This window comes from Arachis duranensis, chromosome 9 (assembly GCF_000817695.3).
Source record: "Arachis duranensis cultivar V14167 chromosome 9, aradu.V14167.gnm2.J7QH, whole genome shotgun sequence".
NCBI classification, from domain to species: Eukaryota; Viridiplantae; Streptophyta; class Magnoliopsida; order Fabales; family Fabaceae; genus Arachis; species Arachis duranensis.
The window spans coordinates 38,594,368-38,666,456 of NC_029780.3; the positions used below are offsets into that span (position 1 = coordinate 38,594,368).

A 72,089-nucleotide genomic window follows, 5' to 3' on the forward strand; every position below is an offset into this window, starting at 1 on the left:
TTATATTTAATTAATAAAATATAAAAAGGGTTTTATGAAAAGCAAGCATTTAGAGTAGTAGGATAAAAGAAATCTAAAAATAGTGCATAATGTCATACGGGCGTTTTCACAAACACTTAGCATGCATGGTAAATAAGGTATAGAAAGTATTAAATTGAACATGCAAGCAACCCTATAAAAATAATATATAATTGTCAAACAATTCCTTAACAATCCACAAGCAAAGTATAGAAAATAATGACCCAAATAAATTTCCAACACCAATTAAAAGAAAAAGAAAGAAAAAGAAAGCATAAATAATGAAAGTAAAAAGAAAAAAAGAAGAAAACATAAAAAGAAAAATAAGAATAGAAAAGTAAAGAGGGAAGAAGAAAGACCTTGATGATGGTGGTGAGAAAGAAGAAGTAGAAAGTTAGAAAGAAGGAAGAAGGAAGAAGGGGGAAGAAAGAAATAGAAGGGAGAAGAAAAATTAGGATTTGGGGAAGAAAAAGATAAGATATTTTGGCTGATCTGGATAAGCTGTGCGGCGCATACGACGCGGATATGTGGGTCACGCGTTCGCGCGAATAGCGCTTATATATGAAGTGACGCAGACGCGTCGGTCATGCGGACGCGTGACATGATTTGTGCTAGTGGCGCGAGAGCAACCTCGCGTTCGCACAACTCTCTGTGTGAAGCTCATTTTGCCAAATTTTAGGGTGACGCGTTTGCGTGGTTAACGCGATCACGTGAATGGCCATATTTGGAAAACGACGCAAACGCATGGAGCACGCGTTCGCGTGGTAGGACTTGTGCTTCTAGCGCGAGTCCATCCCAATTCCAGCTCAACTTACTGCCATAAACCCATTTACGTCGATTTTACAGGGCCACGCATTCGCGTGAGTGACGTGGACGCGTGGGGAGGCGATGTCGCAAACGACGCGAACGCGTTAGTGACGCGGTCGCATGGGCAAGTTTGTGCCAAAGGCACGCCTCCAGCCACACTTTTGGGTGACTTTCTGTTCAATCGTATTTTCTTTCCAACGCACAGATGACACGGACGCGTCGGCAACGTTGTCGCGTCGCATGCGTTTTTTTTTTATGCAATATGCAAATGCAAACCATATGCACTAATATTGAGAAGAGTTATTGAAAAAGAAAACTAAGAAGAGAGAAAAGAATGATCATACCATGGTGGGTTGTCTCCCACCCAGCACTTTGCTTTAACGTCCTTAAGTTGGACGCTCCACTAGCTCAGTCTTCTACTGTGGGTGGATCTTCCAAGAGGAAGATCTCTAGCTCCTTTTTTTTTCTTCATCTTCTCACTATGATATAGCTTTAAGCGATGTCCATTGACTTTGATGAATTCAGAGCTTGAAGGATGACTCAGGTGGAAAACTCCGTTTGGCTCAGCCTTCTCTACTCTATAAGGACCATCCCATCTTGATCTTAACTTGCCTGGCATGAGCCTCAATTTGGAGTTGTAAAGGAGGACTAAGTCCCCAGGTTGGAACTCTCTCCTCTTGATGTGCTTATCATGCACAGCCTTCATTTTTTCATTGTAAAGCCTGGAGTTCTCATAAGCTTCTAGGCGAAGGCTTTCTAATTCCTGCAGTTGCAACTTCCTTTCAGCTCCGGCTTTCTCAAATCCCATGTTGCACTCCTTCACTGCCCAAAAGGCTTTGTGCTCTACCTCAACTGGGAGGTGATAGGCTTTTCCATAAACTAAGCAGAAGGGACTCATCCCAATGGGTGTCTTGTATGATGTTCTGTATGCCCATAGTGCATCTTGTAGTCTGGTGCTCCAGTCTCTTCTATGAGGTTTGACTATTTTCTGTAATATACACTTTATCTCTTTGTTAGACATCTCGGCTTGCCCATTAGTCTGGAGATGGTAGGCTATTGCCACTTTATGAATTATCCCATGTTTTTTCAGTAATCCTGTTAGTCTCCTGTTACAAAAATGGGTGCCTTGATCGCTCACGATTGCTCGTGGTGATCTAAAGCGACAGATGATATGGTTTCTAACAAAGGAAACAACGGTGTTAGCATCATCAGTACGGGTAGGAATTTCTTCCACCTATTTAGAAACGTAATCCACAGCTAACAATATATAAAAGTAACCATTAGAATTTGGAAATGGACCCATGAAGTCAATGCCCCAAACATAAAAAATTTCACAGAAAAGCATAATCTGTTGAGGCATCTCATCCCTCTTAGATATATTACCAAACCTTTGGCATGGGGAACAAGATTTACAAAATTCAGTAGCATCTTTAAAAAGAGTGAGCCACCAGAATCTACAGTCTAGAATTTTTCTAGCTGTTCTTTGAGGGCCAAAATGTCCTCCACTCTCAGATGAGTGGCAGGCCTCTAAAATGGACTGGAATTCTGATTGAGGCACATACCGTCTAATTACCTGGTCAGCACCACACCTCTATAAATATGGATCATCCCATATATAATATTTGGACTCGCTTTTCAGCTTGTCTCTTTGATGCTTAGTAAAGTTTGGAGGGAAAGTGTGGCTGACTAGATAATTAGCTACAGGCGCATACCAAGGGACTCCTTCAGATACTGCTTGTAAGTTGTCAAATGGGAAATCATCATTTATAGGAGTGAAGGCATCCTTAATGTGCTCAAGGCGACTCAAGTGGTCTGCCACTAGATTCTGGTTACCACTCCTATTCTTAATTTCTAAATCAAATTCTTGTAGTAGCAGTATCCAACGTATAAGCCTTGGTTTGGACTCCTTTTTAGCTAATAAATACTTTAGAGTTGCGTGGTCTGAGTACACTACTACTTTAGTACCAAGTAAATAGGCTCAGAATTTATCCAAAGCGAACACAATAGCTAAGAGCTCTTTTTCAGTAGTAGTGTAATTAGACTGAGCAGCATCTAAAGTATTAGACGCATAAGCAATTATGAAAGGATCCTTACCTTCACGCTGAGCCAGCACTGCTCCTACTGCATAATTGGAAGCATCGCACATGATTTCAAATGGCTGGCTCCAATTTGGTCCTTTCATAATTGGAGCTTGAGTCAGGCGGTCTTCAGCCTATCAAAAGCTTGCTTACAATCTTCACTGAATTTGAACTCAATATCTTTCTACAGCAATCTGGATAAAGGTAATGCTACCTTACTGAAGTCCTTAATGAATCTCCTGTAAAAACCTGCATGGCCAAGGAACGAACGGACTTCCCTCACAGAGGAGGGGTAAGGTAAACTAGAAATAACATCCACCTTTGTTGGGTCTACAGAGATACAAGTATCAGAAACAACATGTCCTAGAACAATTCCTTGTTTCACCATAAAATGACACTTTTCAAAATTTAAAACAAGGTTTGAACTAACACACCGATCCAATACTCTAGATAAACTATCCAAGAAAAGGCTAAATAAATCACTATATATGCTAAAGTCATCCATAAAAACGTCCATACAAGTCTCAATGAGATCAGAGAAAAGACTCATCATACACCTTTGGAAAGTAGCTAGTGCATTGCATAAGCCAAAGGGCATTCTCTTATAAGCATAAGTTCCAAAAGGGCATGTAAAAGTAGTCTTTTCCTGATTTTCAAGGGCTATATGAATTTGAAAGTAACCTGTATAACCATCTAAAAAGCAGTAATAAGATTTACCTGACAGGCGATCAAGCATCTGATCAATGAATGGCAAGGGGAAATGATCCTTGCGAGTGGCTTGGTTGAGACGCCTGTAGTCAATGCAAACTCTCCATGAGTTCTGCACTCTGGTTATCAGGAGTTCTCCCTGCTCATTTCTTATTGTTGTGACTCCAGACTTCTTGGGCACCACTTGCACTAGGCTAACCCATTCACTATCTGAAATGGGGTAAATGATATCTGCTTCGAGTAGCCTGGTCACCTCTTTCTTGACAACTTCTAAGATGGTGGGATTCAATCTCCTTTGAGGTTGACGGACAGGTTTTGCTCCCTCTTCTAAGAATATTCTGTGCTCACAAACTTGGGGGTTGATACCTACTATATCCGCCAAGCTCCATCCAATCGCTTTCTTATGTTTTCTCAGTACACTGAGTAACTGTTCTTCTTGTTGAGAAGTGAGTTCCCTTGCAATGATAACTGGAAACTACTGCTTGTTCCCAAGGTAAGCATACTTGAGGTGCGGAGGGAGGGGCTTTAATTCTAATTTCTGCTCATGGCCAGGCTCTGGATTATCCGAAGCTGGTGACAATGGTAAAGTGCTCTCATTGTCTTCTGAAACTGTCCCCACACTTGGACCTTGCCCTATGTACTTCTCTTCTAATTCATCCTGGTGAACTTCAGCTACGGTTTCATCAATGATGTCACACTGGGAGATAGAATGATCTTCCAGAGGGTGCTTCATAGCTTCATTCAAACTGAATTTCACTATTCTGCCATCTATTTCAAAAGAATAAGTTCCTGAAAATGCGTCCAGCTTGAAATTTGAAGTCTTCAGGAATGGTCTTTCAAGCAGGATTGATGATGACCTCCCGGAGTCATTAGGGGGAATTTCTAGGATATAGAAGTCAATAGGAAATGTGAGCTCCTTGATGCTCACTAATACATCTTCAGCAATTTCAATCACTGTAATGATGCTTTTATCTGCCAACACAAAACGAGCTGCCGACCTTTTTAAGGGAGGGAGCCTTAAAGCATTATATATAGACAAAGGCATTATACTAACACACGCTCCTAAATCACACATGCAGTCAGAAAAAATCACACCCCCAATAGTACAGTTAACCATACATGGACCTGGATCACTACATTTTTCAAGTATACCTCCCATTAAAGCAGAGATAGAACTACCTAAAGGAATAGTTTCTAATTTATTAATTTTATCCTTATGTATACATAAATCCTTTAGAAACTTCGCATATTTAGGTACCTGTTGAATAACATCAAAAAGGGGAGCAGTTACCTCAACCTTTTTGAAATTTCTACCATTTTGGGATCAAGTTCCATCTGCTTCCTGGGCTTCCTTGCGAGTTGTGGGAAGGGGACAGGACGAGCGTTATCTGTAGCTTCAGCATCCTTTGGCGCTTCACCCTGTGGTTGAGTTTCCTCTTCTTCAACTATGTCATGCATGTCCTCTTCCTCTTCAGCATCTTCCACTTCCACTGCATCTTCAGCTGGGGTGTGTTCTGGTGGACATGGCTCCTCTTGGTTTCTCTCCTGCAATGTGGTTCTGAATCTCAGAGTGATGGCATTGATGCCTCCCTTGGGATTAGGTAATGGTTGAGAAGGAAGTCCACTGGAGCTTGAAGGTTGGTTGGTGGAGTTAGGTGGTGAATCTAACCGAGAGACGAGAGCTTGTAAAGTTGCAGTCAGACCATTTAAAGTAGAGTTCAGCTGTTTATGCATGTCTTGCTGCCCTTGTGCAAGAGAACGGAGCATCTCGTCGTGTGATGAGGAATTAGAATAAGTGATCTGAGGGGCTTGTTGTTGATTGTGCTGTGGTCCTTGAGACTGTCTTAGGTGAGGTGCTCTGTAAGGTTGATTCTGATTCTTCTATCTAATGTTGTTATTGTTATGCCACCTCTGGTTTCCATTATTATCTCTGCCTCTTTTGTTATAATTGTCCCTCCAACGCTGGTTAGAATTATCTCTCCAACCTTAGTTGGAATTATCTTGCCATCCATGGTTGTAGTTACCACCTTGATTGTATCTTTGATTCGGGCGGTCGTAGAAGTTATGAGTGGCTGCCACAGTGTTGTCTTCCTGTTGGAGCTGCGGACATTCATCAGTATAATGACTATAATCAGCACAGATCCTGCATACTCTTTGTGAAACCAACTGTTGGCCTTGTTGTGGTGGGGGAGGCTAAGCTTGTTGAGCCTGTTGTTGATTCAACTGCATCTGCTTCAGTAGGTTGGTCATTTCACATATACTCTGAGCCAGAGCAGCAATTTCTCTAATAGAGGATGCCTCTGCAATAGCTTTTGACTGGATTTGCCTCTGCCTGTGATTCCTAGTGGATTCAGCTAAGTCACTGATCCATTGCCATGCTTTATCAATGGTCTTGTACTTTTTCATAGACCCATTACTAGCACTTTCCAATGTGGTCTTATCTTGAGGCTTCATGCCCTGTGTGAAGTAGCTAAGCAACACAAACTTGTCAATCATGTGGTGGGGACATGCTTCTAGAAGATTGTTGAAGCACTCCCAGTATTCGTAGAGAGTCTCAGATTCACCTTGAACAATCATGGAAATTTCTTTCCTCAATCTATCAGTAACTTCAGCTGGAAAATTTTTTTCCAGAAATTCTCTTCTAAGTGCCCAATTAGCAACAGTCGCTCCAAGTTGAGTGTAGTACCACTCTCTCACCTTTCCCTCAAGAGAGAACGGGAAGGCTTTCAATAAAATAGAAGTTTCATCTGCACCATCTCGCCTGACAGGAGAACAAGCTGCCTGGAAATCCCTAAGGTGCTTGATAAGCTCTTGAGCAGGTAAGCCATGAAACTTAGGCATCAAGTTGAGTAGTGCAGTCTTTAGTTCAAAGTCTGCAGCCACCGCTGGGTGATGCGCTTGATACAGTTGTAGTGTAAAATCAGGGGCTCCAGCTTCCTGGATAGTAACTCTCCTAGGTGCTGCCATGTCACCTGCACGTAAATCAACCGAATCAGTAAAAAGGGAGCTTATTTCTTCCTTAAGTGACGTTTCAGATTCGCCCTAGGAGAGGACTAACCGACGTCGAGCTTGCCTTATACGTGAAATAGTTCTTTCAAACTCAAGATCAAATACTTGCAAGCTTGGATCAGGTAGTGAACACGTCATTCAATGAAAGAACGTGCAGCTCATAGTAGCAAAATAAAATAAAATGCAAATAAATAAATTCCAATCAGTAAATTAGCACTCTATTGCAACTCTCCGGCAATGGCGCCAAAAATTGACGTGGCGGAAATTGGCAGATTAAGAATTATTAAGAAAAATAGCGTTGCAAGTACAGCTCTTAACCAGCAAAAATCCGCTTGTCAATTTAGAAAGAGTTGTCACAAGTTTTAGAAATAAAATACTGGGAGTATGAGTCCCAGGTCATCTCCCAACGAGTTGCAGAAGGATGTGCTATTTTATTAATCAGAGGTTTTCCAAAATGGTCTTGAGTTTGATAAACAGGAAATTAAATCAGAGAATTTATGTAATTTAAATAAAAATCTTGACCGGGAGTAGATTAATCGGAAGTTCTATCCGTGTTGGAGTTCTCCCAAGATCAATAGATAATTGAAGGTTGTTCTACTTAGTTATCCTTTACTAGGTAGAGGAAAGTCAAGTAAGTTGGAAGTCTACTTCTATTCACAAGTTCTAATCCTCTCCCTTGGGAAGGATTAGTGTCAGTGACTAGAGAGCTATTGTTCATACCCTGGGTCGAGCTGTCTGACCCGGAATGTTCTATAGACAAAGCAACTGACCTCTTCAGGCTAGGACAACGCGGCCTCTTCTTAAAGAGCTCGGCCAAGTCACAGGAAAGCCCAATTAAAGGGCCCAAGCAGAGGAACACGACCCGAATCCAAGGGCGGCCCAAGCCTATAGAGATAAAGGTTGTTCCCTTAAAGATAAGATGACCTCGCTCGAAGATAAAGATAAGATAAGATAACTAACTTATCTTATCTAAGAAGGTCGCTCTACGTCATTATAAATACACTGGAGCACCCAGGTATAACTCATACTCTGATACTACTCAATACCTGCTTTATACCCTTGCTAACTTAAGCATCGGAGTCCCTTACAGGTACCCCCCACCCTCCGGGGACGAAGGATCAGCATCATCACCAAGTCTCACACGTCGGACACCGCGACTCCAAACACCCCCGTAAGATCGGACTCAGCAGCTCCGATCAGTATAAAAGATCTCGTCCGAGATTGACCTCTAGTTTTAGGTAACCCTCGGAACAGCTATCCAACAATAAACCCAATTACAATTTTACTCTTGAGCATTCCAACTCAAGGTTCTCCTTTCAATCAACTCCCAATCAAGTTAGAGAACTACTCTATCATCATGAATGTAAACTTCACAAAATAAAAAAAAAAAGAAATAAAGAAAGACATGATAAATAATAATCGAAAAGATAAATTAAAAATAAAAATAGTTCTTGTATTAATAAGTTCTAAAAATAATCCAATTGTAACTCCGAACAAATTAAGGATATGGAAGAGTAAGTAAAAAGTAGAGAAAACAAACTAGAGCGATGAAGTCTTGCAGAGGTAATAACTCTTGTCAATATCCCAATCCAAAAAGCAATAAAAACAAAATCCTAAGAACTATGAATGTGTAGAGAGAAAACCTAGAAGAGGAGTAAAATCAGATCTAAAGCTAAAAATTATGCAGAATGAGAGTTGTTTTTAGTCTCTTCATGTTCCCTAGCTCTAATCTGCGTTTCTGGGCCGAAAGCTGGGTTAGAACGCAGCCCAGAATCCACGCCAGTAATCTCTGCAAATTTTGCAGATCGTGCACGTCAGCGACCGCGTCGTCCACGCGTTCGCGACATCCGGCGTTTTTCCTTGCCATGTGTGCGCGTCGTCCCCGCGTGCGCGTCACTCGTGCAGCTTCCAATCCACGCGTTCGTGTCAGACACGTGCGCGCGTCACTGTGATTTCCTCCATTTTGCGTGGTCGCGTGAATCATGCGCCTGCGTCACTTCTCGCTGGTCATCTTCTCAATCTCTTGTGTTCCATCCATTTTTGCAAGCTTCCTCTCTATTCTCTAAGCCATTCCTGCCCTGTGAAGCCTGAAATACTTAACACACAGATCATGGTATTGAATGGTATAAAGGAGAATAAAAATATACAATTAAAAGATCTTTAGGAAGCAAGTTTTCAATCATTGAACAATTTTGGAAAGGACTTGTAATATCATGCTAATCATATGAATAAGTGGGTGAAAGACTTGATAAAAACCACTCAATTAAACACAATATGAATCATAAAATAATGGTTTATCAACGGATCAGGAAAGTATTTCTTTAAAACTGAGTTAAGCAATAGAGAATTCTTGTTAAACAAATTACTATATGTGCCTGATATCACTAAGAACTTACTTAGTATATATAAATTATGCTGTGCCAATGATGTCTATTTTGAATTTCATTCTAATGGCTACTGTGTGAAATCTCAGGAAACTAAAGAGATTGTTTTACATGGAAAGGTTAACAAGGGAATGTACAAGTTCCTCAATTTTACTCCATCTTTCACTTCATCAAATAAACTAGCTACTTTTTTCTCAAATGTGTCCACTGTTGATCAATTTCTCTTGTGGCACAATAGATTAGGTCATCCAGCAAATAATGTTGTTTTCTATGTGCTGAAATCTTGTAATATTGTTGCTTCATTAAATAAAAATCCTTGTGCTTCCTGATGTATTGCAAAGTCTCATGCATTCCCTTATCCTCCCGCAAATACCTTATATATTGCTCCCATGAAACTCATATACACAGACATCTGGGGTCCTGCCCATATACCTGACATAAATGGAAACTATTACTTTGTCATTTTCATTGATGCTTATAGTAAATACACTTAGCTCTACCTCATTAAAACTCGATCTCAAATCAAATCAGTTTTTAATTTTTTCCAACAAATGGTTGAGTTGCAATTGAACACAAAAATTAAAATGTTTCAATCTGACAATGCTGCTAAATTCTTGAGCTTGGCTAAGGATTTACAGGTACCAGGTGTACTGCACAGATTTTCCTGTCCTCATGAACATTAATAAAACGGCATTGCTAAGAGAAAACATAAGCATATAGTTAAAAAAGGGCTTAGCTATGCTAGCAGGTGTAGGCATGCCAATTAAGTACTAGGGAGAGGCCTTCATGATAGCAGTTCACCTAATAAACAGGTGATACAAGAATTTATTGTCGGTCTAAAATTTCTCTTATAGAAAAGAATTACTTCGTTGTAAACATAGCTGCAAACCAAAAAATAACTCTCACATCAAATTTTAATGTTTGGTTGTCACAAGTACAAACCCCAATAAAAATTAACCGAAGTATTCAAACTTCAGGTCATCTCACAAGAAATTACAATGAAGTGATCAATTATTGGCTATGAATGAACAAGGGAGGTTTGATTTGGTAAAAGGGCAAGAGAATAAATGACAAGAAAAGTAAATCAAGTAACTAAAGAAAGCAAGTAATAAAGAGAGACATTCATGGCAAGGATTAAGAATATAGGCTTTCTATCATAGTCACTAATCATAACAATAATTAACAAGAATTTATCTTATTTACTCATCTCCAACAATGGAAGAAGGTGTAATGTTATCTTTACACGGGAGAAAGCCAAATAAGACTAGTCAATCTCAATCCAAAAAAATCCTAATCAACCTACTAATTGAATTAGCAAGAGATTAGGGTCAATGGAAACAATATTAACTAACAACTCTAGATTTTCAATATAAGTTGGGTATTAATGACTCAAGATTGCCCAATTTCTCTTTCCAAGCCAAGAATGCTCAAAAACCTACTCTAACATCAAACCAAGTATTTCGTCAAATACTTGGAAGGCATAAAAGGTAAGCATAATAAATTGTAAGGAAAGATAAATTCTAAAACTACCCAATGCAAGAAAAGTAAGATCGACAACTCAATTCAACAATAAAGGAACATAAAACATCAATTGCATTAAAAAAAATCAAATCCAACAAGAGTTCATCAATAAACTAAAAGAGGCATAAAAAGGGAAATTAGCAAGAGAACTAAGAAGAACAAAGATATAAGAACAAGAAATTATAAAGGAAATAAGATGAAAACGAGAAATTAAACCTAGATCTAAGATAGAAATTAACCTAAGAACCCTAATTCTAGAGAGAAGAGGGAGCTTCTCTCTCTAGAAAACTAACCTACATGATACTAACCTAAAACTAATTGCTCCCTCCTTTGTCCAAGCTTGAATTCTGCATGAAATAGCCTTATGAATGAGTTGAATTTGGGCCTGGGCAGCTTAAAAATTGCCCCCAGCGTTTTCACTTTAATGAGGTCACGTGCCTGCTGTGACCCGTACGCATGGGCCACGCGTATGCATCGTCTGGCATTTTCTTTCTCACACGTACATGTCATGTAACGCGTATGTGTCGCCTGGTGACCTTATCTTCATGCGTGCACGTCTGTCACGCGTGCGCGTCGATGTATGCACTCCAAATACTTGTTTTCCCATGAATTCTCCACTTTACATGTTTTTCTCTTCACTTCTTCCATCCAATACTTGCCTTATGAACCTGGAATCACTCAACAAACACATCAAGGCATTGAATGGAATTAAAGTGAATTAAAATTACCAATTTAAAGGCTAAAATGTATGTTTTCACACTTAAGCACAAATTTAGGGAGAATTACAAAACCATGTTATTTCATTGAATAAATGTGAGATAAGTTGAAAAAAATTTTCAAATTAAGTACAAGATAAACCACAAAATTGGAGTTTATCAATAGGTTACCAATGTCAGTGTTGCAAGACCAGTCACCATTTGAAAAGTTGTTTGAGAAGAAATTTGGTTAAACAAGCCTTCGGGTCTTTGGCTATTTGTGTTTTCTACACCTGCGACTATATAATAGGCACAAGCTAGAGTTCAGATCAGCACCATGTACCATTCTAGGCTATAGTGCAGTACACAAAGGCTACAAGTGCCTCATTGTAGAAGGGAAGATAGTGATATCAAGCAATGTGATATTTGATGAACAGAAATTTCCTTTCAAAATTTCGAAAACCCCCACAAAAACCAAGTTTGATTTGTCTTCTGACTATCACTCAACTCCAACCATTCCATTACTAAACAGGAACATGTCTCAACCCTCACCTAACATTATAGAATCAAGGTCGCCACATCCTGCACCAAGCATCACAGCCACACCCCTTCCCCTATCCTCACCTGTACTTACTGTAACAAGTATTCCAGAGTTCATATCTCCTTCTTTGTCTATCACAGCCACCTCTCCTACCTTACCTTCACCAGTACCTACAGCACCATCAACCACACCCATTCCAATTCCAATCTCAAACTTGGAGATTGTTCTTCCCTTTGATGATGATCACTCAGTCTCGACAGCATCACATCAAAATGTTCACCCCATTATCACAAGGAAAAAGGATGGAGTCATAAAGCCTAGATCCTTTCTAGCTAGCATTGAACCAAGGACTGTCAATGATGCCTTGTCCAAACCTGAGTGGAAAGCTGCGATGGATGCTGGATACACTACACTTATGCAAAATCAAACCTGGAAATTGGTTTCTCTCCCTCAGGGCAGAGAGGCTGTAGGTAATCGTTGGGTTTTTCAAGTTAAATATAACCCTGACAGAAGTATCCAAAAATACAAGGCTCACCTAGTAGCTTAGTGTTTCTCTCAGAGGCTTGGGTGTGATTTTATTGAGACATACAACCCATTGGTGAAACCAACCTCAATTCGCATTGTCCTCACTTTAGCACTATCAAGGAATTGAAAAATCAGGCAGCTTGGTGTGAATAACGCATTTCTACATGGTGATTTGGTCGAAGATGTATATATGAAACAACCAAAGGGTTATAAATTTAGAGATGGCACTCTAGTGTGCAAACTCACCAAGGTCCTTTATGGTCTGAAACAGGCACCACGGGCCTGGTACTATAAGCTATCACTAGCTCTCCAGTACCTTGGTTTTCATTCAACAAAGTCTGACATCTCTGTCTTCACCAAGTTCAAAAATGGCTCATCACTATTTGTCCTAGTATATGTAGATGATATAATCATCACTAGAAACTCAAATGAAGCAATTTCTCATGTCATTAAGCAGCTGAATGACAAATTCGCGTTAAAAGAGATAGGTGAGCTTCACTATTTCCTTGGGATTCAAGCCACCAAGACTGCTAACGGAGGTCTATTACTCTCACAAGATAAATATGCCAGAGATCTGCTCAAGAAAGTTGAAATGGAACATTGTAAGCCAAGTCATACACCATTGCCTTCCTTAGTTTGATTTTCTGCTTTTGGAAGCTCCCCATTCAAGAATTCTAAACTCTACAGATCAGTTGTGGAAAGTCTACAATACCTCACAGTCACTCGTCCAAAACTAGCATACTCAGTTTATGCAAAATTCCTTGGAAGAGCACTAGAAGTTAGTAAAAAGAATTATGAGGTATGTGCAAGGAACACTCACCTTTAGTTTACACTTACACAAAACAAAGGTGCAAACCATCAAAGCTTATAGTGATTCTGACTGGGCAGATGACCCAGATGATAAAAAGTCCACTGGAGGTTTTTGTGTCTTTCTTGAGAGCAATCTAGTTTCATGGAGCTCAAAGAATATGGGTGTTGTTGCCAGGTCTAGTACTGAAGCATAGTACAGGGTGATGGCTGACTTAGTTGCCGAACTAATTTGGATTAAGAACCTTATGGGTGAACTAAGAGCAGAACTCTCAATAGCTCCATTAGTCTACTGTGACAATTTAAGTGTTGTGTTGCTTGTTGCTGATCCAATGCTGCATTCTAAGTCAAAATATTTTGAAATGGATCTCCATTTTATAAGAAACTATGTTACAAAAGGAATTATTCAAGTAAGTCATGTTCCTGCCTCTGTGCAACTAGCTGATGTGTTGACAAAATCACTTTCCAGTGGTGCCTTTCTTGATTTCAAGACAGAACTAATGGTTGAAACCTTAGAGACATCCACTGATGAAAGCAGGCTTGGCAGAGAGGGTCGTAAAGAGGGTCAGAATAGCAATCATGGTGAAGAACCAATGCACTCTCTTAAGATTTAGAATGTGAAAGTGAAAACAGAATAGCCAAATAGCAGGGGCCATGATAGATACAATAGCTTTGATGTTGAAGAATAGCCAAATAGCAGGGGTCATGATAGATACATTAGCTGATGCTGAATTAGTGCAAACAGAATTAGTTAGCTTGTGATCAATCTATTAGTTAGTTGATTGTAATTAAGCACATGTCAATTAGTTAGTTAGTGGTTAGTATAGCTTGTGACAACTATAACTCCTCTACTATGAGTAGCTAGAGCTGAGCTATTATTGTTAATTTTGGAACTCACTTTACCAATATACTTTAGATTCGACCAGGGCCTTCTTTCTCTTCTCTACTCGCACTCTCTCTTCTTTCTTGAACTATTTCCCTTTCTACTTGTCCTTTTACTTGAGCCTAGTACCTTTCAATGCATAACCTAATCTTTTTGTGTTTAACACAAGTTTTTTATTGATTTATAATTTATATTGAACAATATTAAATAATTATTGCTTAATTTAATATAAATTTTAGGATTTTGATGATTTCTTTTGGATCACTTGGAGCACAATTTATAGTTTGTTGGTGCAGTTGTCTTTTATTTTTTGCTTGGAGTTAGGATTGATTTTCTATAACTATATTTAAATTTGTTAAAGTTTGCACTTTATACTAGGTTTAATTTTTTTAGAATAGATTTGTAGGACGAAGCTGAGAAAAGAATATTTAGTGGTTTCTTCTCCATTTTTTATTTGTTGAAAATTTCAGAGTAATTAGGGAATGTGCACTATAATGATTAAGATGAGATGTTTGATTGAATATTTGTTTAAAATTGTTATTGAAATTGTTAATTTTATGAAAAATAAAAAAGTTGTTTGGTGGAGGCCTTTAATTTAAGAAAAAAATTCTGCCTAAATTTCATAAAAGAAGTTTAAAGTCATGATGTTATTAATATCAAAAATATTACACCACCAATGAAAGAAGCGGTAAAAGGGGTGAAAAGGGACAATGAAAGAGAGAAATTTGATGATGATAATGTTAATGGGTAGCTGGGATCCAAGTTGAGGCAAGGTGTAACTATATCACAATCTACTTTGGTCACTCCCAGATCAGGACTTGCTTCACAATAACTGTTCCTGACAATTTCTAATAACCTACTCTATATGGATCCAGTGGACTACTCTACCTCCTTCATCCCCTCCGCAAACTGATGCGCTACTAACAAATCCCCTACATGCAAATTCATCACATGCATAAGCATTAGAGGATGACACCAAATAGCCCATCTAGTCAGACAATTTTAATGGATAAACATTATTATGTTTCGTCTATAATGAAAATTATATATATATTATTATTGTCATTCAGATGTATTTACTAATTTTGTATATTTTGACCTTTTATAGATTTCATATGTTTTTGTATGTAATATTCATATTTTAATTTATTGTTATAATAAAAATACTATTAATTTTTTATTTTGTTTAATAGTGCTTTAAATATAAATTTTGATAACAAGATAATGAAATATTAATATATTAAATCAAATTTAATTTTAAAAATAATGATATTGTCGTTGGATTTACAATGGGATTGATAGTGTATGTGTTAGTTGTGGTACTGTATTAGGCGTGATAAGTATATTACTGTGATGATGCATTAGTTAGTTAGCAAGTGTGTAGTTCTTGGTGTGCCACCTGGTAAGAAGTTCTGCTATTGTTACAGTTACATATTGCAGATATTCATTCATTGTAACTAACCATTTATTCCATTCAAGTAAACACAATTGAAAATTCATCTTCTCTGTTTTCTCTCTGCTCTCTCTTTCTTTCCTCATTCATCTTCTTCCCTCTAAGCCTGGTACCTTTATGGTATCAGAGCTCTTATCATTGCTCTTCTTAAAGGAATCTTGAAGGTTAATGTAGTAGTCGTTGTGCTGTTTTTCCTTTGCGTCATTTTCACAAACACCTGGGTGGCATTTTAAGTTGCGACAAATTGTTTGCTTCCATGGCTGCAGAACCTAACCAAATGACATCCTCCAATTCATCAATGACTCCAAATTTTACTTCTTCTCCCATCTCAATGAAGCTTGATGACGATAATTTTTTGTAATGGAAGGATCAGACAGAGTCCACGATTGAAGGCCATGACCTGATTCATCATATCACCGGAGAACACATTCCAGTACGAGTCACAACCACAGGAGAACTGAATCCCGATTTTGCGATTTGGAAGCAACAAGATGCACTCCTCAAGTCTTGGTTACTTGCCTCAATGACAAAGCCCTTCACAACTCGGATGGTAGGTTACGTTTATGCATTCAAGGTATGAAAAAGATTAGATGATCATTTCTCCTCTTAAATTAGGGCAAAAATAATACAGCTAAAGCACAAATTAAGTAGTGTTCAAATTGGAGCCTCTATAAATGACTATCTGTTAGTGTTGAAAGGAACAATTGATGTGTTGGCTTTGGTCGGAGAACCGATGCATGAAAGTGATCATGTGAATGCGATTTTAATTGGTTTAACTAAAGAATATGCACCAATACTTACCTCGGTGGTTGCACGACCTGTTAGTATCTCAGTAGATGAATTAGAAGCACTTTTGTTGGCTCATGAAAGCATGCTAGACAGATGTCAAAAACCAGAATCGTTCGTTCAGGAAAATATGGCTCAATATTCGCAAAGTTACAATATGAGAGGTGGTTTTAGAAGAGGCAACAGAGCCAGTTTTTGAGGTGGCGGCCGGTCAGGAAGAGCAGAAAACAATTCCTATAGTGACAACAGGTTTAATAATGGAAATAGTTACAGCAGGTTTGGTGATAACAAATTTGATTTTAGATCCAACAATAATTCAAGGTTTGTGCACAATGAGAGGCAGCAAGGGTATAATGGTGCATCTGGTTCAAGACCATTCAGCAACAATGGTATGAGGCAATCTCACAATGAAAGACTAATTTGTCAAGTTTGTGACAAAGTTGGGCATACTGCCAAGACATGCTGGTACAGGTATGATAGAGGAGACAGCTCGGGCTCCCCTTCTCAACATGACTATTCCAACTCATAGGGTGTACAAGGCTCGCAAGCTCATCTAAGTCATGTTCTGGCTAGTCCAGCAACGGTTCAAGATCAGACTTGGTACCCCAACTCAGGTGCAACACATCACATGACAGCTGATCGGCAAAATCTAATGGAAAAGGAGCCTTATACAGGAACTGACCAAGTCATTGTGGGAGATGGTTCAGGTTTGCATATCAATCTTGTTGGGAAGTCTTATTTTAAAACTGATTTGAGTACCACAGAGTTCTTGCTTCAAAAATTGCTTCATGTCCCTGACATAACAAAAAATTTGCTTAGTGTCTACAAATTCTGCTGTGTTAATAAAGTATTTTTTGAGTTTCATTCTGATTGTTGCTTTGTGAAAAATTAGGGCACTAAAGAAGTTGTGATCAATGGAGAAGTTGAGCAGGGAATGTACAAATTTGTCAATTTCAAGCCCTCAAATAATGCAGCTGCCTACGTCTCCTCTATGTCTGCTGTTGATAGTTTTCTTTTGTGGCATAATAGGCTAGGTCATCCTTCTTATAATGTAGCATCTAGTGTTCTAACATCCTGTGATATTGTAGTTGATCCCAATAAATCTGTCTGTCCAGCCTGCTGTATAGGAAAGTCTCACCAATTACCTTTTCCAGTCTCAAATACAGTTTACATTACACCCCTAGCTTTAGTTTACACAGACATATGGGGACCTGCCCCAATAGCTGATTCCTTTGAAAATTTTCCTTCATAAATTTTATTGATTCTTTTAGCAAGTTTACCTGGATTTACTTCGTTAGATCACGCTCCCAACTCAAATCAGTATTTAAATGCTTTCAACAAATGATTGAGCTGCAATTAAATGTTAAAATAAAAATGGTGCAATCTGATAATACTGCTGAATATGTGAGTTTGTCCAAAGATTTATAGATGCAGGGAATTCTTTATCACTTTTCATGTCCTCATGAACACCAGCAAAATGGTGCTGCTGAGCGGAAGCATCGGCATGTTGTTGAAAAGGGGCTGACCATGTTAGCAGGAGCTGGTATGCCAATCAAGTATTGGGGTGCAGCTTTCAGCACTGCAGTGCATCTGATCAACTTGTTACCTACGCCTGTGCTTGCTAATCAGTCACCGTATGAGAAATTGTTTGGCAAAAAGGCTTATTACTCCAGTCTTCAGGCTTTTGGCTCTTTATGCTTCCCACACTTGCAGTCCTACAACAAGCATAAGCTGGAGTTCCGATCTTCCCCTTGTGTGTTTTTGGGGTACAGCGGCTCCCATAAAGGTTATAAGTGCCTTACCAAGCAAGGAAAGCAAATAATCTCCCGCAATGTTGTGTTTAATGAGCACCACTTTTCGTTTAAAGACAACAACTTTGCTGCCTCCCTTGGCGGCCAATCTGCTCTGCCACCACCACTTCCAGCCAGTGTTCTAGCTATCCCTACTCTCTGAAGATCTCCTCTCCCCACCATTGTGTTGTCTTCACAGCCAGCTTTCTCACCTTTGCCTCAACCGTTGCACTCCTAGGTTTTCCCTTCTGTTTCTTTCTTGTCCCCCTCTCCTTCTTTTTCTTTCTCACAACAGCAGCCATCCTCCTCACAACCCACAACATCTTTTTCTCCTTCTGCACCCTCCAACACACCTATTCCTATTCCAATCTCTGATTTAGAAATTGTTTTAACTGATTTTCCCCTACTCAGCCACCTACTCTAAACACCCATCCGATGGTTACCCAAAGCAAAGCTAGCATTGTACGACCCCGAGCCTTTTTGACAGCGATTGAGCCGAGATCAGTCAGAGATGTACTACAAAATCCAGATTGAAAATTGGTTATGGATGTAGAATCCCATGCTCTTATGCGGAATCAGACTTGAAAATTGGTTCCTCTGCCTCAAAGTCGAGAGGCTGTTGGTAACAAGTGGATTTTTCGAGTTAAATACAATTCTGATGGCACCCTCCAAAAGTATAAGGCGCGGTTAGTAGCTCAGGGCTTTTCACAGCGACCATGGTTTGATTTTACTGAGACCTACAGCATTATTGTAAGTCTACTTCAATCAGAATTGTACTCACTCTTGCATTGTCAAAGTCATGGACCATCAAACAACTTGATGTTGACAATGCCTTCCTTCATGGTGAGTTGGCTGAGGATGTGTACATGAAGCAGCCTCGGAATTATGAGATTGGCGATGGCAGTTTAGTATGCAAGCTTACTAAGGCCCTGTATGGCCTCAAACAAGCACCACGGGCTTGGTACTACAAGCTATCTACAGCGCTCCAACATCTTGGCTTCCTTGCCACTAAGTCTGATGTGTCTGTCTTCACCCAGTTCAGACATGACTCAGGCATTATGGTTCTTGTGTATGTCGATGACATAATCGTCACAGGTAGCTTGGATAAGGTCATTGATGATGTCATTCAACAACTCAACACTAGGTTTGCATTAAAGGACATGGGTAGCCTAAACTACTTTCTTGGTATTCAAGTGACCAGAACAGACAGTACTGGTCTTCTCTTGTCTTAAGAGAGATATGTTAATGACTTGTTAAAGAAGGCTGAGATGCAAGACTGCAGGCCGTGCGTCACTCCCCTGCCGTCATCGGTTAAGTTCTCTACCTTTGGGGGATCTGCCTTCAATAACCCGAAGCTCTATCGGTCTGTTGTGGGTAGTTTGCAATACCTTACCGTGATCAGGTCTGAGTTGGCTTATTGTGTGAGTAAAATCTCACAATTTGTGCAACATCCACTTGATGAACACTGGAGACTTGTGAAACATATTCTGCGTTACATTCGTGGTACCTCCACCTTTAGTTTGCTACTACAACCAACAGATATCACCACTGTGGTAGCATATAGTGATTCTGACTGGGGAGGCAATCCAGATGATCGAAAATCTACTGGGGTTTTTGTGTGCTACTTGGGAAGAATCGGGTGTTATGGTGCTCCAAGAAGCAAGGGGTTGTGGCTCGGTCAAGCACCGAGGCTGAGTATCGGGCTATGGCGGATCTGGTAGCTGAGTTGCTTTAGATTAAGAATCTGATGGTTGAGCTGCACGCAAAACTCCCAGCTCCTCCCTATATATATTGTGATAATCTTAGTGTAGTACTCCTTGCAGCCAATCCCATTCTGCACTCAAAATCCAAGCACTTTGAGACTGATCTTCACTTCGTGCGTGACTTTGTGACGAAACGACTCATTAGTGTAAGTCATATCCCCGAAACGGTTCAAGTTGCGGACATTTTCACTAAGGCTCTGCCTAGTACTGCCTTTCTGCACTTTAGAGATAAGTTAATGGTTGCTGATCTCCGACGTTATACCGGGCTTAGAGGACAGGGATCGGATAAGGATGTCAAAGGGGAGCGTAGCAGAGAATTTAATAAAGAGAGTGTCAAGCAGGGACCATGACAAGAGTTGCAATTTACCTTGTACAAAGTCTGAAGCACCTAAGAAGTTTTTAAGGTAGAGTTCATGATAGTGTGTGTATCAGTTGTGGTAGTGTATTAGGCGTGATAAGTATATTACTATGATGGTGCATTAGTTAGTTAGCAGGTGTGTGGTTCTTGGTGTGCCACCTGGCAGGAAATTCTGCTATTGTTGCAGTTACATATTGCAAATATTCATTCATTGTAACTAACCATTCATTCCATTCAAGTAAACACAATTGAAAATTCATCTTCTCTGTTTTCTCTCTGCTCTCTCTTTCTTTCCTCATTCATCTTCTTCCCTCTAAGCCTGATACTTTTAGGGATCAATTCAATGATAATTAATAAATTTTTTTTAAATAAGCTACGGGTTACTGTCAAATTTATAATAAAAGAAAATTCGAGATAATATCAATCTAGTTCGTTAATCTAGAGCTCTTTAGAGATAAATTAATCTAATGATAATAGTTATACAATTAATGTCAGAATAAAAAAATTCGATGGTAACATATTTTCATCAAAATTAAATTTGATGATAAAATTATTTGTCTTTAAATTTATATATAAATTAAAATTCGACCATAAATACAACGGAATAATAAGTAAAATTTTTGGAGTCTTTATGTATTCTTAATATATTATTATAACTATTTTACTATTTCTTTTTTAAATAAATATTTAATTTTTGTACTAATGCAACGGAAAAAGTAATGGTATTTTTTCATCATTATTTGAATGGTCAACAAAACAATTACAATATAAGTGAAATTAAATTAATTTATTAAAATGGCTATTCATGAACTATATGTCTATATGTCAAAAATAATTATTTTAATTACTGATATACACTATAATTATGCCTTTGTAAAATATTTTTACATTGATAAAGATACAAAATCTCTCATAACTCATAAGATAAAACTGAGAACTTTAATTAGTGTTTCGTTGATATTTACAAATGATAAATGATTTTCTGTTAAATAAGAAGCTTTTGGAGGGTTGTTGAACACAATACTATCTTTTACGAAATTTGTTTTTCATGGGAACATGTAAGACATTTGAGTGAAAGTGGTGGGGCTTGAGTGTCATTAGAAGAAAATAACAGCTTTTGCAATTAGCAACAAGCAAGCTCAACTGTGTGTGACTTAAACGGAACACAGCACACAAAAGCAAACCCAACAAAACACAAACTCACTTCACAACGGAACCGTCTACTCCCTTAACAGGTCAAAACTCCCTCAAACCCATCGCCGGAGCTCTCTTCCGCCACGCCAAACGTCCAGTCTTCGCCCACCTAAAACACTAATTCTTATGCTATATCCGATCGCTGACGTTCCGCGACGCTCGTCGGCGGGGACGAAATTCCCGGTGACTCTCCGGTGGCCGGTGGAAAATCACCTCCTTCGTTATTATGAAGAAGAGCCATGGAAAGGACAAGAACAGCAAAAGCGTTGCTTCTTCCTTCAAGTTCATATCCTCTTGCATTAAGACCGCTTCCTCCGGCGTCCGCTCCGCCGGCGCCTCTGTCGCCGCCTCAATCTCCGGCGACGAGGACAACCTCAAGGACCAGGTAGCAAACAATTTTCTATTTGTTCATTTATTATTTACTTTTATATATATATATATATGCTTGCGTGGATGGTACTCTTCTTAAGTCCGTTTTGTTTGTTGTTGTTGTTGTTGTTTTGTGTTTTTGAAATTGTGAAATGCTGTTTTTTGAATGAGTAGTGAGAATTATGAATGTTAGATTTTGATCGTTCTTCGTTAAGAATCTTAGTGGAAAGTGGTGAACGGCCTTGTTTTAATGGAAATGCAGTTCTTTTCTATGATAATCAATGAGATAGTGTGCATTGTGCTACGCTACGTTTGAAATTTATATTTAGACTTCAAAAATCTTTACATTTCTTGTTTTCATGTCCATGACTCAATTTTTTCAGCTAATTTCAATCTTTACATTTCTTATTTTCATGGTTTTGTTTCGTAGGGGTGAAGTAAAGATGGGTGGGGTACTCTGGTTTGGAATATTGGATTATTAAACCAAAAAAAGTTTAACGAAAGAGATATTTGTGTGATGCTGAAGTTGTTTGATATTGTAAGTAGCTGAACTAAATACTAATGCTGCTAAGCCTTACAGGGAAGAATAGAGTATTTAATACCTGTCTGAATTAAGAACAACCATGAGAAGTGCTACCAAAGGGTCTACTTACTGACCCCAATTTATGGGAATGGAATTGAATTATACTTTGATCCATGGCTCCATGCTACGCTATGCCAAGCTTCATAATTGCACATTTTCATGTATGAACCATGGGGACAGAGGTTTTACTGCTATGTTTGTCATGCAGATCCTTTGGGCATGCTTTGACAAGCTGGAACCATGTCCATCATCTTTCAGACATGTTCTCTTAGTCGGATATACAAATGGCTTCCAAGTTCTTGACGTGGAAGATGCCTCTGACATCAGGGAACTTGTCTCAAAGCGTGATTATCCAGTATCATTCTTACAGATGCAGCCTGTCCCTGCAAAATTGGAGGGTTCTGAAGGACTTGGAGCAGCACACCCTCTGCTGTTGGTCGTTACATGTGATAAGTTAAAGACCCCTGGTACAGTGCAAAATGTCAGAGATGGCCACACTGAAGCTCAAGCTGAAAATATAGCAAGCTCAGCTAGAACTCTTCAATTTTACTCATTAAGGTCCCACACCTATGTTCATGTTCTTAGATTTCGTTCGACTATCTGCATGGTTAGGTGCAGCCCTAAAATAGTGGCTGTGGGTCTTGCTACTCAAGTAAGTTTTTGACTCGAGGAATTCAGCACATAAGTTTGGAATTATTCATTTTAGCTAATTGAAAAAATTGACTTTATTATAGTTCTTGGTAGATTTTGGAGATTTTACCTATTTCCTTTGGCTATATTTGAAAATTACTAGGTTGCAAAATACAGAGATTTCTTATCACCTAGTGGATCATTTACTTGTTCTGTAGATGTGAATTTAATGTAATATATAGTAACTTAATCTTATATTGCCATATCAAAAGCCTGTCTAATTTGATTTCTATTTTTCTATTTTGCCGGCAGATATACTGTTTAGATGCTCTAACTCTTGAGAATAAATTCAGTGTCCTCACCTACCCAGTACCCCAGTTAGGAGGCCAAGGAATGGTTGGGGTTAATATTGGCTATGGTCCAATGGCTGTAGGACCCCGCTGGTTAGCTTATGCTACCAACCACCCATTGGTACCAAATGCAGGTCGCCTAAGCCCTCAGAGTCTTACTCCACCATCTGTCAGCCCATCAACATCACCCATTAGTGGAAACCTAGTTGCCCAATATGCCATGGAAGCTAGCAAGCACTTAGCTGCTGGGCTCATCAATCTTAGTGATAGAGGGTATAAAACATTATCCAAATACTATGAAGATCTTATACCTGATGGATCAAATTCTCCTGTTTCACCAAATTCAAGCTGGAAAAGTAGTCGGTTTACATCAAATTCTACAGAAACAGATATTGCAGGGTTGGTGAGTATTCTTTTTTTGGTGACAACTTAGCAAGTTATAATCTAATTTTCTTTTGCAATGTGGTGGACTGCTGACTAGATGTTTTCTTCTTCAAAGTAATATTGGCATCTGTAATACGATTATCATGAGATCATCTATTGGTTCACAGCTTAGCCATAGAGGAAAGAGTTTCTAAGGTAGTTAATAATAGTACTGAGTATTTTACAGAAGTCTCTTATCTTTACTGCCCCTTCTTTAAGTGGTTAGCTTATGTCAGTGGAAACCAGAAAGCATTCATTCTATATGCTTCTTGATTTGTATTACTCATCTATTGCAGGTTGTTGTCAAAGACTTTGTTTCTGCAGATGTTGTGGCACAATTTAGGGCTCATACTAGTCCAATATCTGCCTTATGTTTTGACCCAAGTGGGACACTTCTAGTTACTGCCTCGATTCATGGCAACAACATTAATGTGTTTAGGATTATGCCATCCTACCCAAGGAATGGATCAGGATCTCAAAGCAGTGACTGGAGGTGTTCACATGTGCACTTATACAAGCTACACCGAGGCATGACATCAGCTGTATGCTTCTATCCTCAGTGTTTCTTTTAAGGCCTTTTGCGTCTAGAAATTGACTATGACCCATAGTTATTCGAAAATCTTATGCTACATTTGAGCATGTGTTGACATATCATTAATGAGTTGGACTTCCTAGATAGTTTCTTGATATTCAAAATTCTTTTTTTATTTAGCAATATATAATTGGTTTTTACTCTTTGAGAATATTATACAGGTTATACAAGATATTTGTTTTAGCCATTACAGCCAGTGGGTTGCCATTATTTCCTCCAAGGGAACCTGTCATATTTTTGTTCTTGCCCCATTTGGTGGTGAGACAGTTCTGAAGATACATAATCAGGAACCAGAAGGACCTGTTATTTTGCCAGTTTTATCTCTTCCATGGTGGTTCACTCCGCATTTCACAGTAAACCAGCAACAGCGTTGCCTGGCACCCCCAACTTCTGTTGTTCTCTCTATAGTTAGCAGAATAAAAAATAATCATGCTGGATGGCTCAATACAGTTAGTAATGCTGCATCATCTGCTGCAGGGAAAGTATTGGTTCCATCTGGTGCTGTTTCTGCTATCTTTCATAATTCTATACCTTTTGCTTCAAGTGATTCATACCCAAAAATTCATTCTCTGGAGCACTTATTGGTTTATACCCAGTCTGGTCACTTAATTCAATATAAACTACTACCATCCTCCGTGGCTGAGCCAGGTGAAACTGCTGCAAGAACAGCTACAGTTCCTTCAGTGCAAATACAAGAAGAGGATTTGCGAGTAAACGTTGAACCTATTCAATGGTGGGATGTTTGCAGGAGATATGATTGGCCTGAAAAAGAGGTTTCTGTACTGGGGAATACACTTGGTGGACTGGAAGCTGAAGGATTAATCTTGGAGAGTTCAGATTATGAGGATAACGGTGTCAGGAACAATAGTTCGATAAAACTAGCTGAGCAATGTCACTTCTCAAATGCAGAGGTACAGTTAAGCTCGGGGAGGATACCAGTTTGGCAGAAATCTGAGGTATTCATTATGGTTTTTTCTGACTACTGCTCGTCAGCTTTCTCAATTAGTTCACTCACTGGAATAAATTTTTTCCCCACAATTTTCAGGTGTCATTCTTTGTCATAAGTCCTTTGGATGCTGGAGAGCCAAAGTTAGCTGAACTAACTACCAACGGAGAGATTCAAATAGAGAATATTTTTGTTAATGAGCTTGAAATAAGACAGAAGGATTTATTGCCTGTATTCAACTATTTCGATAGAATTCAGTATACTTGGGTTGACAGGTAATAATCATTTATCTTCCTTTCCTTTAACTGGTTATATAAGTCTTTTTCTTTTGATAAAAACACATAATTTTCCATTCTCATTCTATCAATATATGAAACTTTTGGCAGAGGGATTATGGGTAACTGCTCTAGCTCTTCATCTGATTTGCATGTAGCTGAAGAGAATTTGTCCGAAGATACTGCAGGTTCTCATTCAAAGTCTGCAGTATCTGGCTTAGCCGAAAAGGCAAATGATGGTAAGATTAGCAATCACGTTTAACTCATTATTCTTGAGTGGCCCGTGTAACTCGTTATTCTTGTTTATTGACCATTCTCATGCTTTCCAGCATATTTTTCTTCATCGATTGACTTGTCCAGTAATGAGATTCATTGCAAGAACAGAGAGAGACTTGCATTGGCATCATCACAACTTCAAAGCATGGAAACTTTTAAGAATCATAGTGATTCAGCAGCCACCACACATTTTGCTGATAATACAACTACAGCGTTTGAATCATCAAAACATGGAAAAGCCACTGGCAGTTTCAATTCGAGTGGTTGTGATTTGAATAGGAATGTCATTCGTGAGGAACCAATATGTCATTCCCTAGACTTTGAGAAATTTTTTCATGAGGGCTATTGTAAAGCATCAGTTGACTGTAAAGAATCAGCGGAAGTTGCTACTGATGTGGATTGTAGCTGTCCCTGTGACAGGGAGAAATGTGATGATGATGGTGATAATGATGACATGCTTGGTGATGTATTTGACTTCTCTGAGGAAGGTATGTATCTGAAACAGTTCATCTTTTGATTTCATTAAGATTACTCGGCCTAGCTATAACTGCTGCAACTGCTTATCTTGTTCATTCATGTTTACCTTAAAACTATGAAATATGTGCGTTGCAGGTTGATGAATGCTTCTTTGCAAGTGCCTTCCTCCCTTCACTTTGTAAATTGGTGGTGTAAAAGAATTTAATGGACAAATGCAGGCGATTTCCTGCAGCAACTTAAATGCTACTGACCGTTGATTCAAGGAATTTAATGTTATTCACTAACAATGTTCCTTCCCAGGACCATGATTCTTCTGACCTTGTTAATTTTTATGTAAATATTGTATATTGAAATTGATTCCTACGAATTATGTTTGTGGGTTCTGGACTTGCTGGATTCGTTCTTTGTATGTTTGTATCATATTCTTTCTCCATAACGCGTAGCATGTGGGTTAAGGGACAGGGAAAAGAGAAACGAAATAGAATTGGAAAAAAAAAATGAAGAGAACGCTGATAATGAAATAGCTTATTACTTTGTTCTCTCGTGTTTATGTATCCAGATTATTTATATTTTCTTTTGGTCATACTCTTACGTTTTAAGAATTTAAGATATTGGTTGCAGATACTTTTTTTTTTTTAAATTTACTTAGTTTGATAATTTCACTTTTAATTAATTATAGTTCCCAAAAACTATTTGCAAGAAATCAAAGGCCAATTTTTTTATATTGATTACGTTGTTAGAAGTTTGGATAATTTTGTTTGATATAGAGTTTTTTTTTAAATTAATATTAATTAAATCATCAGATTAATCAAATCGAATAGTCTAATTTTAATGTTAATTTTTTTAATTTTTAAAAATGTAAATCGGACTATCCGATTTGAGATTTTTTTTAAAAAAGTTAAAGATAAATGAGTAAGCCTAGTTTTTGAAGATTATTGTGCAACTAAATAAAAAATCTGGAGGCACAGATTTATTTTATCCCATATTATTAAAAAACAAATTATTAAAAAATTCATTTTCTGACTCATTCTTTTATATTAGTAAGTTACACACTAATCATGCAGCATAGAAAAAATAATAAGCGAAAAACAATATGTTGTGGCGTTATACTACTATTAGATATTTAGCTTTTTAATAGTTTTTCTTTTGAACTCTTCGTCATAAATGATACCCTACTTTTCTTTTTCTAATTTCCCAAACATTTCGTATATAGGAGATGAGGTTGTACTTGTTTGTGCTTTTAATATGTAAATGGTATTGTAAGATTTAGGCTGGGTTTGATAAAATTTTTTGAAGAAGTGTTTGTGTTTTTTAAAAGTATAAGCACCTTATTTTGCGTTTGATAAATTAAAAAATCCAAGTGTTTGTACTGCTGTTTTTAAAAGTTAGGGGTACTTTTGAAAGCACCTAAGAGGGAGCTTTTCAAAGTTGGCTTGTGCTTATCAAAATTAAAAAAAAATCTAATATAATAAATATTCAAAATTACCATTGTTAATTATTAACACTAGATTTATTTATTTTTCCACGCATATTTTCTGTCATTATATTGCCATTGGAATCGTCATATATTTCTAATTTCTCAACCTAACCTTTACAAATTCTAACACAATCTTCATATAATTTTACTTGAGATATGTGTCTCATTTTTTGTGATTTGTAGAAGTAAGTCAATATATATAAATGAATAATAGACATACCAGTACTAACATTGGATTACATACAAGTTTTATTATTGACTAATGATAACTCTATTTATATTAGTATAGAGAGTAAATCAAATAAATATTTAAATTATTGGTCACTAAAATTTGAAAAAAAAATATTATTCTTTGTTAAAAATATGTTTATTATAATATTTTTAGTTTTTAAAAGCTGTTTTACCAAATACAATTATAATACTTGTGCTTATTAAAAGCTATTTTTAACGTGATTTTACCAAACGCAAGTGTTGTAGCTTTTAAAAAGCCGTCTTTTAAAAGATAGCTTTCATAAGCTATTTTAAAAAAGTAAAAGCTTTACCAAACCAAGGGCTTGTTTGGGTGAGCTTCTAAGAAAATATCTTTTTTTTAGTTATCTTTTTTAAAAGATCTTATAGAGAAGTAAAAATAATGTTATGTTTGGATATCTCATGTAAAAAGGTCTTTTTATCTATCAATTATGTTTGGGTATAACAATATAAAAGTATTTTTTTTGTTTATTTATTACATGAAAAACATCTTTTTTTTAAGGAAAAATATTTTTTAAGAAAAAGATGTAAATTACAGCTTCTCAAAAAAGATCTTTTTTTGATTTTACTAGTGCTTTTACTTTTACTACTAGAAATTTGCCAAATACGTTAAAAAATAAAAAAAATCTTTTTTCATTAAAAAAAATCTTTTTTTAACAAAATAATGGCGTCCAAACATGCACTAAGCCTTATTATACCGGCTTGCTTTTTCTATTTTTCACACTTTTAATTTAAATATAATCATATGTGAGGTAAATTATACAAGAATGGTGTAATTTCATCCCCTTTCATTATTTACATGGATATGATTGATTTGAGAAGGCAAATTCCATCCTGCCAATTTGCACTCAGTGAGTAGTATTTTGAAAAAACTGAAACTTAGAAACGTTATACCTCCGGCGAATTGTCTTCGAAAAACCAATTTGCCCCTGTTGCATTTTAAAAAAATGAAAAAAAAAACATTTAGTCCACCGAATTTGTTTTTTTAAACTAAAAAATTACAATTCGCGTTCCTCAAATTTTTAATTTAGAAAACGTTCATGAAGATTTCTTTTTTCCTTCATATTCTCATAAATCACTTATGATTTTTATTTTTTAGTGTTTCACCTATCGACCAATCATAATAAAAATATTTTAATCAAATTTTAAATCAATTGAGATATTTTTTAACTACCATATTCTTAAATCTATATATATTTTAATTTATAGATGAATATCAAATACCTATGAGAATTGAGTTACCTGTTATATTAAAATGAGATAAATATATTTATTGGTTGAAACATTACATATCAGTATCACATTTCAAGAATAATTAGACAGAGAATTGCTCTAGTATACAGATATAACTTTATACAGATATATAAATTTATCTTTTTTTATATAGGATGCAGACACGTGTTGTCTCCAGTGCAGGTTGTTATGAGATTGATGGCGCTGATGGACGGGTCGATCTAGCCGAGCTGGTGGCGTGAAATTCAACAGGATTTGAGTGTGCTGGAATACCGTTGGTGGAAGCTTGTTGAATTAGGCCTTGCTGGCGCGGGAAAAAAAAAAATTGGAGTAGAGGCTGTGAAATTGGGTCTTCGTCCCACCCTGCCCCTCACATTAATCAAACCGCCTGCGTTATTTATTTAGGTATTTTATTTCAATTTTAATCAACGTAACTAGTGTTACAAACCTGTGGGACCTAATTAACTACATAACTGGGGTACACAACTTTTTAAAAAAAAAAAAACCTTATAGTGAACGATTTTAACGATAAGTTTGTCATGTTTTTTACTCACATATATATACATATATGATCAACATTTATAAAATAAAGTATTGTGTTTGTCTCAACGTTTGGGGTAAATTTTATTTGCATTCCTAACGTTTAAATTATTTTATTTGTATCTCTAATATTTGTAAAAGTGATATAATGTTATCCTGCAGTCAATTACACATCATGAGCAGTTTAGTTTTAATTTTGAAAAAATTTTTTTGGAGTTAGAATACAAATGTCTGTGATAGAATCGATGATTCACTCCGAAAAATAGCTCATCAAAAGTTGAAACTAATTCCTACAACATTTACATAATTCACTTTTCTAGGGATATAATTGAATCTAAACACAAATAGTGGGTATAATATTAAAATCGAACACATCCAAATGAGACCTAATTGAAAATGAATACATTCAAATAAGAATAATTGAAAAATATAATCTGATTTGCTAGTATAATTAATAGTAGGATAACATTGAATCACTTTTATAAATGTTAGAGATACAAATAAGACAATTTAAACGTTAGAGACACAAATAGAATTTACCCAAACGTTGAAAACAAAAATGACAGTTTACTCACATTTATATAACAAAACTACTCTTTTATATTATATCTAGTGATGGATCCAAAGAGATTATTCTGAATAAGACAAAATATACATAATATAATAATTATTTTTATAATTATATTTTGTTATTATAAAATATAATTAATTTTTAAATTAACTAATTAATAAATTAAAATATTAAAATAATATTTAAATAATAATAGATAAAAAAATACACAATAATATAATTACAAAATAAATGTAGAATAATTGAATAAATTAAAAAGGTATAACAAAATATAAATCAACCTTTAATTATATTAAAAAATAAAAAAAATAGAGTTATAGAGAGAATTCCAAACTCTGAAAATGTTGTAACTTACAAAACACCAAACACTAAATTCTGAAGATGTTGCAACTTGCAAAACATCAAACACTAAAGTACCAACCATAGCTATTAACAATATTTTTATTACAAATCAAATAATATAATACAACAAAACAAAGTCTTTAATTTCTAATAAAATAAAAATATCAAAATTTATTAATGTAAACAGTATTATACTATAATGGTATTAAATTTATAAAGTTAATTTAAATTTAAAATAATAATTTTTTATTAATAACTGGTATTACTACTAGTTATATTATAATTTTTATTGTTCTAAAAATAAAATAATGCACGAAAATATATTAAAAGCCAAATATAATTTAGTATCAATTTTATAATGATATTTAATTTATAACATTAATTTAAAGATATATTATTTGAAATTAATTTAACGGAATTAATTTGAAATTAATGTAGCGGAATAATTTCATATACTTGTAATCAAATATAATAAAATATTGGGCTAAATTCTGTTGAGAACCAAATAATTTTATTATTTTAAAATAAAGTTGCTAACCTAATGGTAAGTAATAGAAGAGAGAATGTTGTTTTGCAACATATTATTTCAAACGAACAAACAACGAAAATAATATCGAAAATTTACATTGCTAACAGAATATAATTCTAAAATGTGCTAACAATAAATTATGTCAAATACGAAAGGTGTTTTTAAATTATGTCGAGATTATTTTGTCTACGCGCTAATGTTTTGGATATCAAATTAGTAGCTACATGTTAGTAGCCCATAGTACATAGGATACTTTAATGATAAAATATGTATTTTTTTTTTTTGGTTTACCCAAACGGTATCCCCTAACCCGACAGGTTAAGGACTAATCCGTCGCGGATCTGAGCTCCATTTAAGGGTCTGCCCTAATCCATCACCCAACGCTTCTTCTCCCCTACGCTTCTTCTTCTTCTTCTCACATGCTTCTTCTTCTTCTTCTTCTTCTTCTTCTTCTTCTTCTTACGCTCGTTTACGCACGGAGCATCTTCTTTTTCTTCGCGTTCCTCCTTCTCCTCCTTTTTCGCGTTCCTTCTTCTTCACATGTTTTCTCCTTATCGTCATTCTTTTGTTATTGTTGCTGCTGTATTTTTTTTTTGTCTTTTCCTCCTTCTCTATCTGGTGAAGAAGCAGTAGAAGGTGAGGAAGAAGAGTTTTGAATAGTGTAGAATGAACCGAAAACAGTACTTATGGTGAACCGAACACAGAACTCATGATGAACCGAACACAGTACTCATGATGAACCGAAAATAATACAATTGTATAGTACTGAGTGAACGAAACATAATCCATTATATAAAATCAAATTCAAACAGCTTTCTGCAGAATGAACCGAACACAGTACTCATGGTGAACCGAACACAGTACTCATGGTGAACCAAAAACAATACAATTGTATAGTACTGAGTGAACGAAACATAATCCATTATATAAAATCAAATTCAAATAACTCAGCCTACAATTTACATATTATCAATTCAATTCAATTCAGTACACCTCCGTCCATTTAATTCAATTCAAATTAGCAATTTCATTCCATTCAATTCGATTCAAAATTGAATAATCCAAACTTTGTCAGTTTGATTCGTTTCAGAAAAGTAATCCAAATCGCTCTCCTGTTTACCAAAAAATTATGAACCCTTAAACACTGAACCCTAAACCCTAAACCCTAAACCCTAAATACTAAAACCAGAACCCTGAACACTGAACCCTGAACCCATAAACCCTAAATCCCTAAAACCCTAAAACCTAAACCCTAAATCCCTAAAACCCTAAAACCTAAACCCTAAATCCTACACCCTAAAACCTAAATCCTAAACCCTAAACCCTGAACCCGAACCCTGAACTCTGAACCCTGAACACTATACCCTAAACCTTGAACCCGAACCCTAAACACTGAACTCTAAACCTTAAATACTCAACCCTAAACCCTGAACCCTACCGTAAACCCTAAACCCCTAAAACCCTAAATTCTGAACCCTAAACCCTAGACCCCTAAACCCTAAACCCTCAACCATGAACATGTTGAACCGAAATTAATACACGGGGCGAGCCGAAAGTTTAAAACACACTGAATCTCTGTACACTGAACCCTGAACCCATAAACCCTAAACCCTAAAACCCTAAACCCTGAAACCCTATCGTCATTCTTTTGTTGTTGTTGTTGCTGTATTTTTTTTTTTTGTCTTTTCCTCCTTCTCTCTCTGGTGAAGAAGCAGTAGAAGGTGAGGAAGAAGAATTTTGAATAGTGCAGAATGAACCAAACACAGTACTCATGATGAACCGAACACAGTACTCATGGTGAACCAAAATCTAATCTTAATTACAGTGAAACAATTATATAGTGCTTAAGGAAGAAAACAGAACATATTGGTCTAATTTTTGTTAGACTCCTTTCTACGGACCGAACCAAAAACATGAAAGTGATGAACCACCTCTTTAGTACTTACCGAACCGAAAAGTTACTCACATTTACTCAGAGTTACTCAATTACTGACACTCACAATTACTCACAGTTATATATTATCAATTCAATTGAATTCAATTCAGATGTAGATCACCTCAGTCCATTCAATTCACTTCAAATAAAATTAGAAATTTTATTCCATTAAATTGGATTCAGAATTCAATAATCCAAACCTCATCAAATTGATGCGTTTGAGAAGAATCATCAAAATCGCACTCATTCAACTAATTTGAAGTTGATTCATTTATCGTTTCAATTCAAAAGTGCAGATTGAAGAAGAAAACGAAGAAGAAGATGAACGACGAAGATAATTGCATTGAATCAATCCAGATCCATAATGCAGAGAAGAAAAATACGAAAGAGGAGAACAACAAATTTAATTAGGTTGAAGAAGACAAAGATGAAGAAGAAGATGAAGAAGAACGCGAAAGAGGTTTACGTTGTATGAAAAAGTTTACGTTGAGAAACGTTGATAACACAAAATAAGAATTCGTTATATAGGTTATAAGAGGCGCGTGTAAAACAAACAGAAGTGTGAGGCGTGGAGTGAAAATTACTTGGATACCGTCCATGTAATTTTTACATTGATGTAGAGCTTTTCTCTTATTTCACTTCTTCCTTTTTAAAGGCTATGGTTACAAATTTAGTTGAATCTTAAATTACCATTTGTTTCGACACAATCGAAGTTGATGCGTGAAGTTTATTCATAGTAGATTCAAATTTGATTACATATTGAGGGCAAATAAATTTTACTAATATGTATTATTTAAAAAATTTTTAAACTCCCCTGGGACAGTTGCCCCCCTTATCCCTGAACATGAATCCGTCTCTGATAGGTACGGACCCAATAATAAGCATGAGGGAGAACTTGCCCCCATTGGGTCTTTCATTTTTTTTAAATAATCATATATAATGTGTTTTCACTTCAAATTTTAAATCAGTCCATTATAAATAAATTCAATTCAATTGGCAAAAGCCTCAAATTCATTTTTTTATTTTTCTATATTTTGCCTATTATTTAACCTAATTAATTTAGTTTTTGTGCTCTCGCTCCTTTATTCCCATAAACCCTCTTTTTATTTTTATAATTTTAATTTTTTTTATTCTTTGTCAAGTAGCCATCTTCCGTTTATCAAAAGATAAATTTCAAATGCTCTATGTTTTTTATATGGCTTTCTATGACTCTATGTATCTTCCAACTTCGTTATTTCTCTTTTTGATATTTTCAATTACAAATTTTAATTCAAACAATTATAATTTAGGTATTAATATAATATTTTATTCTCTTCATGACTTTATATATTTTATTTTATTATCAATTTATTCATCTTTATTACTTGTTTTTTACCTTTATTATGTCATTACTATTGTATGTACCTATGTTGCATATAAAATTTTAAAATAAATTAATTAATTTAGTACGTTAGAATATATTTTTTATTTTTAAAAATAGTAATGACAACAAATTTTTAACATAATATATAATTAAACAGATGAATAAAATCTTTTATCTAACATTATATCAAAATTAAATTAAAAATATATAGCAAATTTAATTATTTTAAAAAGAAAAAAAGAAAAAATAGTAAACCAATAGTTTCGCCGGTTCGATCCTTTCATCTATGACTCAACCCAATCTACTAACCGGTTTATCTTATCACACTTTAAGATTAACGGACTTCGGAATACGAATTCCGGTTTACATATTCGGATTCCAGATTCACATGTCATCCTACATGGTTCAGGGTTCACGGTCCAGCATACAGGGTCACGATGTTCTTTCACCAAACATGATAAACAACTCAACTGCGATTCACGATTTCGGGTATGGTGTTAACGGAATTTGGTTCTCGGGCTCCCACGACATGGTTCACTGTTTTCACGGTTACGATTTTCTAGGTTCGGCATTCAGGGTTCAGCTTCCGGAATTTGTCTCACCGTGTACTATCCCAGAAAGGAATAAGCAAATCAACTGACTTTTACGGTTCAGGATTCCTCTCCTAGGAATTTGTATATATCGTTTCATCTCTCACGGATATACGAATTCCTCTTCATGTATTAGGGATACGGGTTCCGACGGTTCAGGATTCCTCTCCTAGGAATTTGTATATATCGTTTCGTATCTCACAGATATACGAATTCCTCTTCGTGTATTAGGGATACGGGTTCCGTTCTTTGGGTTTACCCTGTTTGGGGTTGAGGGCTCATGGTCCATGTTTCTGGGCTCAAGTTTAGGGTTCAACGTTTACGTTCTCCTGTTTGCGATTTAATGTTACGATTTAATGTGACAATTTCTGTTCACCACAACGAATTAAGAACTCGACTGCGTTAATCATAAGTCTCATGTTCATTTCGTCTCGTCCTTAATTCTTCTCCACTTTCATAACTTCCACTATTTCATAACATCCACTTAGAATACAATAAAGACCGACTGTTTTTTTATTTTACATTCTACACGTCAACCATTCTATTTTCACGTCAACCATTCTATTTTCACATCGGAGGCGTAGCCACATCCACACTAACCAAGCTCACTTTTTCTTTTGCCTTCGTTTAATTAACGTTAATACTTAGAAGGAAAAATTTAAGTCACCGTAACACTACACACTAGACTAAAGGTTTCGTATTCAGTAATTATACCGCAAACCAGGGATGGATATCGAGAAATTTAGACTGCAGAGCAGAAAGTAATACATGAAAATATTAAAATAACGTATATTCCTAAACCCTAATTTCTAAAACCCCAATCCTACCTACGATTACCTACACACTAGTTCCCAAAATATAAGCCCTACACTCAAGATCCTAAACTCTAAAGTATATTACCTTCAAAAAAGTTTTTTAAAATAGTTTTTTGGCAACATAATCAGTGTCATATATTATTAATACAACAGTGTCAAATCACATATTAAATCTTGCTTGAATCACATGTATTATATTAAATTAATAATCTTTTTTTCATCTTGTATATTTATATATATATTTTGCTCCATTTGAGTAATAAACCCTTCAATTATACGTTCTTTATACAACATCATCTTATCACAAATCATCTTATCACTTTTTTGTTGTCCGAGCCTATCCATTGCAAATCCATATAAAGCTTGTCCAAACAAAAATTTTGAAACCAAACGGAGCCATCCCATGACCCAGCGTAGGAAGTTCGGCTCCGTGGTGTGCACACCCCTTTCTCCACTCAATTCCACGCTGCACCTACACGCATGACTCATGGACACGTGTTGCCGCCGTGTGGTTCCAATCTAAAATCTGTAAATCTTTACACACTGAGACTCTGTACATTGTAGTTGCCCTTAGATAAATATGTTAAAAAGTCAGATAAATTTGAGTTTGTACCGCAATGTATAGGGTGAAGTACAAAAATTGATTTCTTTTTATTCCAATGAAACTACAAGTCTACAATGGCTATGTCTTAATGTAGTTGGTTGAATTTGGTTATGCTTGATAAACCAGTTGAATTTAAGGTTGGATTTAGAAAAAAGACAAAGACTACGAGTCAAAAATTAAAAGACAGAGACTATGTCTCAATATTATGTTTGGTATATCTTGTAAATGGTTTAGTTATGTCAATATTTTGTAAATAGAAGCTTAAATAAGTGAGAATACTAAAATACCTTTACTAAATTAAATCCTAACCCTACCAATTCACCCATCCCCCTCCCCCTCCCTTTCTCTCTCTCTCTCCCTCCCTCCCTCCCTCCCTCTCAAATTTGAAGCAACACCACCACTACCACTGGAATACAAAGACAAAGTTGATGAAAAACACAAGGAAGAAGGATCACACCCCATACCCTTCTTCCTTAAGATTTCCGAAGCCTTTTTCGGGATCTTCTTCCTCCATGGATGATAAATTGAAAGCGTTGACGACATCATCCAAAACGGTGATCTTATTGCCATCTCTTCGAATTGGAGAGGTTCTTTCTTCTCATCGAGCTTCTTCTGTGAAGATTTCTTCTTCCTTTACTCCCTCTCGTTCAGAATCTCAGACCTCCAATTCTATCCCATTATTCTTCTCTTTTTTTTTATTTATCTCACTCTGGTTTACGAGATTGTTGAATAAAGACATTTTAGAAAAAAATATTAACAAAATTTTAGTTTCTTATGTCTCTATTTTCTAAAGATAATGTGAAGGGACTAAAATTTTGTCTTCAGACTAATTTTTGTTTCTGAATTTCAATCCCGTCTCAATTTCAATATTTCAAAACAAACTTTAATATTTTAAAACAAAAACTACCTAATATTTCAAAACAAACTTCAATATTTCAAAACAAAAACACTACTTAATAGTGCAATATTGATAGACTCGGTTGCTGAAATTGATTATGATGTTCAATTTTTTTATTTGTGCACCTAGACATTACATTAGTGGTGTACCCTAGCAATACTTTAGCTCTAAATCTCTCACAACCTCACCACCCACAGTTACGCTTCCCACACTTTCAGCTCCCCAACGTTGCAATGGAATCATGATTCATTTCAAGGACAATTGGAACTTTCCTCCGGAATCCTACGATTGATTACTTTATTACAAAGCCAGGGCATAGACAAACCCAAGGTGGAAGAATTAGCATAAGCCGAAAAGGACATGATCCAATGAGCAGAATAACATTGGGACTGATTTTAAACAATCATAGATGTTCATGATATAGCATGAACAATTAAAATGGAGATTCATTACCATTTTTATATACATAAACAAAGTCTAAATCAATGCAACCTAAGTTAAAGTTCAAGTGAAATACAGAAACACCATGTGTATACAGTAACAGTTACTTTGATGCTATGGAGCAGAATCTTCAGAGAACCTGGCATCAAAAGGAGCTGAGGCATGGGATTGGGATGAATTAGCAGCAGCGGCTCCAGATCCATTCTGCAATTCAATCACTAGCCACCGGACCGCTTTACTCATTTGTTCCAACCGAACTGCGCTGATGGGAGGAAGACCAGTCATGGTAGCTTGTCCGGGTTTTCCTGCGCCTGTCGCCTCGTCTACCAGACACTCTGATCCTATCCTCTGCTTCAAAGACTCCACAAACTCCTCAGCTTGATCACATGCCACCCTAAATAATTCCCACTTCTGCTTGAAGTTCTCTAGAGCAACATCAGTTGCTGTTGTTTTCTGGGCACCTGCACTTTCTTTGGCTTCAAGCACAGTCGACGCAGCAGCAATAAAATCTTGATAGGCATTGTTTAGAGAATCAACCACGTTGTCCATTGTTCCTATTTGTGATTTAAAAAGATAAGTATGAAAGATAAGATTATTCATTCTTGAGATTACAGATATTTAGCCAATTAAGAATTTCTGTAATTCAACACCATATGGTGGTTTCACCATCTAAGGACCATAAATATATCCCATGAATGTGATCGGAATCGTGTAAATGATTTAATTTAAATCAAATCATGTGTTTGGAATTATTAAAAGTAAGGAAATAATTGATTTCACAAATCTCGGAGAATTAAATCATTTATATTTTGAAATTCCTTCTGTTTCTAGGAATTTAGTGGGAATTGAATTGATTTAGTTTAGATAAATTAAAACCTCTATACTTTACAAAAATATGATGTATATCTTGAAAAATTGTGGGGGAGAGAGAGATGCAGTAATGTCAAAATAACATGCAGAGATAAATGATGGAATATGTGCATCCTTACTTCACAGAGGCCAAAGAGCAAGAGAGAGGCCATCGCATGTTATGTACACAAGCACAATTGTGCATCGCAAACTAATGCAAACTTGTGCGCGAAGAGAGAAGATAAAAACGTATAATTACAATTATTTAATCTTCCAAACATAATTGATCTATAAAACCAATTCAAATTTTATCATTTTACAATTATTCCAAACATCAATGTTGATATACAAAATAAAATGAATTCAATTCAAATCAATCCCAACTTCTTTAGATTCCAAACGCACCCTATTAGAATCGAGTGGGTCTAATTCAACCTCAAAAAGTTAACTCATGAGGTTAGGGATCGTCAAGCTTTTCTCCTATCCTATCCTACTATAATGCTAAAAGCCAGGCTTCATTTTGTTTCCCACCTTTTTTTTCATGCATGCCTTTTTTTATGATGACCAATGCATACATTTGCATAACATTGTATATGTACGTATATTCAACACGTTCTTCATCATTCTTTTTGAGAGCACATGGCGTGAAGAAGCAAAATTTGGTCTTTAGTGTACACATCCACACATGTTAAGTTGACATTGTTGAATTTCTGTAACCTACGCATGATATACTCGCAAAACCAAATATAAACCAACAATTACTCACTGAAATTCACAATTGCGCACAAGAATGAAGCTACTTACCAAAACCAAATTCCAACCTTAAAAGGATTCAAGAACAAAAAACTAAACCATAAAATGAGAGTGGAATAGGTCGTGTTTTAGATGCAATAATCACATCTGGACATTTGAATTCAACAAAATAAAATGACAGATCAACACCAAATCGAGAATCTGAAATAGCTAAAGACGTACATGTAGGTTTCAGATCTGGCAACATGACAACTCAGCGAGGCTGAGAGATGGATGGCGAGAGACGGAGAGAGACAGAAGTTGAGAGGCGAGGCTGGCGGCAAGAAACGGACTAACGGAGATCGAAGGGAGTGAGGCACTGTCCACACTATGGACTTGGGCAGGCAGGTAGGCAGGCAGGCAGGCAGCTGTGGGGCAGTTGTAAAATAATAGAATTTGAATTGGTTTGATAGATCAATTATTATGTCTGGAATATTAAATAATTTGTAACTATACATTTTTATCTTCTCTCTTTGCGCACAAGTTTGCATTAGTTTGCCATGCACAATATAACACACCATGGCCTCTCTTTTGCTCTCTGGCCTATGTGAAGTCTGGATGCACATATTCCATCATTTATCTCTGCATGTTATTTTGACATTACTGCATCTCTCTCTCCCCCCACAATTTTTCAAGACATACATCATATGTCTGTAAAATATAGAGGTTTTAATTTTTCTAAACTAAATCAATTCAATTGCCACTAAATTCCTAGAAACACAAGGAATTTCAAAATATTGCATTTCTTTTTTGTTTTTGAGAGACAAAGTACCGTAAACAATGTTTTCTTTGTATGCAGACAGCCGAAGTACAGAGAGCGTCAATTAATCAGCAAAGAAAAAATCGAAGAGCTTGAAGCGCAATTGAATGAAGCAGAGGATGTTATAACGGATCTTAGGATACAATTGAAACAAATATACCATGAGTTAGAGCAGACAAAGAATAGTCAGAAAATTAACAACAATCAACTCTATTAACTCAGAACAAAAACGGATCCCTGTTAACTCAAAACAAACATATCCCTATTAACTCAGAACAAAAACAGACCCTTGCTAACTCAGAAAATTAACACCAATCAACTCTATTAACTCAGAAAAATTAATAACAATAAAAAATTAACTCAAAAAGATTAATCAACAAAAACAAAATTAACTCAGTCAGAAAATGAGAAAACATTTAACTCAGAAAAATGATTTAAAGAAGCCGTGAAACCGTGGCGGAGAGAGTGAACTTACAGAGGGAAAGATGCCAAGGAGAGAACGAACCACCGCAACGCCGAGAAGAGCGCCGGCGAGAAAACAAACGTGCCCGTGGGTTCTTTGCACGTGAGAGATGCCGACCTGAGAAGTGGGAGGCTCGGTTGAGTCTAGTCCGGCAGCGACCGCACCCTCTAGCCTACGGGAGTAACTCGGCGAGGTAAGGGTGAGCGGTTGCTAGGGTTTGGGTGAAGTCTCTTCTCTGATGTGGGAGATGGGTGAGCGAGGAGCGTTACTTTTCTTCACTGAATAAACAAAAATTGAAAAACAGAACAAGAACTCAGAAGAAGAACTCTGCAGAACTCAAATCTGCCCTAAATTCTTCACTGAATAAAAATTTAATTGAAAAAAACAAAAACCCATGAACTCAAATCTGCCCAATTCATACAGTTTTGTCACCAAATAAACAAAATTAGTTGAAACATAAAAAGATTGAAGTACTCACCGCGGTGATGGTGACGGTTCGGTGACGACGAGCAACGCTTCGGTGATGGTGACGGTTCGGTGACGACGACAAGCCGACGACCACCACGACGCCAAGCCGACGACCAGACGGCGCCAACGCTTCGGTGACGGTGACGGTGATGCTTGGATCCGCGAGAGCTGTCTCGATCCGCGACGGTGAGCTTCGCTCCGGCGTTTGTTGGAGGTGACGGTGGCGTTTGTAGGAAGAAGGTTGAAGAGAAAATTATGGTTCGGAGGTGACTAGGAGAGTCTCTTCGAAGAGGAAAGTGGCTCAGCAACCTTATTTTACTTGAAGCCTTTTTTCCCTTTTTTTTTTATTTTTTTAACCAGGGCCAAAACCACGCCGTTTCGTGGCTTGGAGAGAACCAATATTTGTTGTTCGGCCAATTCATCAGTTAACCATCAGTTTTGTCGGTTTTTTGCCAGTCTTTTACAGGATAGTTTTATAGGTGAATCGAACCTATTAATTGACCGATTTTTTGTTAATCTAGTTGAATTGGTCGGTTCAGTCTAGTTTTCAGAACTTTGATGACTGTCAACACATGATTTACTTATGTAAACACGTGGGTCGCGATTTCAAGGCTCTCTTAGGCCTAATCCAACTCATTTCTGAAGTATATGATGCAAGACTCAAGTAGGATCAAGGGGGAAGCATTAGGATAGTTTTAATGTCATCTTTTAGGTTAGAATTCTAGACCGAGAAGCTCTCTCTTCTCTCTAGAAATTATAGTTTTTTTTTTAATGAAGAGCTCAACACAACAAGTGGAGCATAGAAAGTAGTAACATGGTATCAAAATAAAATAAGAATAGAAATAAAAAGCAGACGTAGATATCCCTTTGTCATCTCCGGCATTGCCATCAACAATAGAAAGGGTCAGCACCTAACCACTCCTTGTAGCTCAACAAAGACAAGTTGATAACCTCCTCAACCCCTTTTCCTTTGTTCTGAAAAATTCTCTGGTTCCATTCCAACCAAATGTTCCAAATGATCGCACAGAAACACACCATCCATCTCTTGCGCTCCTATTTTGTATTTGAGTTCTCAGTCCAACTTTGAAAATGCTCCTTTACTGCACCTGGACAAGCCCATTGCATTCCAACATATGATAACCAAGCACACCATACCTGCCAAGAAAAACTACAACCAAGAAATATGTGTTGTCCATATTCAACACCATTGTTACATAGAACACATAAAGTATCTTCTTGGTGAATGACCCCAAGCCGACTCAGTCGCTCCGTCGTATTGACCCTGCCTATCAGGACAAACCAGACAAACAACTCTACTCTGGGCGGGACAAGGCCTTTCCAAATAGTCCTAGTAAAACTGTAGCTTAATATATCCTTCGGGACCATTTCCACCTGCAACACCTGCACAAATGAGTTAATAGAGAAAATTCCTTGTTTATCATACTTCCATACAACTCTATCCTCTCTTCCAAGATCTAGTTTTACCAGCCTCAGAGTTCGGTGAAGCTGGTTCACTAAATCCAACTCCCATTGAAATAATTCTCTCCTCCACTGAAAATTCCATATCCAAGCTAACCCATCCCAAAACCCACAATCCCCTATCATTGATCCTATTTGGTTTGAAACAGAGAAGAGCCTTGGGAATCGATCTTTCAAAGAACCTCCATGAATCGAGACATCCTCCCAAAACCGAGTTCGTTTCCCGTCACCCACCTCTATAGACAACCCAGTAATCATCTTCTGTCTGACTTCTAGATTCTTGAACTGTAGCTGACAGATATCCTTCCATGGACCTCCTCGAATAGATCATTTTTGGGAGGCCAGGAGCTGATTTGGATTCAGGTTGTTACACGAGCAGACCACCTTCTTCCATAACGGACACTCCTCTTTAGAGAATCTCCACCATCATTTAAACAGAAGAGCTGAATTTCGAAATATGGCATCCCCAACCCCCAACCCACCTAGCTTTTTAGGAGTCTGAACTACGGCCCACTTAACCAAAGCCATACCACTATTTCTATCCTCTTTCTCCATAGAAATCTCCTCTGCAAGGAGATCAATTTCTCTGCAACAGCCTTTGGCATCTTATACAGGCTCAGATAATAAACTGGTAGGCTATTTAACACAAATTTGATAAGTACCAATTTACCGGCCTTATTGAGAATCTTGGCCTTCCAGAGACTAAGCTTCTCCTCCACTTTGTCTATTATTGGCTTTCACGTTTTAACCCACCTTGGGTTTGCTCCTAGCGAGACGCCCAAATATTTAACTGGTAGATTGGCTTGCTTACAGCCCAACACACTGCACATTCGTTGTAGTCACTGCTCCTCATAGTTTACAGAAATGAAGTTGGATTTGTCGAAGTTGATACTTAAACCTAACATCAACTGAAAGCACCGAAGCAACCTCTTGTAGTTCTTGATTGTGTCTTCCTCAGAAGGGCAGAATAAGATAGTATCATCTGCAAACTGGAGATACGATAACTCAATATGATCTCTCCCAACCAACAACGGCAAAATACGACCATTCCTCACAGCCTCTCCAATCATCCTATGTAGGACATCAACAACAAGTACAAAGAGAAATGGGGACAGATGATCCCCTTGCCTCAGGCCCCTTTCCATCTTGAATGGCTTAGACGGTGAGCCATTTATCAACACTGACATAGAGCACGTGCTGACACACTCCATCACCCATCCCCTCCATCTTCGACCAAAACCCATCTTCTGTAATACAAGGTCCACAAAACTCCACTTGACTCTGTCATATGCTTTCTGGAAGTTTAGCTTTATTATTGCCGCTTCCTTCTTCCTCTGTTTGATCCACTGAACCGTTTCACATGCGATTAGAGCCCCGTCATGAATCATCCGATCTTTAACAAAAGCACTCTGTGTCTCGCCTACTAGTCCTAGCATAACATTTCTCATTCTCCTGACCAGCACCTTCGATATTGCCTTATATACATACCCCACCATGCTAATTGGCCGCAGATCTTTGATTTCCTTGGCACCAGTAAACTTGGGGGCCAACGCCACCCATGTGACATTAGCATCAGACAGCAACCTTGAAGATTGGAAAAAGCCCAATACTACTGCCATGAAATCCGAGCCTATATCAGTCCAACACTTCTTTATGAAGTTCATGTTGTAACCGTCACATCCTGGCGCCCTGGACGATTCACAAGCCCACACTGCCTCTTTAACCTCCTCGGGTGACGGTAGCAACTCTAAAGCCAAAGAATCATCCTCGCTGATTCTTTCCACCAGACCATCTCTGAAACCCACCTCAAGAGACCTCTCTTGGTGATATAAGTCTTTGTAAAACTCCCTGATGGCAATTTTAATCCTAGCTTGATTCCTTACCAATCTTCCATTAATAACTAGAGTATCAATCCTATTATTTCTCCTTCTCGTTGAAGCTAAGTTGTGGAAATATCTCGTATTTTTACCCATGTCCCTCGCATGCCTCGACCTTGACATCTGCTTCCAATGTAATTCTTTCCTCACATACCATTTCTCACAATAAGTAACTAGCACATTTCTTCTTGCTTCCACTGTCCTATCATAACTCCCAGTACCGACCATGTCATCAATCTTCTGAATCTCTTCCTCAAACTTCAAAATTTTCTTGTCCATATCACCAAAGTTGTCTCTGTGCCATCTCCCCAAAGGAGCCGTCAACGCCTTCAGTTTATCGGTGAATTGTATCTCTCCCAGCCTTTTCCATTCCTCCTTGACCATCCATAAAAAGCCTTCATGAGTAAACCACAAATCCAGACTTCTGAACGGCCTCGGACTGTCTCTTGGCATCCTCTCTTCCACTATGATGAGGCAGTGATCTGACAAACCCCGTGGACCGCCTCTCAAGCAAGTCTCCGAAAATGCCTCAAGCCATTCCAAACTAACCAAAGCTCTGTCAATACGGCTGCATAACTGAAGAACTGAAGATTGTTGGCTTAGAAGTTATAATAAATTCTCGTTGCAAGTATAGTTTCTAAACCAAGCAATCAACCTTTCTTATAAACGTTTGGTTGTCACAAGTAACAAACCCAATATAATTTATAAACCGAAGTATTCAAACCTCGGATCGTCTTCTCAAGGAATTGCAGGGAAGTATGATTTATTATTGGTTATGGAAAACAGTATTTTGGGTTTTGAAAAGGGTTTTGAATAAGAGGAAATAAATTGTAGGAATTAATAAATTAATAACGAAGAAAAGCTCTCGGCAAGGTATGGAAACTGGGAGTCCTATCCTAGTTATCCTTATCAATGGTGATGAGAATTATATTTTTGCTACCACTAAGTCAACCTCTAACTATGAAGGTAAGTTAAGTGGACAAATCAATTTAACTCCTAAAGTCCTAGTCAACTCCTGAGGAAAGACTAGAGTTATAAGGATCTAAATTAATCAGCAAGAATAATAATTATCAATCACGATGAGTTTGATAACTCAAGAGTTACCAATTAATCAACCAAAGCCAATAGTAAATAATCTAAATTAAAAATAAGGAAAAGCAATCATGAGTCTGAAATACCTCAAATTATATTTAAATAAAGATCTCAATTCTAACATGGACAAGTTCATGAATCAAATTGGAAAGACAAATAAAAAGGACATTGAACCTGTGATGAAGAGATAATCCTAATAAGATAAATCCTAATTCTAATCCTAAGAGAGAGGGGAGAACCTCTCTCTCTAAAAACTACATCTAAATCCTAAAACTATGTATGAATCCAGTATTCAGTCTCTAATCTCCATATGCTCATGAATGGATGAATTCCTCCATTTATAATCCTTCAATCTGTATTCTCTGGGCTTGGATCTGGGCCAAAAGGGGCCCAGAAATCGCTGAGGACGACTTCTGCAAATTATGCAGATCGCGCATGCCACGTGTCTGCGTGGGTCACGCGGTCGCGTCATCTGGAGTGTTGCTTTTCCACGCGGTCGTGTCAGTCATGCGCCCGCGTCAGTTGTGTTTCGCAGGTCACGCGTTCGCCTCATCCATGCGCTCGCGTCGATTCTCTTTTGAGCGAACCACGCGCTCACGTCGTCCATGCAGACGCGTCACTGCCAGTTTCTTCCAAGGACTTCAATTTCCTTCCATTTTTATATGTTTCCTTTCCATCCTTTAAGTCATTCCTGCCCTATAAAACCTGAAAGTACTCAACACACAAATCACGACATCGAATGGTAATAAAGGATAATTAAATTTGGTAATTTTAAAGCATAGGAAACATGTTTTCTCATATGTCAAATTCCAAGGAAGGAATTGTAAAATTATGCAAATTCATATGAATAAGTAGGTGAAGAGTTGATAAATCATTCAATTTAAATACAAGATTCATCATGAAATAGTGGCTCATCAATGACTGTCCTCTGAACCATGTGAACTTACAGTAAAAAATCGGCAGGTCTACCAAACCCATGTCATGTATCCAATTCTTATAGTCTTGTGCCGACAAAGGTAAGCTATCTAAGCCTCGCCTTTCTTCCACTTGTCCAATCTCATTAAAGTCCCCCCCAGAAAACAACAGGCGCCTGAACATAGCCCAGCTATGTAACTCAACTCCTCCCACATAACACATTTCTCATCTCTAGTGTGAGCACCATAAACCAAGAAAAAAACACAGTTAATAGAATTCTCTGACAATATTCCTTCAACACATAGCCATCGCTCACCTTTATAGCAATTTCCCATTTTAAAGAAACCATCATCCCACATTAGCAACAACCCGCCAGATGCAGCATCAGACTCCACATACTCCCACCCCGCACAACCGTTCCCCCAAATTTTTAAAACATCAAACTTTGTCACTAACTGTCTTTTAGTCTCTACCAAACCTAACATATCCAACCTATGTTTCCTCTTAAGTTCTTTCACCATCCACAACTTCCCATCATCCCTTAACCTCCTAATATTCCATGAACTAATACTCAATTTAAATTATTATTACACACCTTTTTGGGATTTTTGGGTCTGTTCCGTCTTGCTTTAGCCTTCTGTTTTGCCAATCTTCTTTTTTGAGCAATCTCTTCGTTCTGTTTTTGGAGGATAGCTATAATGTCATCTTCTTCATTAAGCAGAATTGCTCCGGATTCTTTCGCTAGCTCCCATGTCTTTCGGTTTTCCAGCAATTGCTCATCCAAAGTTACATACTCATTACTGCTGTCCTCATCATCGTTTGTGTGTCCTTGTTCCCTTAAATGGTTCTCTCTATCACTATATCCCTCCTCCACATTCTGAACCGGCATATTTCTATCACTGACCGAATCCAAACCTAAGCCTGCCTTCACTAAATCTGCATTACCACCACCAGCTATTGGATGACAGGCGTCATTCCTGTGTCCGTCCAACCTCTCTACCCCTTGAACCTTTTCCAAAAGCATCACTATCCCCTCCACCCTGTTAGACAAGTTTTCCACCCTATAAGCCTCTGCCCCTACCGAATTAGCTCCTCTTATAGCCTTCCTCTCACCAGCGGCGTCGCCCATACCCGGCGCACAACCAGCGAACAACACGGTGGCGTCACCCTCGGTCAGCCTTCGCCTCAAGCTTGTTCCACCGGCGGACACAGCACAACCTTCTTCTTCATCGCGGATAGGGTCGTCGCGCTGCTCCAAACCGGCCTCTTCCAATCTACACGCGTGACTGCATTCTTCATCTCCTGCAGCATCCAAGACGCGGCAACTTCCACTGTCTCCCTTTCCTCAGTTGCTTTCCTGGAATTCTAGCACGCGTACGCTAGGTCTCCCTAACGGCGAGGATCAATCACCAGCCACGGAGCCCATCCATTGGAGCAGCCTGCCCCGACCCGCAGCAGCATGGTCCAGCCCATAATTGCAAGGACCGGTACCCACCATCATATCAGATAGTGAATTTGGGCTTCCTTGGCCCAACATTCTATTTTTATGTTTAATGGCATTGGTGGCCCGTTTAGAAGTTATCACACATGTACGAATAGGTTTATCTCTTATTAGCCCATTATGATCGCATGTATAGCTCCACGGAATTGTCAGCTCCGAATCTATTTCATTACTCTCTCCCAATCCCACAAATTCTGCCAAGCCATCAATGTGACCATAAATTTGCTGATTCGTTACCAAATTTCTTTGATTGAGCTTTAAGTGGTCATAACTCTATTCGTTTAAAATTGACTCTAAAATTATTGATCTAGCCTCATCTTCAACCTCTTGCCGTAGCCTTTTCGTAACTAATAATGCTGAATGATCTCCGTAGCCTATCAACTTTGTAGGGGTAAACGACGTTGTAGCATCAGCATCAGGAGCTCTAGTTGTTTCGTTGTTTTGGAGACCGCAAACCACACCTTTATTCGCCCTTTTTTCCAGAGTATATTGTGAACTGTAGACTTTTTGTCCCACCTCTTTTACCATGACATCAAAACCACTGGTACCTAATGTGATATGAATCCATTCATTGATCACATCCATAGCATAAGTATCAATTAGTACACGGCCGACACTAAACGAGGCGCGCAATTTTATCCCTGTATCACACCCAACCACCTCTCCCCATTGGCCACCGATCTTCTTGAAGGTATCCACTGTCCAAACATGTAATGGAACCCCGAAACACTCTAGCCACACTCTTCGAGATTCACTTCTCTCTGATTCATCCCACCTCCATACCGTATGAAATATTTGTAGTAGGCTATTCATTTTGAACGTGTATGTCTCTTCAGCATTCAAAAGACTGTCAAACGTCAGTAAAGCTTTATAAGCTCCCAATTCTCGTACCTGAACGACTTGTGGAAAGTTTTTATCAACCAAATTCTGTAGCAACCTAAAGTCAATAACCGTTGTTGTTCCACCAATAAGGCTTTTCTGTAGCCAGATTAAGTTTTCTTTCGCCACAGCCACTTCTAGTTTCTTTGTCTGCCCATTCCCAAGTGAATCTTGGATCTTCTTATCTTTTCTCACATCCTTAGAGCTACTATCTGGGAGGACCGGAGCATCCTCACGTTCCCTTTGCATCTGGCAGACACTTTCTTTTCGAATGATACCTCCTTTCTGTACCTTCTTTGTGCCATTAGTGACCGACAGTTGGTGCACAAAATTGTGATCACACTTTTCATAACTCCACACAACTAAACAGCAAGTGCACTGGGTCATCCAGGTAATACCTTACGTGAGTAAGGGTCGATCCCACGAAGATTGTCGGCTTGAAGCAAGCTATGGTCATGTTGTAAATCTCAGTCAGGTGGATTCAAATGGTTATGAGGTTTTGATAATTAAAAGATAAATAAAACGGAAAATAACATAAAGATACTTATGTAATTCATTGGTGGGAATTTCAGATAAATGTTTGGAGATGCTTTGTTGCTTCTAAACCTCTGCTTTCCTATTATCTTCATCCAATCATACGTCCTCCTTTCCATGGCAAGATGTATGATCCTCTCAGTGAAAATGGTCCGGCTACGGTTTCTGTACGGCTAATCAACTATCGGATTTCTCATCTTGGATGAAAAATACCAGGCACAGCTACCACAGGGCTAATCATCTATCGGTTCTCACTTGTGTCGGAATAAGATCCCTTGATCCTTTTGCACACTGTCACTGTGCCCAACAGTCGTGAATTTGAAGCTCGTCACAGTCATCCCTTCCCAGATCCTACTCGGAATACCACAGACAAGGTTTAGACTTTCCGGATCTCAGGAATGCTGTCTATTGGTTCTAGCCTATACCACGAAAGTTCTAATCATGAATTCGGATGCTCTATTGTCAGGAGAGGCGATGCAAATCCGTGGATCAGAGACCCAAGAGAATATACTCCGGCCGTCGTCCAATGACTACGTTGAACATCATGTAGACCACTTTGTGGTTGTCAGGCACGCGGATATTGGTTAAGCGAGTAACGAAGATAGTGGGTGATTGTCACGGGTCACCCCCTTCATTCTGACTTAGCTGAATTAAGTACGAGAGTATATCTTGGAGAAGAAGTAGGCGCGAATTGAAAGAAAAATAGTAGTATGTGCATTAATTCATGAGGAACAGCAGAGCTCCTCACCTTAATCTATGAGGTGTAGAAACTACACCGTAGAAAATACATAAGAGAAGAAGGTCTAGGAATGGTCGAATGGCCAGCCTCCCTAATGGCATGATAAATGATAAAAGGGTTCAAAGACCCCTAATGCAATAGTAAATCCACTTCGAGTGCAGGAGGGTCAGAATCCAACAGCATCTGCAGTCCTTTCTCAGCCTCTGAATTAGACTTTTGCTCAGGTCCCTCAATTTCAGTCAGAAAATACCTAAAATTATAGAAAAATACACAAACTCATAGTAAAGCCCAGAAATGTGATTTTTGCATAAAAACTAATAAAAATATACTAAAAAGTAACTAAAATACACTAAAAATTACCTAAAAACAATGCCAAAAAGCGTATAAATTATCTGCTCATCACAACACCAAACTTAAAATGTTGCTTGTCCCCAAGCAACTAAAAACAAAATAGGATAAAAAGTAGAGAATATACAATAAATTCCAAAACATCAATGAAACTTAGTTCCAATTAGATGAGCGGGACTAGTAGCTTTTTGCTTCTGAACAGTTTTGCCATCTCACTTTATCCTTCGAAGTTCAGAATGATTGGCATCCACAGGAACTCAGAATTCAGATAGTGTTATTGATTCTCCTAGTTCAGTATGTTGATTCTTGAACACAGCTACTTATGAGTCTTGGCCGTGACCTTAAGCATCTTGTTTTCGAGTATTACCTCCGGATACATAAATGCCACAGACACATAACTAGGTGAATATTTTCAGATTGTGACTCATCTTTGCTAGAGTCCCCAGTTAGAGGTGTCTAGAGTTCTTAAGCACACTCTTTTACTTTGGATCACGACCTTAAGCACTCAGTCTCAAGATTTTCACTTGGACCTTCATGACACAAGCACATGGTTAGGGACAACTTGATTTAGCTGCTTAGGCTAGGATTTTATTCCTTTGGGCCCTCCTATCCACGGATACTCAAAGCCTTAGATCATTTTTACCCTTGCCTTTTAGTTTAAAGGGTTACTGGCTTTTTGCTCTTGCCTTTTGGTTTAAAGAGCTATTGGCTTTTTCTGCTTGCTTTTTCTTTTTCTTTATTTTTTGCCCTTTTTTTCGCAAGCTTTGTGTTTTTCACTGCTTTTTCTTGCTTCAAGAATCAATTTTATGATTTTTCAGATTATCAATAACATTTCTCTTTTTTCATTATTCTTTCAGGAGCCAACAATTTTAACATTCATAAACTTCACTATCAAAAATATGCACTGTTCAAGCATTCATTCAGAAAATAAAAAGTATTGCCACCATATCAAAATAATTAAACTAATTTCAAGATAGAATTCAAAATTTATGTACTTCTTGTTCTTTTGCAAATAAAAACATTTTTCATTTAAGAAAGGTGAATGATTCATGGAACACTCATAGCTTTAAGACATAGACACTAGACACTAATGATCATGTAATAAAGACACAAACATAGACAAAACATAAAGCATAAAAAATGAAAAACAGAAAAATAAGAACAAGGAAATTAAAGAACGGGTCCACCTTAGTGACGGCGGCTAGTTCTTCCTCTTGAAGATCCTATTGAGTGCTTAAACTCCTCAATATCTCTTTCTTGCCTTTGTTGTTCCTCCCTCATGGCTCTTTGGTCCTCTCTGATTTCATGGAGGATGATGGAGTGCTCTTGGTGCTCCATCCTTAGTTGCTCCATATTGGAACTCAAATCTCCTAAAGAGGTGTTGAGTTGCTCCCAATAGTTGTGTGGAGGAAAATGCATCCCTTGAGGCATCTCAGGGATTTCTTGATAAGGGACTTCCTCATGCTCTTGTTGAGGTCCATGAGTGGGCTCTCTTGTTTGCTCCATCCTCTTTTTAATAATGGGCTTATCCTCTTCAATGAGGATGTCTTCCTCTATGACAATTCCAGCTGAATTGCATAGGTGACAGATAAGATGAGGGAAGGCTAACCTTGCCAAAGTGGAAGGCTTGTCAGCCACCTTGTATAGTTCTAGAGGTAATATATCATGAACTTCCACTTTCTCTCCAATCATGATACTTTGGATCCTGATAGCCCGATCTACAGTTACTTCGGATCGGTTGCTAGTAGGAATGATAGAGCGTTGGATAAACTCTAACCATCCTCTAGCCATGGGTTTGAGGTCAAGCCTTCTCAGTTGAACCGGCTTGCCTTTGGAGTCTCTCTTCCATTGGGCTCCTTCTATACAGATGTCTATGAGGACTTGGTCCATCCTTTGATCAAAGTTGACCCTTCTTGTAAAAGGATGAAGATCTCCTTGCATCATTGGCAAGTTGAATGCCAACATCATGATTTCCAGACTGAAATCTAAGTATTTCCCCCGAACCACTGTGAGCCAATTCTTTGGGTTCGGGTTTACACTTTGGTCATGGTTCTTAGTGATCTATGCATTAGCATAGAATTCTTGAACCTTTAAGATTCCGACTTGTTGGATGGGGTTGGTGAGAACTTCCCAACCTCTTCTTCGAATCTCTTGTCAGATCTCCAGATATTCGCTCTTTTTGAGCTTGAAGGGGACCTCAGGGATCACCTTATTCTTGGCCACAACATCATAGAAGTGGTCTTGATGGACCTTTGAGATGAATCTCTCCATCTCTCATGACTCGGAGGTGAAAGCAATTGCGTTTCCTTTCCTCTTCCTAGAGGTTTCTAAGGTCTTAGGTGCCATTGATGGTTATGGAAAAATAAAAAGCAACTCTTTTTCCACACCAAACTTAAAAGGTTTGCTCGTCCTCGAGCAAAAGAAGAAAGAAAGGAGGAGAAGAAGAAGAAATTAAGGAGATGGAGGTGTAGGAATGGTTCGGCCAGGGGGTTGGGAGTGTGTGTGATGTGTGAAAATGAATGAGTAAGAAGGGGGTATTTATAGGGTAAGGAGGAGAGGGAATCCGTGATAGGGGTTAAGTTAGGGAGGGAAATCATTTGAATTTGAGTGGGTAGGGGTAGGTGAGTTGTATGATGGGAAATAGTGGATAGATGTGAGTGGTGAAGAGATTATGGGGAAGAGGGTAGGATTTGATAGGTGAATGGTTTTTGGGGAAGAGTGTTATGGAAAGGTGTGAAGAGGAATGAGAGTGAGTTGGGGTAGGTAGGGATCCTGTAGGGTCCACAGATCCTGAAGTGTCAAGGATTTCTCATCCCTGCACCTTTCTGGCATTTAAACGCCCTATGTGTGGCATTTCTAGCGTTAAACGCCAGGCTGATGCCCCTTTCTGGCGTTAAACGCCAGTCTAACTGCCAGTTCTGGCGTTTAACGCCCAAAATGCTGCTAGACTAGGCGTTAAACGCCCATTTTGCTACCCTTACTGGCGTTTAAATACCAATAAGCTCGTCCTCCAGGGTGTGCTATTTTTTATTCCGCTTTAATTTTGCAACTGTTTTTGTGACTTCACATGATCATCAACTTAAATAAGACATAGACTAACACTAGAAAATAAAAATAAGAAAGTAATTAATATAGATAAAAAAGATTGGGTTGCCTCCCAATAAGCGCTTCTTTAATGTCAATAGCTTGACAGTGAGCTCTTATAGGGCTTCACAGTTGCTCAGAGCATGATTATGTCCTCCCAATACCAAATTTAGAAGTTGAGTGTGGGGGCTCTGTTTGACTCTGTATTGAGAGAAGCTTTTCATGCTTCTTCTCCATGTTTACAGAAGAAGATCCTTGAGTCTTAAACACAAGGTAGTCCTCATTCAATTGAAAGACTAACTCTCCTCTGTCCACATCAATCACAGCCCTTGCTGTGGCTAGGAAGGGTCTTCCAAGGATGATGGATTCATCCTCCTCCTTCCCAGTGTCTAGGATTATGAAGTCAGTAGGAATGAAGTCAGTAGGAATGTAAAGGCCTTCAACCTTCACTAAGACATCCTCTACAAGTTCATAAGCCTATTTCATTGATTTGTCTGCCATCTCTAGTGATATTCTTGCAGCTTGTACCTCAAAGATTCCTAGTTTTTCCATTACAGAGAATGGCATGAGGTTGATTGACAAACCCCATTTGTAGGGTTTATCTTGTATTGATTTTAGGGGATTTTATCACCTTTCACCCACATTTATTCAATAAAATAGCATGGTTTTGTATATTCTCCTTTAATTATGCTTAAGAGTAAAAACATGCTTTTTAGGACTCAAAATAGATAAATTTAATTCACCTTGACTATATTAGATGCCTTGATATGTTTGTTAAGTGATTTAAGGTTTAGGAGGCAAAGATTGGATTAAGGGAATGAAGAAAAATCATGTAAAGTTGGAGAACTCATGAAGAAATGATGGAACCAGAAAGCTGTCAAGCCTGACCTCTTCGCACTTAATTGACCATAACTTGAGCTACAGAGGTCCAAATGATGCCGTTCCAGTTGGGTTAGAAAGCTAACATCCGGGGCTTCGAAACGATATAAGATTTGCCATAGTGGCATCACGCATAGGGGCGCGTACGCGCACGGTACGCGGATGCGCCGATGGTGGCACATGACCCACTTAATGCAACACGTGGACAGCGATTTTAGAAGCCTTGTGGGCCCAATCCAACTCATAGAAGCCTTGTGGGTCCAATCTAACTCATTTATGATGCTATTTAAGCCAAGGATTAAAGGGGAATCAACATACTTTTGATTATTAGTCATAATTTAGTTTTAGAAGTAGTTAGAGTTAGTTTCTAGAGAGAGAAGCTCTCTTTTCTCTCTAGAATTAGGATTAGGAATTAGGGTTAGATTAGGATCTCATAGTTCTAGGTTTAATTCAAGTCTCCTTCTACTTCTACCTTCAATTGGTGATTGCTACACTTTGGTTCTTCTTTCTATCCCTATCCTCTTGTTGTAATTTCTCTTATTTTGTTTCTAGGTTTTGTAATTGAGATATTTTTGTTCTTTTGTTTTCTTTTAATAATGCAATTTGAGATAATTCATGTGATTGTGATGTTGTTGATTGTTGTTTTGTTAATTCTTTGTAATTGTTAGTTGTTGATTCCTTTTTCTTACAAATAAAAATGCTTTCTTTCATTACCCTCCAAGTGTTTGATGAAATGCTTGAGAGGATGTTAGAGTAGAATTTTATGTTCTTGGCTTGAGAAGGTAACTTAGGATTTCTTGAGTCACTAGTGTCCAATTGATTGCTAGTTGATAGCCATTAACTCTAGCCTTCATTAATCCAATTAGTGGAAAGCTAGGATTTATGGACTATGATTGATATAACTCACTTGACTTTCCTTTGTTAATTGATTTAAGGATGACTAAGTGGGATTAATCCTTGCAACTACCATACTTGTGGCTAGTGATAATGATGAAGACCCTTGACAACCAAACCTTGCCAAGACGATTTTGTTAATAGAATTTCATTACCATTTACTATTCATGTTTCTCATTCAAAACCCTAAAATAAACAAGTCCATAACCAATAACAAGAACACTACCCTGCAATTAAGAGACAATCCGTGGTTTAAATACTTCGGTTTATAGATTTTAGGGGTTTGTACTTGTGACAAACAAATTTTTGTATGAAAGGATTATTGTTGGTTTAGAGACTATACTTTACAACGAGATTTCATTAGTGAAATTCTAAACCGTCAAAAATCCAATCATCAAAATGGCGCCGTTGCCAGGGACTTGCAATGGTGTTACATTATTGGTTATTGTGAATATTGTGAATATGTTTGTCTTTTGCTTGTTTGTTAGTTTTTGTTAGTTTTAGGACTCTATTAGTTTTGTTTTTATTTGCCACTATGAATTCTCGCCCTTGTGGTTTTGGATATGGTTATGACTATGTTGTAGGTGATGAAAATTTGAATGATGGCTCACATTATGGGAGAGATGAATTCATGAAAAGGGAGTCACATCCATTTGAGCAATCATCATGGCAACTTCCTCATTCAAGCTACTATGATGGTAATCCCTCCTACAATTCTTGGCAACAACCTCCAACTCCTTATGGGTATAACTCTTATCCTAATGCATATCAATCTAATGGATATGGTAACCCTTATTGTGATTGTCAACAACCACTACCACATGCCTATGAACCACCTCCTCAACATGATTTTGAACCACCTTGCTCACAAGCCCCATATCACCAAAACCTTCCATATGACCCCAATCCTTATCCACCATACCCACCACCTTATGAGCCATATGAACCATACATGGAACCACCACCATTCCAACACAATTACTTTCAAGAACCACCTCAATGCACACCATCTCCATAACCTTACCAAGAAGAACCACCTTCCTACTATAAACCCTCTCTCCAAAATAATGAACCCTCTTATCCACCCCAAGCCCCAATAGATGACTCTCTCACATTGCTACTTCAAGGACAAGTGGATATGCAAAGGAACACCGTAGAGTTTGTGACTAACTTGACCAAGGTAATGTCTACCTTAGCTTACAAATTTTTGAACACTCAAGGTGCTTCCGTGGCCACATGTGAAGAATCCATTGAAGATCATAGCATGAAGGAGAGATTGGAAAACCCGATGGAAAATGGGGGAGGCTATTTTGTATTAGAGCAATCAGAGGAGCCTATGGTTATTGAAGAAAAGGAAGAAGTGGTTGAAGATTTAGGAGACGTTGAAAGTCCATGGGAATGTAGCATCATGGAAAACTCTTCCAAGAAGCTTGACATTGATGTTGAGGAGGGCGCGCAACCTCCAAAGCATATCATGGTTGAAGACTTTGAAGAGGTTGATCAAGAGATGGATTCAATTATTGATGAGTTCCTATCCACAATTGAATCCTCTCCCATTGAGCTTGACATAGAGGGTAAGGAAGAAGATACCTCACCTCTCATACCCTTGGTAAGCCACGAAGAAAATATTAAATTGGAAGGAAGCTACCAAGAGGAATAGGTTGAAGTTGATATAAGTTGTCAAGAGGTGGAAGTTACAAGGGAAGAGCACAAGAGCGTAGACATCGCAATGACTAAGTGTGGGGAGGTCCCCCTTCCCAAGCCACCATCACCTAACATAACATTCAAGTGGGTAAAATTTATATCCCTAAGCTTCACTTTCTCACTTGAATATGGTTTGATTGAAAATGATGGTCAACTTAGAGCTCTTTGTGGAGTTAAGAGTAAGAGGGAGTGGTGTAATGGTTGGAAAAAGAATGTTAGGCTCATTAAGGTTAAACCCTCAAGGCATAAATACTATGGTTGGAGGAATGCTAAATTGTATGGGTCTAGAAGGAGAATTTGGTGCATAAAGGAGAATTCTATATGCCTACCACCCAAGTTGAATCATGATGATCAACTAGAAGATGGGTGTGAAAATAAGATATGGGATCCCGGATCACAACATGAAGACCAATTTTGGGAGCTCATATCTTGGGGAGAACCTCACCCAAGTTTGGTGAAGATGGTTGGAAATTCTATCAACCAATTGAGAGGTAAAGATCCTTGGAGATTCAAGGATGAGTACAAACATAAGCCACCATGACAATGAGCCCCTCAAAATCTCCAACTTAAGGACTTAAACTAAAAGTGCTAGGTGGGAGACACCCCACTATGGTAACCTCTTTCCATTCTCTTTTGGTTTTGTATAATAAGTGATTTGAGTTGCCATTGTAGGTAGATTTTCATTTCATATTGATTTGTTTGTAAAGATTTGTTGTTAGTATGTTGTATTCATTAGTAGTAGATGAATAAATCCTAAAATCAAATTACATTTTTGTGAATTGTTTGATATTTGATTGAATAAAGAAGAGTTTTGGACATTATAGGGAGCTCTTGGGCATTTTTTCTGCTTTTTGGGCAAAAAAAAAAAACGGCCATCGGCGTGCTAGCACGCTGTGCGCGCGCGCACATTGCACTTCCGCAACTTCTAGTACAAAAACCAGAGAGTTGTGCGCGCGTTGTGCCAGCATTGTGCTGGGAGCACAAGCTCATCCACGCATAAGCGCGCTGTGCGCGCGCGCGCGGATCGTCCCAACCTCATCCACGCGTAAGCGCGCTATGCGCGCGCGCGGATTTGCTCCCTGCTTTTCTCCTTCCTCCTTTCTCCTTCTTTCCTCTTCTCTTCTTCTTTCTTTCTTATTTTTTTCTTCTTCCTCTCTTGAAAGATTTTTTTTCTTTTCTCTTTTAATATAAAAAAAATTTTTAATAAAAAAAATATATAATAATAAATAAATAAATAAATAAAATACTAAAAAAATAAAAAATTATTAAAAATATAAAAAAAACTTTTTTTCTCTTCTTCCATTTCCTTTTGTCTATTACATTTGCATGCTTTTATTCTTTGCATTTTAATTTTGTTTCTATAATTTGTTCTCATTTTATTTTCTAAATTTCTCATTTTAATAATGGTGTTGAATTCTCTCACTCAATTGTTGAGAATTTCTTGCATTTGTTTTGGTGCTTCATGACTTGTTACATTAATTGTAATATTATACTGCTTCATCATTGAGTTAGGATAGAATTAAATGCTTTCATGCGTATCACTAATCTTGTTTGTGTCAATTCTTATTTGATCTTGATGCTCAATATACTCTCCATGCTTTAACTTTACTCTTGCATCAAGTATCAGTTGATATGCCTTTTTCTTATATTGATTTCTCACTCACATGTTGTAGCTACCATGTAGTAGGGAATCATGCTCTTATTTGGCATTAGCCCCGCCTATGTTCTATTTGCCTTGATATCTTTGTTATAGGCTTAATTTTCTTTCCTTTTCTTTCCTTCTAGGTTGGCCACCAAGAAGGGAGAAGGGAAAAATTTCTAAATGGGGCAACAAACGAGTCATCCGCACAACCTTTTGAAGGAGCCCATCAATTGTAACACCCATCCACCTTGCTCTTCTTTGCATGCACCGAGGACGGTGCAATCTTCAAGTGTGGGGAGGTCGTTCGACCGATCTCCATGGGTAAAAATTTTCTTTTCAACACCAATGTTAGTTAGTCGTTGCATTGCATGATAGGTTGCATATTAGTTAGAATTTGTACATATTTTTACCACTTCTTTTTTTATTAGGACTACTTGGTTAGGGTGATGATTTTCTTTCCAAGAAACTGTTTTAGGGCACCCTACCAATTTGAAAAAGAAAATTTGTGGAACTTGCTTGAAAGAATTTATTTTGGAACATGGTTTTTGAGCTAAGAACACAAGCTAGTAAGCTTTGAGCCTTGTTTTGTGGCTACATCTTATAGCCACTTATTTTCCTTCTTGCGTGTAATTGTTCTCTTTCTATGATTGTAATCTTTGATTTGTTTGAGTCTATATGTCCATTATTCCTTGTATTCATGCATTTATATGATTGAGGCCATCATTTCATTAGCTCACTTATCCAGATAGCCTTACATTTTACTCTCCTTTGTTAGCCGATTTTAAGCCTACGCCTAACCCACTTGTTCTTTAATTTAGCACATTACAAGCCTTAAAGCGGAAAACAATGAATGTCCTTTATTTGGATCTTTGATTGGCTTAGGCTAGTGAGTGTGAGTGTCATTCAAGAGTGGGAAAACTTTGGGACATTGGTTGGGATAAAAGGGTGTTTGTGTTTTGTATTTTTATATTGGGGAATTGGTACATACTCATGTATTTATTAAATGTATAGACCTTATGCATTGATGTTCTTGTGTATAGTTTGAAAGAAAAAGAAAAATGAAAAGAAAAAGAAATAAAAGTGAAAAAGAAAAAAAGAAAAGAAAAGAAAAAAAAATGTATATAGAAAAAAGAAAAAAAAGAAAAGCAATAAAGGGGACAAAATGCCCCAAAGTGAAGCTCAATAAGAATCAATGCATAAGTGTTGTGAAATGAAAAGAAAATGCATGAGTATGTGAAAAAAGTGAGGAATGGGTAGTTAGATTAGTACTTAGTTGTACAGGTCATTATATAGGTTAGGTGGAAAAGTTTAAGTTAATCAAAGATTCAAATCCTAAGTCCACTAGCCATATATGACCCTACCTTGACCCTAGCCCCATTACAACCTAAAGAAAAGACCTCATGATAATTGTATGCGTGCATTGAATAATTGTTGATTGTTAGATGAAAAACAAATCTTGGAAAGCATGATTAGGGGAGAATTGAGAGAATCAATCCCAAACACCGAGCGACTAGAGTGCAAACACTCCCGGTGAGGGTTCGATGCTCAATTCCTTGATTTCCGGCTTTCACGAGCGTTCTTCTTGCAAGTCTATGTGAACTTCATGTTTATACTTCAATTGGTAGGACTCATGAATCGTTATATGATCTTGGCCCTACTTGTGCATATATGTCTTGAAGATTGATTTATTTTTAACCAAGTAGGTAAAACCATTTCGCATTTAGTTTCATATAGTTTAGGTTGAATATAGTTTATTTACATTGAATAAATGTTGATGCCCTTTGCTTTCTCTTGGCTTAAGCATGAGGACATGCTTGGTTTAAGTGTGGGGAGGTTGACAAACTCCATTTGTAGGGTTTATCTTGTATTGATTTTAGGGGATTTTATCACCTTTCACCCACATTTATTCAATAAAATAGCATGGTTTTGTATATTCTCCCTTAATTGTGCTTAAGAGTGAAAACATGCTTTTTAGGACTCAAAATAGATAAATTTAATTCACCTTGACTCTATTAGATGCCTTGATATGTTTGTTAAGTGATTTAAGGTTTAGGAGGCAAAGATTGGATCAAGGGAATGAAGAAAAAGCATGTAAAGTTGGAGAACTCATGAAGAAATGATGGAACCAGAAAGTTGTCAAGCCTGACCTCTTTGCACTTAATTGACCATAACTTGAACTACAGAGATCCAAATGATGCCGTTCTAGTTGGGTTAGAAAGCTAACATTCGGGGCTTCGAAACGATATAAGATTTGCCATAGTTGTATCACGCATAGAGGCGCACATGTGCACAGTACGCGGACGCACTGATAGTGGCACATGACCCACTTAATGCAACACGTGGACAGCGATTTTAGAAGCCTTGTGGGCCCAATCCAACTCATTTCTGATGTTATTTAAGCCAAGGATTGAAGGGGAATCAATATACTGGAGATACTTTAATCATTAGTCATAGTTTAGTTTTAGAAGTAGTTACTTCTATCTAGAATTAGAATTAAGATTAGGATTCGTTAGTTTTAGAGAGAGAAGCTCTCACTTCTCTCTAGGTTTAGGAATTAGGGTTAGATTCTCCAAGTGTTTGATGAAATTCTTGAGAGGATGTTAGAGTAGAATTCTATGTTCTTGGCTTGAGAAGGTGACTTAGGATTTCTTGAGTCACTAGTGTCCAATTGATTGATAGTTGATAGCCATTGACTCTAGCCTTCAATAATCCAATTAGTGAAAGGCTAGGACTTATGGACTTGGATTGATATTACTCTCTTGACTTTCCTTTGCTACTTGATTAAAGGATGACTTAGTGAGATTAATCCTTGCAACTACCATGCTTGTGGCTAGTGATAATGATGAAGACCCTTGACAACCAAACCTTGCCAAGACCATTTTGTTAATACAATTTCATTACCATTTGCTATTCACATTCCTCATCCAAAACCCCAAAATAAACAAGTCCATAACCAATAACAAGAACACTACCCTGCAAGTCCTTTGAGAGACGACCCGAGGTTTAAATACTTCGGTTTATAGATTTTAGGGGTTTGTACTTGTGACAAACAAATTTTTGTATGAAAGGATTATTGTTGGTTTAGAGACTATACTTTACAACGAGATTTCATTAGTGAAATTCTAAACCGTCAAAAATCCAATCATCATTGATACCTGACCCCAGGTCACACAGAGCATTTTCAAAGTTCATGGTGCCTATGGTGCAAGGTATTAAGAACTTTCCGGGATCCAGTTTCTTTTAAGGCAATGTCTGATGAATCCATGCATTCAGTTCATTGATAAGCAATGGAGGTTCATCCTCCCAAGTCTCATAACCAAATAACTTGGCATTTAGCTTCATGATTTCTCCTAGATATTGAGCAACTTTCTCTTCAACAGTGTTTTCGTCCTCTTCAGAGAAAGAATATTCATCAGAGCTCATGAATAATAATAGTAAGTTCAGTGGAATCTCTGTGGTCGCTGTATGAGCGTCAGATTCCTCTGGTTCCTCAATAGGGAACTTATTATTGGTCAGTGGACATCCCTTGAGGTCTTCCTTACTGGGAATCACTGCCTTTTTACTCTCTCCAGGTTCGGCCATTTTGGTTGTAGTTCTGGCCTTGCACTCTCTTTTGGGATTCTCTTCTGTATTGCTTGGGAGAGTACTAGGAGGAGTTTCAGTAACTCTTTTACTCAGCTGACCCACTTGTGCCTCTAAATTTCTGATGGAGAACCTTGTTTTATTCATGAAACTGAGAGTGGTCTTAGATAGATTAGAGACTATGTTTGCTATGCTAGAGAGGCTCTACTCAGAATTCTCTGTCTGTTGTGGAGAAGATGATGGAAAAGGTTTGCTATTGCCAAACTTATTTCTCCCACCATTATTGTTGTTGAAGCCTTGTTGAGGCTTCTGTTGATCCTTCCATGAGAAATTTGGATGATTCCTCCATGAAGAATTATAGGTGTTTCCATAGGATTCTCCTATGTAATTCACCTCTTCCATTGCAGGATTCTCAGGGTCATAAGCTTCTCATTCGGAGGAGGCTTCTTTAGTACTGCCGGATGTAGCTTGCAATCTAGTCAGATTCTGAGAAATCATATTGACTTGCTGAGTCAATATTTTATTCTGAGCCAATATTGCATTCAGAGTATCAATCTCAAGAACTCCTTTCTTCTGAGTCATCCCATTATTCACAGGATTTCTTTCAGAAATGTACATGAACTGGTTATTTGCAACCATCTCAATGAGTTTCTGGGCTTCTACAGGGGTTTTCAGATGAATAGATCCACTAGCAGAATGGTTTAATGACATCTTGGACAATTCAGACAGACCATCATAGAATATACATATGATACTCCATTCTAGAAGCATGTTAGAAGGACACCTTTTGGTTAATTGCTTGTATCTTTTCCAAGCTTCATAGAGGGATTCACCTTCCTTTTGCTTGAAGGTTTGGACTTCCACTCTGAGCTTGCTCATCTTTTGAGGTGGAAAGAATTTGGTCAAGAAAGCATTGACCAACTTGTTCCAAGAGTTCAGGATTTCTCTAGGTTGTGAGTCTAACCATATCCTAGCTCTGTCTCTTATAGCAAAAGGGAAAAGCATAAGTCTGTAGACCTAGGGATCAACCCCATTGGTCTTAACAGTATCACAGATCTGCAAAAATTCAGCTAAGAACTGATGAGGATCTTCCGATGGACGTCCATGAAACTTGCAATTCTACTGCATTAGAGAAACTAATTGAGGCTTAATCTCAAAGTTGTTTGCTCCAATGGCAGGAATTGAGATGCTTCTTCCATAAAAGTTGGAAGTTGGTGCATTATAGTCACTAAGCATCTTCCTTGCATCTCTAGCATTATTGTTGGGTTCGACTGCCATGTCTGCTTCTTTTTCGAAATTCTTTATAAGGTCCTCTCCGGAGTGTTGTGCTTTAGCTTCTCTTAGCTTCTTCTTCAGAGTCCTTTCAGGTTCAGGATCAGCTTCAACAAGAATGTTTTTATCCCTGTTTCTGCTCACATGAAAAAGAAGAGGACAAAAGGGAGTAGTGGAATCCTCTATGTCACAGTATAGAGATTTCTTGAGGTGTCAGAAGAAAAGAAGAATAGAGGAATGAGGTAGAGAGAAAATAAGAAGAATTCGAACACAGAGGAAGAGAGAGGGTTCGAATTATAAGTAAAAGAAAATTGTTAGCAAATAAATAGAAAGAGATGAGAGAGAGAGAGAGAGAGTATTCGAAAATTAAAACTAAAAAGATTTTAAAAGAAAGATTTTAAAACTAAAAAGATTTTTAATTAACTAATTGTTTTAGTTTTAATTAAAAAGATTTTTGAAAAAGTTGTTAGTGATTTTCAAAAATTGGAAGTGGAAAAGTGGTTAGGTGATTTTAAAAAAGATAAGAAATAATAATTAGTTGAAAAAGATTTGAAAATAATTTTGAAAAGATAAAAAGTGAGAAAAAGATTTTGAAATCAAAATTTAAAAAAGATATGATTGAAAAGATATGATTGAAAAAGATTTGATAATGACTTGACTAACAAAAAATTAAAAGATATGATTCTAAAATTCAAAGATTGAACCTTTCTTAACAAGAAAGTAACAAACTTTGCAATTTTTTTGAATCAAAACATTAATTGTTAGCAAGGATTTTTGAAAATGTGGAAAGATAAGATTTTAAAATTATGATTTAAAACATGAAAAATTGAAAAAAATTTGAATTGGAAACAAAATTACCTCACTTGTATCATCCTGGCGTTAAACGCCTAGAATGATATCTATTTTGGCGTTTAACGCCCATGTGGCTGCCTCTTTGGGCGTTAAACGCCCAGCCAGATACCCTGGTTGGCGTTAAACGCCCAGCCATATACCTTGGCTGGCGTTAAATGCCAGGAATCCTTCCTTACTAGGCGTTTTTCTAAACGCCCAGAATGCTGCCCATTCTGGTATTTAACGCCCAGAATGGTACCTTTGTTGGTGTTAAACACCTAGAATGATAGCCATTCTGGCATTTAACACCCAAATTGCCTCTTTACTAACGTTTTAATGCCAGTGAGCTCTTTTTCTCTGTGATTCTTCTGCCTTATGTTCTGAACCTTCATTTCTCTGTATTATTTACTTGAATATATATTTTTTATTTTTGAATTTTTAATGAAGAGAGAGAAGAACAACAAAATTAAATAAAACATAAAAATGCAAGATCAAAACAAGTAATGCATGCAAGGACACTTTGAATGTCAAGATGAACACCAAGAACACTTTGAAGATCATGATGAACATCAAGGACATACTTTTGACAATATTTAAGAAAAGAAAGACATGCAAGACACCAAACTTAGAAATTTTGAATGTTCAAACACTATGATTTTGAAAATGCATATGAAAAACAACATAAAACACAAAACAGGAAAATCATAAGATCAGACAAAGGAAATCATAAAGAACCACTCGAAGATCACAGAAGAACATAATGCATGAAATTTTTTGTTTTTATGATTTTATTAATTTTTTTGTATTTTTCAAAAATAAAAATAAAAAGCTTAAACATAAAATAAAATTACCCAATCTAAGCAACAAGATGAACTGTCAGTTGTCCAAACTCGAACAATCCCCGGCAACAGCGCCAAAAACTTGGTGCACAAAATTGTGATCACACTTTTCACAACTCCGCACAACTAACCAACAAGTTGTATGATCCTCTCAGTGAAAATGGTCTGGCTACTATTTCTGTACCACTAATCAACTGTCGAATTTCTCGTCTCAGATGAAAAATACCAAGCACAGCTACCGCAGGGCTAATCATCTGTCGGTTCTCACTTGTGTCGGAATAGGATCCCATGATCCTTTTGCACACTGTCATTGCGTCCAACAGTCGTGAGTTTGAAGCTCGTCACAGTCATCCCTTCCCAGATCCTACTCGGAATACCACAGACAAGGTTTAGACTTTCCAGATCTCAGGAATGCTATCTATTGGTTCTAGCCTATACCACAAAGGTTCTAATCACGAATTCAGATGCTCGATTATCAGGAGAGGTGATGCAAATATGTGGATCAGAGACCCAAGAGAATATACTCTGGCTGTCGTCCAATAACTACGTTGAACATCATGTAGACCGTTTGTGGTTGTCAGGTACGCAGATCTTGGTTAAGCGAGTAACGAAGATAGTAGGTGATTGTCACGGGTCACCCCCTTCATTCTGACTTAGCTGAATTAAGTATGAGAGTATATCTTGGAGAAGAAGTAGGCATGAATTGAAAGAAAAATAGTAGTACGTGCATTAATTCATGAGGAACAGCAAAGCTCCCCACCTTAATCTATGAGGTGTAAAAACTCCACCGTAGAAAATACATAAGAGAAGAAGGTCTAGGCATGGCCGAATGGCCAGCCTCCCTAATGGCATGATAAACGATAAAAGGGTTCAAAGACCCTAATGCAATAGTAAAAAGTGCTATATATACTAAACTAGTTACTAGGGTTTACAGAAAATGAGTAACTAAGTGCATATAGTGCAGAAATCCACTTCCGGGACCCACTTGGTGTGTGCTTGGGCTGAGCTTTGAAGCTTTCACGTGCATAGGCCATTCTTGGAGTTAAACGCCAGCTTGGATGCCAGTTTGGGCGTTTAACTCCAGTTCTGGTGCCAGTTCCAGCATTTTAGGCCAGAAAGGGTCTCTAGTGGGTGTTTGGACGCCAATTTGGGCCATCAAATCTCGGGCAAAGTATAGACTATTATACATTGCTGGAAAGCCCAAGATGTCTACTTTTTAATGCAATTAAGAGCGCGCTAATTGGGCTTTTGTAGCTCTAGAAAATCCACTTCAAGTGCAGGAGGGTCAGAATCCAACAGCATCTGCAGTCCTTTCTCATCCTCTAAATCAGACTTTTGCTCAGGTCCCTCAATTTCAGCCAGAAAATACTTGAAATTAAAGAAAAACACACAAACTCATAGTAAAGCCTAGAAATATGATTTTTGCATAAAACTAATAAAAATATACTAAAAAGTAACTAAAACACACTAAAAACTACCTAAAAACAATGCCAAAAAGCGTATAAATTATCCGTTCATCAATAGTCTCTTGTATTTTGCTTCTCCAACAAACAAAACCTTACCTCTCAATCTCATACGATTCATCTTTGTGATGGCCTTCAAAGCTCCTCCCCTGGTAGTGTATCGTATGAACACAAAGATGTATAAACTACCATTTTTTTGCTTCCGAGATAGGTATATGTCGTTTATGCGCCCAATCCAACTAAATAGCTGGAACAGTTCTCTCTTAGAAATGTCCTCTAGAAGGTTATCCAAGAAGATCAAAAAGACTCTGTCTCCAATCGATGATACTCTTCTCTATTCCAAACTCTAGGATCGTTGATTGGATTCCTAAAACTACCCCCCACTGTGTTTCCCACCCACACTCTCCCTCTCGCTCTCTCTCTCACACCCATTTTTTCTTTTTTTTTTCTCTGCCAACAGTTAAGAAATATATTACTATTTTAGAAATTAGAGTTTTGGATTTAATTTTTTCCTTAGTTTAGGTTTTAATTCTTTTTCTAGTTCAATTCTCTTTATAGTTTCTTATTCTAGTACCTTAATTTTCTTAGTTTTATTTGTTAATTTCTCTATTTTGCCACTTTTAATTTTATGAATTCTTGTTAATTTTGATTTTCTTTAATACAATTTGATTTTTTATGTTTTCTTGTTATTTAATTTAGTTGTTATCATTGTCTTCTTACAATTATTAGTCTTAGATTTTATTAATTCTTGCAATTTTATGATATTTTTCTTTTATGCACCCCAAGTCTTTGATAAAATACATCAAATACTTGGTTTAGCTTTAGAGTAGATTTTTACACTCTTAGCTTGGAATTGAGAATTTAGGTGTCCTTGAGTCACTAATGTCCAAATTGATTGATAATTTAGAGATTTTAATTAATAATCTCGTTTCCATTAATGAGTAAGACCTATAGATTGAGACTGATTAAGCCCAGTTGACTTATCTTTCTATTAGAGGTTGGCTAATTGGGTTCGCTCTTGTAATTATCATGTTGTAGCTAGATATACGAGAGTCGTTGATGTCCACTATTGATTGGTAATTTAGGATTGTTAGTTGTTCTTGTTTCTATTTATGAGTTAGACCTATGGATTAAGAATGACTATGCTTATTTGACTTTCTCCCAATGTTGGAGATAACGAAGTAGGATTAACTCTAGGTAATCACCAAGTTTGTGGTCAATAACTTGGATAGGAAGCATTGACTCTCAATTCTTACTAGGAGTGTCTTTTTAGCATTTATCTTCCTTTAGTCATTATCTTTACTTTCTTGCAATTTATTTTCTTGTCCCTACTCTTCAAACCCCTTATTCTCATAAGAGATAATACGCGCACCTTACTGCAATTCCTTTGAGAGACGATCCGAGATCTAATACTCTCGGTATTTTTATTGGTTTGACTTCATGACAAACAAATTAAACTTTTATTTGGATCATTTGTTGTTTTGGAACAATACTATCGACAAAGTAATTCTTTGTGAAAATTCTAAATTTACGTCTACCCTGCATCAAGTTTTTGGTGTCATTGTTGAAAAATTACCATGTGTGCTTATTATTGGTTATTGTTTATATGTTGATATTGTGAATAGTTTGCTTTTTGTTTGTTTGCTTGTTTGTGTTAGTAGTTAGGATTTTGTTATCTTTGTTTCTTTTTTTTTTCTTTTTTACTATGAATTCTCACCATTTTGACTATGAGTTTGGTTCTGACTATGTTGTAGGAAATGAAAATTTCAATGAGGATTTGCATCAAGGATTGAAAAATCAAAGAAAAAAAATCTATCTAATGGATATTAGAGGAGTGATTGATAAACCCATATTTTATGGTAAATTTTGGGTTGAAAAGAAGGAAATTTATCAATTTATCTTGTATTTATTCATTTAAATAGCATAGTTTTGTGAATTTCTCCTAATTGTGCTTAATGATTAAAAACATACTTTTTAGGCCCTTAAATTGCTAAATTTAATTCGCGTATATTTCATTCGATGCCTTGATGTGTTTGTTGAGTGATTTCAGACTTAGAAGATAAGGATGACTTAAAGAAATGAAGAAAAAGCTTGTAAAAGTAGAAAATTTATGAAGAAATGAAGTTTTGGAAAATCTGCCCATTTGTGTGTATGCATATTTTGAAAAATTGCCAATTTGCGTGTAAGCATCCCTCATGCGTACGCATGATTTACAAAACGTGATTTGCTTAAATAAACAGGTGGCTCGTGATTTCTGGTCTAATTTTGTCCCAATCCGACTCATTGCTAAAGCATTTGAAGGCAAGACCAAGGCAGGATCAACCAAGTAGTCATAGAATAGTTTAGAACCATATTTTAGGATAGAATCTTAGAGAAAGAAGCTCTCTCTTCTCTCTAGAATTTTGGGTAGTTTTAAGTTAAATTTTCTTAAATATAGATTTTACTTCTTGTTCTTGTATAGTTCTCTTTACATTTTCTTGTTCTATTGTCTTAGTTTGCCTAGTTTCTCTTGTTAGTTTCTTTATTTTGTCTATTTTAGTTTATCAACAATTATTGAATTTCACTTCCATTTAATGCAATTTTATGTCTTCATGTCCTTTGATGTTTGCTTTAGTTGCTATTATTGTTATCTTATTTTGGTAGTTTTAGATTTTATTATTCTTGCGAATTGTCATGTTTTACTTTTATGCACCCTAAGTGTTTGATGAAATGCTCCTTTTAGTTTTAGAGTAGATTTTTGTATCCTTGGCTTGGGTCAGTAACTTAGGTGATCTTGAGTTACTAATGTCCAAGTTGATTGATAATTTGGAGATCTTAATTAGTCGTGTTTTCATTGATGCTAACTTTTTGCTAATTCAATTAGTAAGTATATTTAGACTTATCGATTAGGATTAATTAAACTCATTTGACTTTCCTCTTTGATGGGGATGACAAAGTGGACTTGCTCTTTGTAATTATCATGTTGTGGTTAGTAACAAAGAAAATGATCCTCAACTATCAACCCTTGCCAAGGTCTTTTTACATTTAAATTTTCTTTTCATTTTCTCTATTTCTCACTATTTTTACGTTCTGGGGAGTGTGAGGGATTGAATTATTTATTTTGATACTTTAGAAAAAATTCAAGCTCAAATTCTAGGATTTTTAACCCATGTTCATGTGGAATGAGGTAAGAGAACTCTTTCTTTCTATTTTTCTCTAATTTATGTGAAACCATAGCATGAATATAGTATAAATTGTATGAAAGTAGATTGAATAGCATTTGTTGAAGCTTGGATTGGTGATGAACTGATTGAGGTTTGGATTTGCCAAAGAGAAAGGCTCAAGAGGTTAGGACCGTCGCCAAATATGGTACGACTTTCGATTTTGGATAATTATTATGTAATGCTATATGAAATCCTAGCCTAGTTGAGATGAGAATATTGTTGGATTATTATTGTTGATGATGGTTTAATGAATTTGTTTTGTTTGCATTATGGAAATTAGGATGGCCTATTGTTAAATTGTATGTTTGATTTGTATGTTTGCCTATTATTGAGAGTGTGTCTTGTGATGGTTAATTGGTTAGATTGTTGAGAATGAGATTGGTGATACTTAATTGCGAAATTGTTGGAAATGAAACTTTGATGAATGAAAAATTAAACTTCCATTGATATCGGTTGGTAAATTGTGTAAGGAATGAGATAAGATTAAAATTTGGTGAATTATTTAGTGAAGAGTCAGAAGGGGATAAGGGTGATACTAATGAGTATGATTTAGGCTTGAAATTGGCTAAGTTGATACATAATGATTACAAATTGGTAAAATTGGGGATTTCCTAAGTGGTGCAGAAAATTTTGCATGGCAGATTTTGGCCAAACTTTGGAGGGCCATAACTTGGTGCTCGAAACTTGAAAATTGATGAAACTTATTTTGGAATAAAATTCAGGATGTCTATTTTATCATCTTCGAAAAACGGAAGCAAAACAAGTTTTGAACTTAAAGTTATGAATTCTTGAAGTTTAGATGTCGATGTTCAAATTTTGCAAAATATTAGAATTTATGCTGGTGTGTGTGCACCTAGGGTGCTGCACGCGCACTAATCAGAGGAAAATTCTAGGCCTGTGCAGGCACACCAAGCCATTTTTTCAAAAACGCTGATTTTGAGCTGTTAATTCTTTCCAGCAAGTCTGTATTCCCTTGTAACCTCCGTATGGAATTTGAAAATCATTTTTAAAACTTTGAATGCATTAGGGATGGAATAATAAACTTAAGTTGAACAATTCCCCTATAAAACTTGTTAAATAAAATATTAATGATGTGGGAATCATGATTCGTCTTATCCACGGCAAGGATGGTGGCATAGTCTTGCTTGTGGATTGACATTGATTATAAATATGATTTGATAACTGAATTAGCAAGGACGAGGGTTTTGTTATGCATGCGTGATTGATGAGACATCTGCACCTGACAAGGATGGTGGTTTCGTCCCTCTTGTTCGGTGTTGTGTCGAAGATGTCGGGATGGTGGTTTGTCCCATCCACATTCTTTTTGTTCGTAAGGGTGGCCGGGCATCCAATTCCCAAAATTAGCTAGCCTTGAAGAGAAGGTGACAAGGCATTCTCCCTACGAGACCAATTTATATAGGCATGAGATATTTTTCCTCTTTGGAATGCATGACAAAAAGACAATATTTGGGTTAGCTACCGAATGTGTCGGGTTTGGCAGTTTAACTTACACGTGAGCTCACGATTAGTAGGACAGACATACATCATATGTATTTGTTTTTAATTGTTTGGGTGTGCATACTTACTTGGTTTTCCTATTTGATAATTTGTTTAACTGCTAACTGTGCTACTTGTCATAATTGTTCTCTGATTATAATTATTTTGTATTAATATTGTTTGTCTTTGATCTCATTGAAAGACTTAAGACTGAAATTGAGATGATGAAGTGGGGATTGATGAAACTAGTGATAGTTTAAACTGCTCATATCTTAGCAAGTTCACCCTATACGGGTTAGTTAAGACCCTAGGCCTGAATTCTTGTTAAGTTTGGAGATCAAGATTGCCTAAAGAGTTCATATTTTCTTATGTAGTCATTTTTTTGGATCCTATTGGGAACCTTTGGGTTCTTGATGAGAGAACTTTTGTGTGGTTTAGAATTTTGCTGATAAATCCTCGTTGCAAGTATAGTTTCTAAACCTTCAAAAGTTCTTTCATACAAATGTTTTGGTTGTCACAAGTAACAAACCCCTTAAAAATTGTTAACCGAGTATTTAAACCTCGGGTCGTCTTCTCAAAGAATTATAGGGAGGTATGTTCTTATTATTGGTTATGAGTTGTAAATTGGGGTTTAGGAGGTAAAGAGGGAATATGTTGAATGACAAATAAAATAA

General features: G+C 37.1%; 3 protein-coding genes across 9 annotated transcripts; 1 reads left to right on the forward strand and 2 right to left on the reverse strand.

The window, feature by feature from the left end:
* Nucleotides 1-21,187: 21,187 nt before the first annotated feature.
* LOC107465473 (autophagy-related protein 18h) lies at nt 21,188-26,848 on the forward strand. The gene is made up of 9 exons (XM_016084447.3): nt 21,188-21,705; nt 22,481-22,924; nt 23,215-23,655; nt 23,972-24,217; nt 24,429-25,223; nt 25,313-25,488; nt 25,600-25,727; nt 25,818-26,252; nt 26,377-26,848. Exons 1-9 carry the CDS (start codon nt 21,547-21,549, stop codon nt 26,379-26,381), a joined length of 2,829 nt encoding a protein of 942 aa, XP_015939933.1. The 5' UTR covers nt 21,188-21,546; the 3' UTR covers nt 26,382-26,848.
* Nucleotides 26,849-37,656: 10,808 nt separating this feature from the next.
* LOC107465474 (mediator of RNA polymerase II transcription subunit 32) lies at nt 37,657-41,495 on the reverse strand. 5 transcript variants are annotated; one of them, XM_052254695.1, is made up of 5 exons: nt 41,172-41,487; nt 40,706-40,971; nt 39,927-40,052; nt 39,654-39,838; nt 37,657-38,383 (listed from the first exon to the last, which is right to left on the reverse strand). In XM_052254695.1, exon 5 carries the CDS (start codon nt 38,376-38,378, stop codon nt 37,944-37,946), a length of 435 nt encoding a protein of 144 aa, XP_052110655.1. In that variant the 5' UTR covers nt 38,379-38,383; nt 39,654-39,838; nt 39,927-40,052; nt 40,706-40,971; nt 41,172-41,487; the 3' UTR covers nt 37,657-37,943. The 5 variants fall into 5 exon arrangements, 4 of the variants coding, with proteins under 4 accessions (XP_052110655.1, XP_052110656.1, XP_015939938.1 ...); XM_052254696.1 differs by lacking the exons at nt 39,654-39,838; nt 39,927-40,052 and adding an exon at nt 40,243-40,363 and having other exon boundaries at nt 41,172-41,488; XM_016084452.3 differs by lacking the exon at nt 39,927-40,052.
* A 4,230-nt stretch (nt 41,496-45,725) lies between these two features.
* On the reverse strand, nt 45,726-47,878 carry LOC110275251 (uncharacterized). Of its 3 annotated transcripts, none has more exons than XR_002367596.2 (2): nt 46,557-47,878; nt 45,726-46,314 (listed from the first exon to the last, which is right to left on the reverse strand). XR_002367596.2 is itself a non-coding variant. In XM_052254650.1 (2 exons), exons 1-2 carry the CDS (start codon nt 47,651-47,653, stop codon nt 46,306-46,308), a joined length of 543 nt encoding a protein of 180 aa, XP_052110610.1. In that variant the 5' UTR covers nt 47,654-47,878; the 3' UTR covers nt 45,726-46,305. The 3 variants fall into 3 exon arrangements, 2 of the variants coding, with proteins under 2 accessions (XP_052110610.1, XP_052110611.1); XM_052254650.1 differs by having other exon boundaries at nt 47,120-47,878; XM_052254651.1 differs by having other exon boundaries at nt 45,726-46,755; nt 47,120-47,878.
* Between the last annotated feature and the right edge of the window lie 24,211 nt (nt 47,879-72,089).

What these genes read in the sequence shown, in the direction of transcription:
- LOC107465474 (XM_052254696.1), bottom strand. Translation starts at nt 38,378, where the DNA reads ATGGACAACGTGGTTGATTCTCTAAACAATGCCTATCAAGATTTTATT.
- LOC110275251 (XM_052254650.1), bottom strand. Translation starts at nt 47,653, where the DNA reads ATGGGCGACGCCGCTGGTGAGAGGAAGGCTATAAGAGGAGCTAATTCG.
- LOC107465473 (XM_016084447.3), top strand. Translation starts at nt 21,547, where the DNA reads ATGAAGAAGAGCCATGGAAAGGACAAGAACAGCAAAAGCGTTGCTTCT. An exon ending in AGGACAACCTCAAGGACCAG is followed by an intron (nt 21,706 to 22,480) that starts GTAGCAAACAAT and finishes TTTGTCATGCAG; the next exon opens with ATCCTTTGGGCATGCTTTGA. An exon ending in CTGTGGGTCTTGCTACTCAA is followed by an intron (nt 22,925 to 23,214) that starts GTAAGTTTTTGA and finishes TTTTGCCGGCAG; the next exon opens with ATATACTGTTTAGATGCTCT.